Source organism: Hydractinia symbiolongicarpus, chromosome 2 (genome assembly GCF_029227915.1).
Source record: "Hydractinia symbiolongicarpus strain clone_291-10 chromosome 2, HSymV2.1, whole genome shotgun sequence".
NCBI classification, from domain to species: domain Eukaryota; kingdom Metazoa; phylum Cnidaria; class Hydrozoa; order Anthoathecata; family Hydractiniidae; genus Hydractinia; species Hydractinia symbiolongicarpus.
Window position 1 is genome coordinate 18,491,540 of NC_079876.1, and position 71,284 is coordinate 18,562,823.

The window sequence follows — 71,284 nt, forward strand, 5'->3', positions numbered from 1 at the left end:
GTGATTTGCGGAAGATTTCTCAGGGGTTTTTGACTTCTTACATTCCAAATTTGTAACAGAATAAACTTCAGGAATGATTGGGGCCTTTTCAGGCTCAACCCAAGTGGTAGAATTTCAAGACATCCAGATGTAAATAGAAGCACTCATGGGGGTAAAAGTTAGGGATTTTAATAGGGAACGTAAAGGCTTGTTAGGGAAATCAAGGCGACGAAAACAGGTCCTAACTGATTCTGAACAGAAACCGCTTGCATCCACCTCAATGGCAAAGAAATGCACGATCCATCCATTGTTTCTTATAGTATAACAAAGTGAAGAATATTTGTTACGTTTTCTCGTTTGTGTCAATATTCCGTGGTCTCTTTACATGAACAAGACAGTTTCACAAAAGTTTAATTTAAAAATTTTCTCTATACAAAATTCATGCTTAATCAACATTTATTGTTCCTTTGATGCAGTTTCTTTAATAACTACGGTTAAAGTTGCGGACAATTACTTTGCGTTGTCTATTTCATTGAAAAAGTTTTAATTATTCGCGCCTTTTCAAAGAAATTAACAGAAACAAGTTTTTAATAATAGAAGGAGAACAAAAAATTTTAGAAAGATTTTGTAAGTGATTTTTAGTTTTTTCTAAACATGAATGTGAAATTTATTTTGTAAATATTGTTTCATCTTCAACCACTTATATTTTTCATGACAATAATAAACCTGGATGTGCTTATTTTTTTGCTAAAACTTATTGTTTTTTAAACTGAACAAAAAGTGTAAGAAAATGTCAAACTTAGTTTTTTAAAGCTAATTGCAGGGAGGAACCTCTGTCTGATCAAACTCAGGCCGTAAAAATGCACAAATTATCGTTAAATATATGAATTTTACGAGAAAGCGGTGTAACACTACTTCCGATAAACTATACTATAAAAAAGAAAAAAAGAATAGTTTACACTGCTTCTGCGCATATTTCAAGGGAGCATGGCTACCGCAGAGTATTTTCATAACAGATACGCGAAATAATTAGGTCACCTAATTTCCGTTGATTGTTCCACGGGTTAACGACTATTAAATTATAAGATCGTTAACAAATAGATTAAATCGTGTAGCAAACGTATCGTAACTGCTGGCTGTAATAATGAACTGATGTGATAGTAATGAAAGCGGAACGTAACATTCTCGGATCCGTGTTATCATTGTCAAATTTCGAAAAATAAAACAAGGAACTTTTTAGAAAAATGAGTGGCATATTTGATTTATCAGCAAAAATTATATAACATATGAAATTAAGAATACCAGAAGATTATTAGAACACGATTTATTGTAATTTAAAGTTTTCAAAGACCATAATATCTAACTGCTAAAATTGCCATCTAACCATGAAAAATATTCAGTGAAGTGAATTTGTGTGGTCATTTCTTCATGAAACGTCTCCGGTAATAAGATCTGACCTTCCGCTTGTATGATAAATGCGTTTCTTGTTTTCTTGTTGGTAACCAAATGCGTTTCTTGTTTTTTCGTTGGTAACCAATCAGAGTATTAGTACCAATGTCAGTTATGCCTACTCTCTCTGGAATTGCTCCTTTTCCTGCAGCCCCCACATTCCAAGCAATACTGGTTTGGGCTGCTGCAGCCTCAAGTATTGCCTTAACACAGGAAACCCGCCTTGGGCATTTAGCGCAGAGGATGTTATTGATAGATTCTTAGTAAATCCCTTCAAGCACCTTTCTAGAAGGTTAGAGCAGGACAATCTATCAAAGATGGGTTTTAACTCAGCACGAAAAATGTTTGGAAAGCAACGATCTTGTTTGTACTCTAATGTTGACACCACAACGTTGACGACATTGGGCAGTACTTATGCTGTTCATCCAATGATTCCTTTTTCCTACCAAGAATGCTGTGATAAAAGATAGTCCAAACAGCATCAGTCATGGTTTTTAAGCTTCCTTGATTATTCCGGATCGCTGCACCATTATAATTTTATAAACTGTCAATCACCGCATCTGTCAACCGACCCTTTCTGCCAACTTGTCCGTCATCTAGTACTTGACTTCCCTTAAATTTCTTCCTGTAATTTCTCAGATTTTTACCCATTGTCTTTTGTATATCTTTTACGCAGTTTTCTTTTCCACTTGGGTATTTGTCACCAAACTCTTTTACCAAAGCCTCACTGACTTCCCCTAAGGATGACGAGTCACAGTCACCTACAGAAGTGTGTTTCTTAATTGACCCGGCGAACATTTCAACTGCTGCTGACTTTTCCATTTCCCTACTGAGTCTGTATAATTAATTTCACAATGTAGTTTATGCTTTTCAAACTAGGTTTTATACCTTTGACTGTCTTTGTTCCAGTGGGCACAAGATTACATTCAAAACATATTGTAGACTTGACAACATAATATAGGGCTTCTCCGGTGTCCATGGAGATAATGTATACAGCACAAGCTATGACGAAAACCCATATCTTTTCTGCCAAGTACCATCTACTGAGACACTGCAATCGAAAATATCTTAATCAATATCTCTCCCTATATCATTTTCATTGTTATTGATTAAGAATTTCTTTATGTTTTCAGCACTTTTTATTAATGGCTCTGGTACCACGGCTTTGCTCGCTTCTGAAAGGCGCTTCACATTTTGATTGTAGCTAGCTGGGGTTAGTGGTTGGGGTAAATTTAAGGTAGAGCATAACTTTTGGAGAGCAGTGAGTCCAAATCCACTGGAAAGGCTGAATTGTGTTGCCCTTAAATTTATCTCGGACGTATGAGAAATTGATTTGCTAGTTTCAAAATCGGTGCAGGCGTTGCATACCATACATTTCAATGACAATTGTTCCTTCAAGCCATGCCTTCTGCAATCATCCTGCAACAAAATCATCCTGCTTTTAGGATCCTTACAGCTCTTACAGATTGCCGAGAGTTCAAATCCTTTATGTAGAATAGAACTGTCAATAATTTTGTATCCAAAGCATGGTCGTTTGGATGCTTTGGATGCTTGGCTATCGGGCGACAATAATCCCTGCTTGGTTAATGCGTGCTTTCGAGTAAATACACCTTCACGCTCCTTAGCTCTCGAAGGACAACTTCTTTCTATTTTGTCAAGAGATCTGTTGAATTAATCGGGTGAAAAGTTTTTAAGTGGTAAAGAAGTTGTAGTCACATTGTTATTTTCTTTTGATGCGCCTTATAACCTTAATGTTTTTTCTTGTATTTGCTTCGTTATTTAATTCCAACCATTTTATTTACTTTGTTCTAAATAAACAAAAAGTTATAAAGTGAATAGGGAATAGCAAGAAATAGAAGTATTGTTCTATTTTATCTCCAGATATTGATTAAAACAGCACACAAGTCAAAACAAGGTTTCATAGACTTCAAGACTCGTGGATCATTCAGGCACAATTTCAACAAAAACTGATCAATGGTTGAGTCAGAAAGCTCCTAGCAACGGAACCCTATCCAGTTGATAAGGGAAAATTCGAAATTCCAGGATTCACCACCCCTTCTAATTATGCAAAATTTTGTACTTTCCACTTCGATTTTCAAAAAATCCTTTTAGGGGGTGATTCTATATAGATATAAGATGACTTTAAGCAGAAAAACTCAATCCAATCCAAAAAAATAATATTTTAAGGTGGTACAACACCAACATGGCAATTTTTTTTAAATATAATAATCTTGACAAATCTATAAAAATTCAAACATACTCAAGATTGAAAGACAAAAAAACTTGAAAAAAATTTTTTTTTCCATGTGGCCTATCCATAATGGCGGAAAAATACCCGAGAAAGCCCTGTTTTCGGCCCACATTGAAAAACAGAATAACTCAAGCTAGCCTCAACAGTTAGTCTTCAAACTTCACACACTGATTGAAGATGGTCTAAGTAACAAATTAACAGATAGGTTTTGTCAAGGATAACCTATATGAAAAATAATATTTGTTTTTTAAAAATTTCAGACAAACAGCCAAAATTTTGCATAAAAATTGACCTCAAAGTGCCATAAATAAATTCCTAATGCCTTATTCCTGAATTGTATCTGTTAGTTTGATTCCACAAGATCATTGAACAACCTGTCAAAATTTCAGGTCTATTGGAGAAGTAGTTGTTGAATAATTATGTTTTGAAGTCTCGTGAATGACAAAAAAAGTGAGAAAAAGAAAAAAGCCGTTAAAAAATAGTAACATGAAAATTCTAGATAAATGATCCTAAAAATGAGAAAAACCTTAGTATCCTCCAGCAATATAACTATCTTTCAAGTTTTCATCGTCAATGAATCCCTTTTTGATGGATCTTAATGTTTTACGTCGTTTTTTCCCCTTCTCCGAGGACTTTCGTTTCATGCGGTTAATTCGGATTTTGTTCCCGTGTGACGTAGAAGCTTCAGATACAACACCACTTAAACCAAAACATTTCAAAACATCTAGAACACCTTTAGCACCATCATTGTAAGCTATTATAGCTGAATAGACACCCATTTCTAATGATGGTTTGCCAACAAATACTCTTTTTGGAATACGTGACCAAATTACCCCATTCAGAGCTTCGTTCGCATTTTGAGTTTGACCGTGTAAGCATTGTGAAAGCAAATCATCCGATTGAAGATCTATAATGATTGGCATTATCAAATCCTTTATCCATACAGGTATTGATGAATTAGGAATGTAATCCTTTTTATCTAATGCCCAGTACTTACACCAGCTGTCACTGCCACGTGGACAAAACATATGACGAGTACTAATATTCGGAAGATTGGTATAATGAAACAATATTGCATACACCGCTTTCTTCATACCATAAAGATTATCTGTGTTAGATCGAATGGCATTTCCATAATAATTCTGCATAGAATTAATTGTTTTTTCTGTCAATTTGCCTTTCCCTGCTAAAGGTGTGTCGGTTCCTTTGTGCGCCTTTACCAAGTTTCGCAATCGTGTGCCAAGCCTTTTTTGAACATGTCCAACACATTCAAGTTTTATAGGCTCTACATTCTGATCCTTGTATACATTCGCCTTTGTCACATCCACAAAAGAGGACGTATCCCCGTCTCCAAGGTACTCCTTGTATATGACATTATGTTTCTCAATTGACCTTTTAAACATAGTGACTGCCCCTACTGACTCCATACTACCAGACGACGCTGAATGAATTATTTCACATTCATGGTTTAATAACCAGCAGTTATACTCTGGAGTGCCTTTTTTGAACTCCACATCTTGCATCCATTGCAATGCTTCGTCAGGATTTCAACATCTACACATTTGTCACCTGAAACAGTTGTTACAACTCCATTTTTGGACACATGTCCTCTTTTTTGCCAAGAGCCATCAATGGAAACCCGTAATTGTTTAATACCACTCGTATCGCCAAGAGAATTTGCCTCTGAAGCAGCTCTTGACATGCTTTTTCTGCTACATTTTTATATGCTATTAACACAGACTGTTTGATTTTATTATAACCATTTGGTGTCAAGCAATTCATATTCAAACATGATGACAAAGTTTTCATTGCTTCATGACCAGTACCGCTTTCCCGCAAACCAATAACAAAGCGGACATTGATATCAAAAGGAATAATTGATATTTTTGAAGCTTTCTTCTTCTTTGTCCCATCAGTAATTTTTGGTTTTTTCACATCCATTTTGTTTTCAACTACTTGAGATAAGCGGAACCTTTTAGAATAATCGCAGAGCGTACATTTTAATTCTAACAGATGACAAAAACCCATGCGTTGTTTAGCGATGTCAACAATAGTCATTTCCCCTTCAAGGCAATCAGGACATGATATTGCAGCTACTAACTCCTTTAAAATCTCAAAGTTCAAAGCGATAAAGTAATTGTTTGAGCTGCCACCTTGAGAGGATGAATCCAGATTAAGTTTACGAGAACTTAGGATAACTCAGTTGTTGTTGTTTACGATGTTTGGATGGCACAACACCATTCCATTTTCTTTTTCTCTTTCTAGATGGGTTTTTTTCTTAATGCTAGACATTACTGAACTAAAAAGCAATTTGGAGTAGTCAGAATTGTCACAGATCCACTAAAACAAAAGCATAAACATAGAGATAAACATATACTGACATTACATAAGTCTGCAACACCAACCATCACAAAATAAACATGTTGAGGTTTTGAAAAATAGCTTTAAGATATTTTCCGAGTTTCTGAGCAAAGAAGATACGGGGATGGTAAAGGGCGCGGAAATCCCGTGAATTTTAGGCCACTATTTTATGAGAAAAGCCCCTAGCAACCAAATTAAAAATTTAGTCCTACCGTTGCTAAGGAAAATAATTCCTAGTCCCTGTTACTTGAATAGCTATAACTCATTATAGGAAGGAGATTTTGATTTTAAATTTTCTCCAGATGTTTTTGAATGTTTTTAGCATACCATGGTGTCAAAAACACAAAATTGAAGATTTTTCAAAAATTTGCCAATTTTTGGTGTTGTACCACCTTAAGCCTCAAAAAAGGGTATAGAGCCACCTTAAAAGACTAGTTTTATCTGCATTTTGATGTAGATACTTTCATGCCCCCACTCCTGATGAATTAAGTGCATCTGCTAAGAATTGCCCGGGTTAACGTTAATTTTTTTTAAATAAGCACCAAGGGCGACTATTAAGTTATTAACATATTGAAATATGAATAATAGCTTTTAATAAAAAGGAACATTTTTTATTTTTTTTACAGGTGATGTTTATAATAGACTTATAGTTGTAGCAAACATTAATACTAGCCTTATTCGTGTAGCTCGTTCAGGCAGTGACTTCCCTCGTTTTTAGAGGGAAAATGATAAAAATGTTGAACAAGTTGCCTAATATTACTCTGGTAATCTAGAGATGGCAAAAATAATGCTGTGAAAATTTTGTCAGTATCCAGAAATTTAAGAAAGAGTATAGGGGAAGTGCGAAACACAATACAAATTTAAATATAGCTTTGATTCACTACATATACCTCATATATTAAATTGTTGAAATCGTCTTATTAAAAATTAATATCAAGGAACTAAAAGCCTGAAAGAAATAGCAGTGCGAATGTTGCAGAGCATGAAAATCATTTCTGTTAAAGTGACTAAACTTTTAAGGCAAAGGACAATAAATTTGTTGTATATCTCATAGAACTACCCACAAGTTGAGAAGGAGATTTTTAGAAAATCCTGAACTTTTGGTTTTAACACATTATTTCGTCAAACTGGTCTTTTGATTTTTACTTAAGCCTATTTTATGTTAAACCACGAACAACACAAAATTCTTAATGAAAATCCTCTATCGCACATGATTTTATTTTTTCATCCAACAATAACAATACGCAACATTTTTCACTAATTGCAAAGTCAGACGGGGATAAATGTCACTGAAATATGTAGCTGTCCCAAAGTGCTTTTTCTGTGAATTCAGTTTGACGTTTGATGCAGTTTAGAGTTTAAATTCTGTAGCATCCATTATTAAATCTATTAAGCCATACCCTGTTTTTGCAAATATGTAAAAAAAATTTGAAAGAAGGAAGGAATCTAGAGGGCCTTTGATATAAATTTAGCTAAAAATTGTTGATAAGAAAATCACCCATCTAATAAAAGTTTTTTGTTCTGTTTCTCTAGATTTCCCAATTATAAATCCCATTCTTTCATGGTGAATGCCATGACAACATCACCTGAATATCACACTTTTTTGGCAGTATCTATTGCTCTTATCGGATCGAAACCCACCTGCCCTTGGTTAAAGTTCTGTTCATCTTTTCAAATGTGTTGTGTCCTTTTTATTTTTTTATATTTTTTTAATTAATTCCTTGTAAAAAGGGAGAATTGTGCTTTTAAAGGCATTTTCTCTAGAGGAGTACAAACTCTAGCTTATTTCCAAAAAACTAACATGTTGAGTTCATCATTGCGGTGGCTTGCCACCTTTTTGTAAGTTATTTTCTCTTTGGTAACTATTGCAATAGTTACCAAACTGTAACAGTTGTAAAAGAGGTCGCAGGGTTCAATTTTGGTTCTGCAATTAAAGCGCTTTGCCTATAACAAAGGTCTAAAACTTAACAGGTTGAGTATTTCATTGTGCCTTGCTGCAATGTTCAAAAATTTTTTTGTTTCCTGTCACATCTTACCCGGGCACCGTTTCTATACCTATCACTGTAGACAGTGAAGTCTCTTGTCGCAAGTACTACAAATTAAGGGCTGTAATTAACCACTGGAAATTTTAACAATGGCCATTACACTACTGTTGCTTTTAACCAAGTGCATGGTAAGTGGTTTCAATGAAACGACGGAGCAGTGGTCCCCTGCAAACAAAGCGTGTTTAATGGTGTACAACCTTACATCCTTTTACTTGAAGAGCTTATTTAAATTGTACTCAGCACCACGACTTCCGGTTTATGTCAGCAGTGACTAAAATAGAATTACTAATTACACCACTATCTTTTCTTCTCAATTTGAAGCGCTCTCGCGTATAATTGTATTGCTTGGTTGCTTGGTGTCTGATTTAACCCTCTAAGCATGTGACTCGACTTGATGCAACGTAGATATATCCTGAGTGAAATTTGCTTGCTTTATTAAATCAAAAGAAACAACAATTTTATCAAGTGTTTTTCCTTGAGCCTTGTAAACAGTGCAGGCCAATGAAAGCATTAGTTGTGAAGTTAGATTCTGTTTAATAAATTCGATTTCCTTTTCTATCCTTATCGGAATAACATTTTCTTGCATAGCATATGGATCTGTTTTGATAGCTTTAACTTTATGTGCTTTGGTCTTCCATTTTCAAAATATATTTGTTACTTTTCCTAATCCATCGGTTATTATACGATGGACAGTCCTAATTTGTCCGTTAATAAGTTTATCTGATATGTTGATATTTGATGTCAACATGAATTTTGTGATAAGTTTTAGATTAAGGTTTTGAGCAAGTCCACGTGTCTGTATTTAAATGGGGCTATGGAGTTTTGCACAATTGACACAGGAATATTTTCCGGAATGTTGTCAATTGCTTTGATATTTACTGTTCATCATATTTTTGTTGTGTTAATCAACGATTGGATAGTTTTTGCTGCCACTAGTTAAACTTCGGTTTTTCCAGGCAACATTGCTGTGTTACAACTGAGACCTGATGTGGTTATCTTTTAAAATAAGCTTAAACGAGTTAAATTATTGAAGTCATTTCCCTTTGCAAAGAAAATATAAACTGTTAGTACTCCACCAAAGTCGTGAAATATTCTTGCTTTGTTAACGTAATTCTGTCCAGTGGTTGGCAATTTGATTTCTTTGTAAAAGTTACAAGAGGTTATTGTGCAAGAACAACCACCTTTAAGAAAGCCCAAAAGGCGTTTAGGATAGATTCCTTCAAAGCAGTAAAAGACCTGCTTAACCCTTAATCAGATATTCCTTTTTGTGTTCAACAGTCTGTTTCTTCTCTTCCCCTTCTTCCAGGTCTTTTACCACCTCCGCAGATCAAGAAAGCTTTCTCAGCCACATCTTTCAAATTTTCTTATTTTACAAGTGTTTTATATACGCGTAAACTCCTGTAACATCTAACCTAAAAGTTTTCGGAATATAGTCATTACAGCTAGCTGTTTTGTCACCTCTTCATCTCCAAATGTCAAAGAAAATCATTTTTTAGTATTTTTTCTAAGACAACTAGAATAAGGTTAGAGGCATTTTCTCTAGAGGAGTACAACCTCTAGCTTTTTTCCAAAGACCTAACAGGTTGAGTTCATCATTGTGGTGGCTTGCCACCTCTTTGTTAATTATTTTCCTATATCTCTGTTCAAAAGGGGATAAATGTCCCTGACTGTTGGGAATACATGTCGTCAATATGTCTTTTTCAGTTTTCCTATAAATACAGCAATTTTTTTTGACACGGTTGCCAGGTGTTTCATATTCATCAAAAATGTATTGTTTATTGGGTGTTTCGAAATTTCATCAATGACAGCGCATACAAAATACTCTGTTTTTTCTTTAATTTCATGATTGGTACTAGATATTGATTTTAAAAAATCATTAAGTAAGTCTTATGTATATTTATAGTTATCATATATGAAGTTGTTTTGTGGATATCCATGTTGAATCTATAGACTTACGAATCAATTTTACTTTTACTTGCTTCACTTAAATTGACGTGTTTCGTTTTGCGAATTCTTTTTTCACCTCTAGAGAGAAAACAAGTTAATAGATTTCTAAGCAGCTATACACATTTTTCGAAAAGAATAAAATTTTGCTGTAACTGATTTGAATGAATAAAGAAATTTAGTTTATACAAAATGGGAAATTATCTGTGTTGTACTGCTTTTTGCCTCTCATACACACGTACTTTTTAATTTATTTAACGAATGCAATTCAGAAATATTTAATAAATGTAAAAAACTTGTTATGAATTATTTATAGTTTTATATTTATAGTTTTATATTTATTTGTTTCTTTCTATGTCATATAGCAATTGGAACTGTCAGTTGGTGTTTGTGATGTAATGTTTATAGAGGGTCCTTAGTTCAATTACCGGCATATATACCGGCATAGTTCAATTTTCGGCATACATTTCCATCGATGGCGTTTCGGACAAATAAACATGATCCAATGTTGAGCATAGTTTTGATGTAGTACGCTTTTGCACACGTTCACCTATCAACTTGCAAGCTCCCTCCTATAAGGATGGTATTTTTTCACATTTTAATAAACTAATCAATCATGCATTCGTAGATGGAGTACGCAGCGGCTGTGATCAACGTTACACGTATCTCATGTAAAAGTCAAATTGTCCGAGAAACTTTTTTCTATGTCGTGTCAAAATTTGCGTGTATGTTAAGACTCCGATCACGGATAATGCCAAGGTATTTGTACGGTGTCGTCACATTGAAGCATTGGTCACCACAAGTAACATTAAAACTCTGGGTTTTTTTTCAAGTTCTTGGCAGTTCCAAACAGATATATGACTTTCCTATCGGCCAAGAACAAAGAATAAATAATGATTGTATTTTTGCTGGCAACATACGAAACGGTGTTGTCTGCATACAGAGTGATGATGAACATTAAATAAATCAAAAAACATTATGAAGAGAGCTTCTGATAGAACGTTATTGTTTTATACAAGTTGAATTCGCATAAATAAATAATGTGTGAACCATTCTTTTTCAGAAATCTACCACAGCAAGATAATTTGGATACGAGTTTTGAATGACTCAACATTTTAAATGCTTGGTTTAGTCCAGAAATTGTCCAAACCACCATTTCTTCGTCAATTTTTCTTATCGAATCAGTGTCAAATGTACTGGCAAGCTCTGTAGACCTTCTCTGTCTGAAAGCGAATTAATGTTTAGTTAATAAACCATTGCTTTTAAGATAAGACATTAATTGGTGTTAAACAATCCATTCAATTATTTTCAAGATGGCTGGAATCACAGAAATTGATCGATGGTTATTAATGTGACTCGTGATACCTGCCTTAAAAAGGGCAGAAACTTTTGAATGTTTCCAGTCACTGGGATAAGTATTTGTTTGCAATGACATGTTAATTAGATGCGCAAGTTGTTCCTCTATAACATCTTTGCAGTCTTTCAGTAACCAGGAAGGTAGTCCGTCTATACCCTCGGCCTTTTTACGCTGTAATTGTTTTAAACCTTTCTTTACTTTGGACACCATAACAAGTTCAAATTTGTCCAATTACTTGTAAGTTTTTCTTTCTTCAGATTTATGAAAGTGCCATGAATCTTCTGATATTCTTGAGGCAGATTTAATGACTTGATTAAATTCTTGGAGGGTTATTATCGCTTTCAGTTCGCTATGGTCGTTTATTTTTTATAATTATATTTTAGTCTCCCATGATGAGTACTTCTTTTTTTGATTTTCTTGCAAGTGATACAGCTTTTGTAAATAGAGCAAAAAAGTCTCTGTGTAAATAATGCGAGGAATCAGGGGCTCTATAACAAGCTGATGCCAGATAACTTTTGATTTGAGGGAAAAATCTCCAAAAAAATACTTTCAGTTTCATCTCCCGTTTTGATACATAGATTGTTACTCCACGCCCACATCCATATTTTCTAGTTTTAGATATAAAAGTATAGTTTAAAGCTTCCCCGACTCTGTTGAAATATGAGTTTCACTAAGAGTAAACACATCAATATAAGAGTTGTTTTCTAATGTTTCTGATTTATGTGAAAAATTTGTCCATAATCCCCTAACATTCAAGTCAATGAAATTAACACCTCTATTACTTGTTATATCAAATATTTTTAGGGAAATCTCTGTAGGAAGGACCAGGATTTATCTCAGTATCACCACATATTAGCCAACTGAATAATAGACACCTAACTGATGAATTAACATATAAGGAGTGCACACCAGTGCTTGCACCAAAGCCTGTTTCCGAAGTGTAATAACATGAAGTATAATAATAAAAAATTCTTGGATTTCCAGCAAATATTAATAAAAGCAACAGAACCGAGGTCTGAGACACTGTACCGTTCACCATCGTGAATCAATTCTTTTACAGACCTTTTGTTGCTCCACGACCACAGCCCGTCATCAATAAATGTTACTTCAGGAATTTGTATAAAAAATTGTTTGCTTGCTTCTTCTGTCAGTTCTTTAAAGTCTGGTGGACAAATAAAATCATCATCCTATTCATCATCCAATATTTTTCACGTCCTTGCCACTATCTGCCGTCTTAAAAATCCATGAAATAAACAACAAACAAGTTTTGGCGCTGAGAAAACCATGTAGTGCGATCACATCACTTCTACAAAAATGACAAAGGAAAGCAGTTATATTTTATAATTTAAGCGCGAGATTTCAAATTATTTGTTTACAGAATCTGATCAAAAAATAATACAGCAACCTTTGAATCGGCAAAGGTTATAATGGCTACTGCTGGGACCGAATAAAACTTTCTCCGCTATATTTACTGCGCGGTTTAATGGGACATTGAAATTAACATAAGACATTCAGACTTGTCTAAGCGTTGTTAAAGCTCGGCTAGATAATTCTGAATGTCTCATTAAATATTGAGAGCTGTTGTTATTAATTTTTATTGGTAATATTTAAAAAAAAGATTGTAACTAAATACTTGGATTTAACAGTGATCTGTCATCTAACTAACTTCTTTCAAGTTTCTGTGTATCTACATAGAAATTTAATATAACATGTTTATCTTGACAAGTCTTTAAGAAGAAAATTTAACCAATAGTATTCCATCAAACAGGAATGTTATTTTTCTATTTAGTTCATACCAAGAGAATTGCATCAATCAAAAAAAATTATTTGTCACGCATTTCGCATAGATATCTGCGCATGATCCACCGCCGTGGTTATGAAGAACTCTATTTTATCAAGCTCAGCTCCTGTCCTTTGTGAACAGTATGACTTGTTGCATTGTAGATGAAACCCTAATGATATTCCACATATGAGTAAAGTAGGTAGTTTTGATCATTAGTAATTACAGCCTCAACATTTTCCATGGCGAAAGAAGGCTGGTAGTTACATCCCCACTTTGTTGGCGGTGTGTTTACCGGGTCAACTAACATGCACCAATTTTAAATGTTCCAAACTCGTTTGCACGTGCTCTAAAACAAACATTGCATTTCAATGAAATCCATTCACGTAATAAAGATTTTCATACTACTAATGATTCATCTTTGATTTTTATTTTTGTTAATTGACTATATATGTTAATCCTGAACTGTCATTTTATTTTACTCCATTGAATCTGTTTTTGTGTTCTTTTTCTTTCTGTATATTTTAAAGTTCCCCATTGTCATCTTTTTTATTTTAAATTTCACTTTAAGTTTTTAATTTATTTTTTTTAAATTCGAATTTAAAAAATAATGTTGCTATAATATACCATCATGAATTTCTATATATTTCATTTCATTTAATGTTTCAAAAAAGGTATTGTATTATAGATACTTTCTGCTTCAAGAATAGGAAAAAAAGTAGATGCTCTTCATTTACACTGTCATAACGGAATAAATAAAATAAAAAACATTTTCACGAAAAAAAAGAATGCTGGATTAATATTTGAGAAACTGCCTTCTATTTTGCCTATTATGGACAAATTCTGGACTTTTTAAACGGAGACTAAAATTCCAAATATTTGGTTTTTACATTTTACTTATTTCTAGTTCCTTCGCAATTTTCCCTCTTCATCTGTTTAAATTTCACTTCAGAGAGGATACAAGGAAACAAACAATAATTTCAGCTTTTAACTCACAATCTTTTTCTTCACAAACTATTTTCCCCTTTAGGTAATGCGTGAGTTTTTTAAAGGACAGGGAGATGATGTAAAATGTCAGGAGAAAAATATGCAGAAACTTTCCTTGTCAGGGCAATGAAATTGTAATCAATATACGTCCTAGCTGGATAATTTGCACACACCTAAAAGAAAAAAGTTCAATATAACTAGTGTCTAAATGTCATATATAATATATAATTACAATGCCGTTTATAATTAATTATTTTGCCGACTAAAGTTTCAGTGCAGCGTTCTTGTGTAATTATCAATTTACATCACTGAAAATTTCTGCTGACTTAGCACTTTAGATAATAAGTAAATATGTTAAAGGCCATATTTTCAGAAAATAATATAAAGTAATTCTATACATATAAGAAAGAGAGAAAAAATTCAGCTGTTTGGTCAACTGTAAAAGGGTCAAAGTCCCATGAACACAATTTTGTTTAGTGTGGTTTTGACTTATGGCAAACTTTATCTATCATGAGTAGAGGTGGGGAAAGTCTAGTTCATAAACAAGCAGTCAAACTTGTCGTTAAAAGCAAATACATTTTCCAGTTCTTTTCTATTACATCTAAAATAAAAAATGGTAACACTGATAAAGTAGGCAAAGGAAGATTAATATGACAGAAAAAGAGAAAAGGAAAAACACCTTAAAATTACCTTCTTTTTGCCTGTAATTGCTCTGTCGTTTTTCAATTTCTGCATTCTATTGTATTAGTTGCATTCTTTTTCACAAACCAACACCCTCCATTTCTCATCTCTTTTTTTTGCAACTTAAACATAGCGTTGTCACAATTCTCGTCTCTTTCACATTTTAGCTGACAGATTACTTCAGTTTCCCTTTTCAACTTGTTACTCCTCCATCAGGTGATTCATAATCCTGAGTAAAATTATCACCCCTTCTAAAAAGTATTTGAAATGCAGGTACTGCAATTTCTAACAATCCGAGGTTTATCTTTTTTCCAAATATAATCTTAGATGTTACGATATGGAGGTCGGAGCATAATAAATTTTAAAAATTAAAAACTCTATTTCCGTTTAAGAACGGATTTTTGGGCTTTTTTATATACTGTTAAAAATAAACATTACCAAATTTATCACCATACTTTTGACTTTGTGGGGGCAGGGCGGAATTACTAACCTTAACTGTTCAATTTACATAACTTTGTTCCAGATAAGGTATAGAATGATGATTCCAGGGCCTCCTGATGACCACTTAGTGGAACTAGGATTAGAGGTTCCCTGCCTGGAACCCTGACACTCCTGGGTTAAAGCTTTGGGGTGTCAAGGAGGGTATTGTGCAATCTTTTGTTGTGTGTGTGGGTGTGTGTTTTCTTAACTGATATTGTGTATCCTGGCAAAAAGAAGTTTAACTGCCTTCTTGGCAGTAACTTTGGAGGAACAAAACCTCTATGATTTAACCCTAAAACTTAACAGATTGAGTATTTATTTAAAACTCTCTTTCAAGCTAAATACGAAACCCAGAGCATCCCTGTAAACATGGTTACTGCTTGGAAACTACCCTTGATCCTTCTCAGGTCTGGAATACTCACTTGGTCCTGTTGTGATCGTTGAAATCTAATAAGGGATTTCTTATCATAATAAATTTATTCGGACAGAATAGAAAATGTTTATGAAGATGTAACACTTTTTTATAGGGAAATGTCAATCTCTTTTTCCAGCAATTTTAACAATATGATTGTTGAGCCTGCATCATGGCAATGGATTGCTCTTTTTGCTGTTTCATAGTTTTGCTAAATTGCTGCAGCATTTGAGTCTGCGTTTGCTGCATTTGGTTCATCATGGTTAGCATAGAATTTTGTTGTTGTTGTTTTAACTGCAGTTCTTGTGTCCTCAATGCACTTCCAGTCTCACTTTTACTTCTGAGATATTGGAGCGTTTCAGATCCACTATTTCTATTACGTTTAGGAGTCATCTTTATTCCACACTCACCATCATCACTATTTTCCAAACAGTCGTTAGTTTCTTTGAAGGTTTCAAGTGACCTTTACTCATGTCAGAGGACTTTTCAACTTCTCCATCAATTTTAGCTTTTTTAGAAGCAGACAAGTTCTTATGGTCTTCATTGGCCACTTGAAATGGCTCTATTACATCATGTAGCCCTTGATCAAGTTCAGTGCAATCTGAGGTGATTCCACAAGCAGACTCTTCTTCTCTGGTAAGTCGCTTCAACTTATCAGAAATTGTTTTGAAACGGTCTCGTACTGATCGTTGAGAAATTTTAAAGTATAAGTCCTCCATGTAGTTCAATTTTTGGGACATAATATCCCTAATACCTGGCCTCGTTCAGGTGATCCATGCTTGTATTTATATGGTTCTTGTAACAACATTTCTTTTAAAGATACGGTAAGCCCCTGAGACACATACTCAGTATATTTAAATTATCCCCTCTGCTTACCATATTAAAACCCTAGCAAATATATATATTCTGAAAGCCGAATAAATTGTCTCTAAAATTATAATAAAATATTTTCATAAAAAAAATCCAAAAAGCAGAAAAAAAATTATATACAAAAATGCACCATTCCAGTTCATTTGTCGAACACTCCCTTTAGTAAAATTTTTGTTTGTTGAAAAAAATATCATTACAAAGCTCTTATTCATCTCTAAAAAACTTTGCTTTTTTTACTCAAAACAAAAAGTAAAAGGGGAGAATGGAGAAGTTCTCTAGCGACTTCTTATTCTTTGGAGAGAAACCTCTTTTTTTCATTAAACTTTCCGTCTTGAAGACTAGTTTTATATGCATTTCGATGTAGTTACTTCTATTCTCTTGACGAGACTGTGAATGCAATAGTGGTTTGCATGCAATAGAAACAGACTTTTCAACCACATTATTTAATTATTCTCTCAACAGTAGGAATTTTGTGTCAACAGGACACCAGTTGAAGGCATTAAAAAATGCTTTGAAATAAATATTTAAGATCACACTAAACCAAAACCTTAATCATCATTTTGTTTAGAGGGGTATAACCTCTAGTTGGTTTCCAAAGACGTAACAGGTTGAGTTCATCATTGTAGTGGCTACACACCTTTTTGTAAATTGTCTTCTTCTTTCTCCTTAATGTTTACTAATAGGCCTAGGTTTATGTTTTGGCGCGTCGTTTTTAGGCGTGCTTGAACTGTGGTTCATCGACAATGATGGTGTAGATTGTGTGTGGTGATCGCTACAATACCCTGTATTACCACTTTCGTCTTCACTGCGTCTTAGGAATGCAAGCTTGTTGTCGTTTCTCCTTTTTGTCTTTTGAAGCTTGAAGTTGACATAATTCTTTTTTGTAAATTTGAATTTGCAACTGTGCAGTAGCAGCGCAAACAGAGAAATATTAAAACCAGCGTAGAAGTCGGGCAGCTTTTTGTATTGACTGAATTTTCGCGCGGTCTAGTTATAGTCCCCTTTTTATTGTAAGAGGGCGGTTAAGTATCAATACTATGACCTTTAAGGCAAAGAAAACTACTACTATAGTAATCAATATAGAAAGTGTTGCGGAGAGGTTGCCTAGGCAAAGGCGTCAAGCATGGCAAGGAAACGGCACGGCAAAGGCAGGCTGAAAAACAGGAATACGAATCAGCAAGGCAGGTGTAGGTAAGGCATGGAAGGTACAGGGAAGGGCATATTAGGCAGGCACCAGAGAAGGCATAGGAAGGGTAGGGAAAGGCACAGTAAATGCTGGCAGGGGCAGGAACCTTAATAAAATATCTCCTCTACAACTGAAAGATTACATATACTCAACACGTCTAAATTATGTATCATATTTGTTCAGGAGTATTAAAAATATTGAGATGCAAATATTCTAAACTCAATAGCTCAGAAAAAACGTCTCAAATTTATATCAGGTCCATTATACAGTAAATCATGTTAGCAGAATTATGTGCCATTACAAGTATTAAAACAATCGGTCATAACGCCAAAAAAAACTATTATTTTTTGATAAATCTGAGATTAAAAGTTACTTGTTTCCAATGTGAACAACATGAAAAAGTCAAAATATAGATTTAATCAGAAGAACTCGAGAAAGGCAAAACATTTTAGTAAAAAACCCATTCTTTGGTTTCTTGTGCCTACCAGTTTTGTCAACACAAAACGTTTTACCATAAAGTGATAGTTCTATTACAAGAAAAAAACATTTTTTAGGAATGAAAGTGATAAATGTATGCAACTTCCCCCCCTTTACGGCTCAAAGATTATCAATTATGCTCAATAACTGATATCGTATACTTAGACTATCTGGTTTATGTAGGTGCAAGATAATTATGTTTCTCCTAGCCCTGTCCTGGATTTGAACTTGGATCTCTCATTTGCATGAGTGTTATAGCCATTAGACCAGCAGAGCATAAATATATATACATATACAAAACTTTACAGGTTAATATTACATAAACTTAGGAATTTACAGCACACAGCCTAGTTAATTAGCCTTTAGAGGAATGCTCGTGAATCGAGTGAAACACACACAACATTTAAGGTGTTTCGGGTGTAATTATATTATCAGTAAATATCTTTTCTTCTACTTTGGCTGGAATAAAAACGCAATTTACCTATTGTGCTATTTCATAGCGGTCAGCAAACCTTTTTTTTATTTTTCACAAATTGTTCACGGTGAAACATAAAAAAAATATGTGCTTTAATCTGCAATGAGCCATCAGTATAGGTAAACAAACTCTTTTAAAATAACAGATAAGTTTTGGGATATCACCCTTTTCGAAAATTGTTCGCACTTCAGTTTAAATAAGCTGGCAGTAAACAATTTGTTGTTACCTTACGCAGCTAAAGCAATCACTCAGCAATTTTATTTTACAAAAAGGTGTTTACAACATTTAAAAATAAAAACACAGCTTATAAAGCGATTATTGAGATATTACGGCTGGAAGCAGTAAAATGTCCATTCTTAAGAAAAACGCAATTAAAGTTGAAAATTAAATTCAAACTCGAAGGAATAGGTGAAGACTAGGTCTAGACAACATAATAAGGTTAAAATCTGTGAAAAATATGTATATAAAATGCTCCTGCTTTATAACTCTTGCCATCTTTCTCCTCATTTTTGTCATCAAAACCTTTTGCTTTGCCGCGTCTGATTTTACGTCGCTTTTTTGTGGTGTTTCGATTGTCATATGACGATGAAAATAAGCGTTTTGAATTAATACTCTGACATCCCTTCAGAGTGTACTTTCCTGAAATCCTTTTAAGGTTCTCATATATTAGTATGCTACCTTTCCTTCCAATATTGAAGTTGGCGACTGCATCATATACAGCAAGTTGGAGTTGAGAGAACGATACATAACGTGATTTTGGAACATGATCCCATATCATTGCCTTAAAACTTTCGTTTTGATTTTGAGTGAGACCATGTAAATATTTGTTGCGTAAATCCTCATGACTTAAATCTAGAAATATAGGTTTCAATTTAAATATCACTGGCAAAGGAAGTCCGGGTCCTGGTTTGTAAATTGATGTTCCATTAGCCTTATCTTTTTGAAATTTGCATAAAACTATCGCCACCGGCTGGACAATACGCATCATGGCAATTATTATTTTTGTTGGAAGCAACATGAAATAAAGTTTTTGTTGCTGCTTGCATTGCTTTCAGATTGTTTTTATTACCTCTTATCGCTACACCGTAATAGTTCTGTAATCTGTCAATTATATTATTAGTCAGTTTCCCTAAGTGGCAACCGACTCTTTTTTGAACGTGTCCGACACATTTTAATTTTTCACTTGAATACAATTGTAGGTGTTTTGTATGGTGTTAAAAATTTTGCTATCATCATCCCAATAGTATTTAGTGTCGCGTAACTTCGGACCTCTCCCACATTCATTTTGCGCCAATTGGCTTCATACTTCCAGCTGATCCTGAGTAATTGTATTTACAATCATGGTCGGTTCTCCACTTGACGTATTCCGAAGGTTCACTTTTTCGCAATGGTTCTTTCAGTAGACAAGCTTTATATGCCCTACTCGTAGGCTCAATGTCTAAGTCCTTTCCGCTATTTATTAAGATGGCAGTTGTCACACCATTTAGGCATGCGTAACCGCGTCGCTGCCAGGACCCATCACATGAAACTAGTGTTTTAACGACACCATCTGAATTACCTCGTAATTTTTCACATGCATCTTGCGTTGTTATTTCTGCAACATCTTTTGCTGCTAAGGTCATCCTTTCACAATTTTGTCATAATTGTTTGCTCTCATTGGTTTAAGAAGGTTCGTCAACGATAAAAAATTATCTAAACAAGCGTATCCCTGACCGCAAGCTCTCATGCTATATGCAGCCAGTGAGCGAGATGTGTAACTACATTTATTGTGTTGGAGCATTAAAAAGTAGATTTCAAACCAACGGCTGTACATGATGGGACGACAACATTTTCATTATAGAACTGAGAATCTCCATGTCAATAATTCTGTTTCCTGTGACAAAATTAGGGCCGTTTGGTGTGGAAACTTCTATGGTTTCTACTTTTCTCTCAGATGCAGTTGAAGTATTCACAGATAATATAGATGTGTCTGGATTTGTACTATCAGCAAATTCATTGTTCACAGAATTTTGAATATATACAATAGGGCTTCTGCAGTCAGTTCCACTATTTACACCACTACCTTCACTATTATATACAATACTGATCTTACCATCTCCATTAAATCCCTTTCTTTTTCTGTTTCTTTTAGTAAGTACTTTGACTCAACAAGATTTTGGCATGACTACAAAATATTGTACCAAATTTTTAATTCTAATAAAAAGACCTAATAAAAAACGTTTTCTGGCTGCAATCTCTGTACTCTCACTTTGTCTCCATTAATATTTTTGATGTTATGGGCATTTTTAGAGGTCTAAAAAGTTTGTTTTTAGGGGCGTTGCTATTGGATAAGTAACACAGTTACTTGTGACTTAACCCGGCGTTTCAACAGAGTGTATCCTGTGTTTTGTAAAACCAAAGCTGCAATATATTCAGTTTTTTTGAAAAGGGTTTTAAGCCTAAACGCATGTGCGACACGGTTTACCTGTACTAAGCGCTCAGCTCGGTATTACGATTAATTGTTTAACTTTCACAGACAATTATTCTGCAAAATAAAATAATATTGACCGATTGTTTTTGCTATGACGTTGTAACAACGGTTTGTAAACTCTGTTTTTATTTCAGCTTTTGTTGCAGGAAAGTTATTTTTTGAAAAATATGCTACAGTCGCAACACTACAATGGTGTATGCACTTCACTTAATTTAGGACATACTGTATACCTGTACTAAAGCGCTCCATCTCATCGTGTGGCACAATTTATTAAGCGCTCTACAGAATGTTCAACGCCGGGTCACACCTTCACTTGTGGCTTACCCCGGCGTTTCGACGCCGGTTTTCCCTGCTAGTCTATATAATAATACGCTTGTGTGAGTAACCATGTGAGTCCACGACACGCAAAGTACGGCTCACTTTCTTACGACGTGGCGTGGTCGAAACCTACCTCCCTGGTTAAAGTTCTGTTTATCTTTTCAAATGTATTGTGTCCTTTTTATTTTTCTATTTATTTATTTATTTTTTTAATTAATTCCTTGTAAAAAGGGAGAATTGTGCTTTTAGAGGCATTTTTTCTAGAGGAGTACAACCTCTAGCTTATTTCCAAAGACCTAACAGGTTGATTTCATCCTTGCAGTGGCTAACCACCTCTTTGTAAATTATTTTCTCTCTCGCCAAGTTTAAAAAAACGCAAATCAGGGGGTTACTATTTAAACATTCAATTCTTTTTTTCTTATTGGTAAAAAAATAAAACTCTTTTCTTATTTTATTAATACTATTGTTTTATTTTAAAACGTTTTAAGTCGGGTTTTTTTTTAAAGCCTCACGGGTTCGTTAAAGAAAAATAATTTAATTTTACCCCCGGTTTACTACGTGTGCGCCGTATCTCACGGAGACAAGTTGTTATCAACCGCTAGAAGAAAACCGAAGCAAAAAGGCTGTCTCTTTTTCAATGTAACCCTGAACAAAAGTTAATTCAAACAATGTTACTCATCATGAAGTAAGATTAAAGCTTATTTGTTTCTTCAATATTTTCCATTTTTGTGTTCTAGAACCGACGTTGGTTTCTTTTTAAAAACACTTTCGAATTCAAATGATATTTCGAATTTAAAATGTAAAAAAACAAAACTGCTGTTGTAGAGCGACTGTTGTTGTGGGGCGAGTATAAAAAGTTAATGCTTATTAAATAATTTTTAAAAGGAAATGAAAGAAAGATTTGTTAAAAAAAAAGAAAAACGTACGATATAACGTCAAAAGGATAACTGATTTGAAGTGTATGAGACAATTTAGCTAGCTATATATTTTTATTTTGTTTTCTTGATGAAGCGAAGCTTACTAATCGAAGTAAAAAACTGATTGGACTTTTATCCAGAGAACGCTAGCTAGCAGTATACTGAGAAGGCGAAAGATCAGTAGGTGTGTTGTTTAGATTATCTGGTAGAGAAATGAATTTAGGTGAATAACGATATTTAATCCGTTTACACTTTCAAACCTGTACTTTCCCTTCAAGGTGAAGTTAAATATCTTGCATCTAAATATACTCCTTTTCGTAAGAATATACTCAGGGTCAGTTAAGAATATCTTAAGAATATGTCCAAACTTGATTGTTTGTTCTAAATAAATATAAAAAGAATTTGCCAATAGCTATAATAACTTGTAGCAAGCTTTATTTTATAAAGACATTATAAATTTTTAGCACATAGACATGCTAAGAATATGTTCAGAAAAATAACGATAGCATATGTCAAGAAAGTTAAGAACTTTTTTTGTAAGAATATATGCACTTTAAACAATGGGCTGGAAGTTGAGAATATTTTAAGAATATATGTCAAACCTTGATTGCTTGGTCTAAATATAAAAAAAATTGTCAGCAGCTATAGCAACATATATCTAGCTTTATTTTATTGAAGCATTATATATTTTTAGGCCACAAGGATAGCAATTGTCAAGAAAATTAAGAACCTTTTTTTGTAGGAATACACTTTAAAAAGTCTAGGATTGATTGTTCTAATATAATTTTTCTATCCAAGTTACATGTAGTAGAAATTGTCATTAGCTATATTAACTTTAAACAGGGTTTTGAGGCCATAATCATGCTAAGAAAATATTAAGAACTAGCCGGGTAAACCCGGCGTCGAAACGCCGGGGTAAGCCATCAGTGACGAAGAAACGTAGAAAGAAAAACATACCTTACATAAATCCGGCCTTAAATGTCTAAGGTGGTAACTCATTTTTGATGTTATCTACAAAAAAAAGGAAAAAATCAACACTTATGCAGATACAAAATTGATAGGTTCAGGGAAAAATACAATGGCCGGGTAATAGTAAATAAAAAAACTCTCTATATTATCAATTATTAAAACAACTATAACTGTACTATAATAACAACTTAACGGTATGAAGAAAAAACAAAAATACGCTAATAGGCAGCAAACAGAGTTTCTTAATTTTTGACAAAAGTTTTTTAAGTATCAAATTTTTTGAAATAAGATATAAATATTAAAAATATTGATACTAACTATGCAACAGACTATACAAACACTATTACTTTATCTGCAAAATATTGATGATAGTGGTACATTAGTGACTAAAACTAAATACTGAGAAAATTGACTTTAATGCGAAACTATGAAAAAGTAAGCAAACTTTGAGAGAAGACTGATAAAGAGATGAAATTTAATGGAAACTACATAAACTACAAAACTACAAACTACAAAAATTATGGAACAATATTAAATAGATAATAAAAAATAAATACAATTGAAACGCAAGTAATATCGATCACTGACACACAGGGGAGTGAAATATTTCAAAATCAATTAAAGTATTTTAAAGTATATATCAAAGTGGTTACCGATCAACGGTATTCCACCTTAATAGAACACATCCCCTGTTGTATCAGGATCGATTTCGCCCCTTCTTCGCGGGTAGGATGCCCAGGCTGCTCCCGCCAGCGAAAGCCCTCGCGGTCCCTGCCCCCGAGGCGACGTCACACAAGGTATGACGCCCTTGACCTGGGTCTGGGTTGCCTCTGCGATACCGCAGGTATGCTTTGTAAGATAGATCCTAAAATAGGGAAAAGAATATACTATATAAAAATGAACTTAAATATATAAATATAAGACTCAATTTTTTCAATGCAACAATGTGATGAGAATATGTAAGAGAATTAGAACTTATGGTATGGTAATAAAAGGGTGCCTTACCGTGCTAAGGTTTTCCTGACTTGATGCAGATGTTGTTGTCGTTGTCGCTGTGGTTGTTGTTGTTGCAGCTGTAGTTGTTGTGGCAACTGATGTTGCAAGTGACGCTGTTACTGCTGTTGTTGTGGATGTTTCACTTTCAGACGATAGTCGTGGTGAAGCAGCAGTGTTTTCACTGCCAAACTTTTTATAACGTGACTTTTTTAGGTAGCCAAAAAATAAATTATTATTTAAATAAAGTTGCATGAATATAAGGAAGACATAATTTGCACAACTGAATATACATATACAGTTACATAAATATTGATTGCCTTAAGTAAAGGGAGACGATATATAATTCCTGCAAACAGAATACCTCTAAGGCAACCCTGGCTTTCAGTTTGTGAACTTTAACTGGACTTTAAAAAAGTGAATTTAGTAGAATAAAGTTCTTTAAGTTAGAAAGGGCTACAAAGTTTTAATTTTATTCACCCTTAAATTAAATTATGTTTATATAATTGCGAGCTCGAAAAATTTGTTTATTTATAAATCCAGCTAAAATTGACGTAACGGGGTGCACCTCGAGAAGGTAAGCCATTGGATTTCGCACCCCACCTATGAGAGAAGAAAAACATACATTTGCACAATAAAATATGACGCAAACTCTCAGGCAGTGGACAACAATATTTTACAGTGTAGGAGATAGAGGTTCTTTTAAGAGGATATACAATTTAGTTTAGCAACACCGCGTGCGACAACTGTGTGCCACAAAGATCAAGTAGACGCGGCACTTGTTCAGGCGTAAACACACACTTTAATCATTGAAGTTGAGAAACTATCTCCGATTAAAGCTAGAGACAGAACATGCTAACACTGTCAACACACCTATTAAGGCATGAGAACACCTGAAACCCATCATATAATGGTCACGTAGGCAATACACAACTTTGATAAGCACCAAATCAAAATTGTAAGTTGCTTATTAAAATTATGTGATTGCAGGGTTAATGTTACAGGCAACATAACACTAACCAATACTTGAAAACTTAGTGTTGCATCAAAGCAAAACATGAAAAATTATAATACTTGTGGAAAAACAATATTTTTTGTAAAACACCTATCTCCTACATAACCTTGCTTAAAAGTATTAACAATCTGTACCTTTACTGCTTGGAATGACCGAGCACGTGAAAATGCAACATAAAGTTGGCCATGACTAAAGCAAGGTCTACGTAAAAATATACCAACTTTCTCAAAAGTTTGGCCCTGACTCTTATTTATAGTCAGTGCGTAAGACAGTCTTAAAGGAAACTGGGTGCGTTTAATTTGAAAGGGTAGATTTGTATCATTTGGACAGAGGGACACTCTCGGAATTATGACACGATCACCTCTACGAATACCAGTAAGAATTTCACAATCGATAACATTTGCACGCAGATTACGAACCATTAACCTTGTACCATTACAAAGACCGTCTTTAAGGGATCTTTAATGATCAAATTCACTAAAAATAGAAGTAACAATATTTTCATTAGGTTGCAGCACACATTCATGTGGAATTTCAATGCAACCTTGATTTGGATCATCTGGTTTTTGTGGCACCTGACCACTACCAAGGTTTAAAAGAAATTCAGCAAAGACTTGCTCTCCATCTCCAGCTCTCATGTTCGTGTGGAGGTGAAAAATTCGAGTCAAGGGCCAAAGTACTGAGCTTTTTAAACAAACTTCTACAATTTGTGCAGGTCCAGCTCTTCTGACAACAGGCAGTACTTGACGGAAATCTCCTCCCAAAAGAATAACTTTACCTGCAAAGGGAATTTCACTATTACATATATCCCTAAAAATTCGGTCAATTGCTTCCAAAGCATATTTAGGTATCATGCTGGCTTCATCAAATATAATGATGTCCTGTCTTCTTAAAAATGCTGCATGGTCACTATTGGGTTTTATATTACATGTACAACCGTCTAAAACAGGGACTGGTAACTTGAAAAGAGAATGGGCAGTCTTACCATTCTGCAATAATGTAGCAGCAATACCTGTCCAGGCACAAGTAGCAACACACAGATTTCTCGCAATAACTTCCTTAATAATGTAATTATATGTAAAAGTTTTACCTGTGCCACCTGGCCCATCTAGGAAGAAAATATTGGCAACATTAATGTTATTATTGGTGACGGCATTTAGAATAGAATCGGCTACATGAAGTTGCTCAGCATTTAACAAAGGCCTGATATTTAGAGCCTCCTGCCTCATTTCTTCAGTATTTGGCAAATCATCAAGCAAGGCTTCCTGTAAAGCAGGAAGACCAAAATCAGTAAGACGTTTACCAAATTGCTGAATAACACCTTTAATTTTACCTAGCACCATTTGTTCTGCCTGTACTTCAGGGTGGTGACGTAAGTAATCCTCCATCATTGCAGCACGGAAGGTTTCCCATTATTCATGTGGGTTATTCGGTTCACCGTGAATCAATATAAAAGAAAAGGCTTTTCTTATTTTAGATGGAGAAGCATATTCCACCAACTCATTCATGGTGCGAATCCAAAGATTGTCATCAGCTAACAATCCTCGTGCTAAGCATGCATCCCTAAAAGAAGCATAAAAATTTTCTTCGAAATGTCTTAAGTCGTCAAAAGACGTAGCACCAGGGACATGCAATAAAAGGACACGCAAAAAATATCTTTCACCTTCGCGGATACTGGCATTATACATTCTACTTACTATCTTTTCAGCACCGCGTTGCCTAACTACCCACCGTTTTTGTTGTTGGGTATTTCGAAAAACAAAGTGGTAAGGTATTTCAGTGTACAAAAATCGTTGTGCATGCTGGTCCTGCTGATTTAATTGAAACCAGGCTGTTAACATCGTCTCAGAATTTTCAGCCCTGTCAGCAGCAACAGCCTCGTTGCCTTCCCTAAAAAACACTTGTTGGTGATTTGGAAGGTGAACAGGAAGTCTTATGATGGAATGACTCTGAGTATGCATAGGAAATTCACAGAGACGCCAAGTTGCTTCAGGTGCAGATACATATCTAGCATCTAAGAATGTTTTTACTTCATCATGATCGATGCGCTCATTGATTTCTATATGTGCAGTATCATAACCTTTGTAAACATATTTATACAAATACTTAACACTTTTAATTGACACACATGCTTCCAAGTTAATATGTGCCATATATTTTTTACATAGGAAAGGGTTATAAGGCACAACCCACCTATTATCAACATCCAAGTTTCGAATTCTTACAGTTCTTCCATTATCAGGACGATGGTACATGGGATAACCGTCTACATTGATAACAGTTCCATCATTAAATTGCTTAGGAAAATGCTTAGTACACTCACCCTCTTTCATGCACGGAGATGTATTATTAAGGTGGCCACATGGCCCATGGATCATACATGACTTTATTATATCATACAGTTCGGCATCTTGGTTTTGATCCGGAATCTGTGCACAAATTAATGAGTCAATATCATCAGCATTTCGTAATTTAAACTCATTGTGTAGATGTAAAAGCATATGAACATGCGGTAAACCTCTCTTCTGAAATTCAATAACATCTACATGTTCACACAGAACACCTAATACACTGTCTTTTAAATCTTTTTTCAAAGCAAGTAAATTTAATTTAAAGACCCTTGCAACCAAATCTGGTCTATCAGAAGCACATTGACCAGGTAACAAATTAGTAACAATTTCTGGCCATTTTGGATTGCATGTAAAAGTCAAGAACAAATCTGGCTTACCTTTTTTTGAAACCAATGCCATTGCATCAAGATACAACTGATGCATGTTGCGGGGTGAGCCGGAAAAGGTAGAAGGCAAGACAACAACATTACCTGTCTGTAAGTTACGTTGATCTGCAGCATTTTGGAGGTAATCCAGAAGTCCTTGGTAGGACTCTGCTCGAAGCTGATTTTGATTTCGTCGAATAAATGCAAGCCGTTGGCCTTCCACTTTAACATATGCATCTACTAAAAATTTCTGAAACAATTTGCCTGCTAGATGAAGGGCAGAAAATTCTCGCCTAATAGCAATGCGGTAAATATAATATTCCAACTGGGTTAGCCTATTTCTTACTCCAGTTGCATGCTCCCTGACGTGGGCCATGTTTTGGTCCCAACCAGGGTCACCACGTGGAAATAAAATAGGATACATCATAGGATCAATATTGCATGATATATGAGGGATTTGCCGCAAAGGTTGTTTACGTGGATAAAGAACAATATCTCTTGCAGCAGGAGGTGCTCCATCATTACCAACAAAGTAACTTCCTGATGCAAGGGTGCATTATACCTTCTGCGATCATTACCCTCGCGCATTACCATGCTTACAACGGAAGGCTGTCTGTTTTCTGCTGCTGCTCTGGCTGTTTCTTCACGTTCCACTTCAGCCATATTTCTATAAGCTGCAGCATATGGAGAATCCCTGTTAAGAACATCTTGAATTATCTGCATTGTTTCACGATTACAATGAGCATGTGTCGGATTCTCAATACGCATGTTTAAGGCAGCTGCAGCCTCTACAATCTACAATTGGCTAAAATTAGGTACTTCATTCTGAGCAGGTAATAAAGCACCATACCTGTGAAATAATTGACCACATATTCTAAAACAGGGGGGTCCATGACCTGGTGGTGGTCGAATGTTTGCTGACAAAGAAGTAAAACTAAATGCATTATTGTATACTCTGATATACTTACGAAACTGTTTAGCTTGGGCAGAGTCGTTGCTTAACAATTCACGTATTTCAGCAGGAAATTGTAATATAGCAGGCAGGGCCACTTTGCCATTGTGACAACACTTAAAATGATTTTCATTATTAAATTTAATAGCTCGACAATGCTCACACACAATAGTAAACTTACCTGCAGAATGTGTAGGAGGCAAAACATTGTTAATCCTACCTAAATTTACTAAACGTGGAGCCCTAGCTACCCGATGACGCAAAACATCCGCTCTACGTCTTACTACAGCTTGCTGGGGTAATTCATTGGCTCGATTCACACGACGACGTTGTGCATCGACCTTTTGACGTACATTAGCTTCCTGAATATTTTCATTAGCACGTCTTTGCTGGTGCCATACTGCATCTTGTTCCCTACGTTGTTGGGCTTGTTCATAAGTTAAATTGGCAATCCTTGCCCTTTCATGTAAAGCGTGCTCAGCCCTCCTTTGTGCACCAGTAATATCAACATCATTTTGCAATCGGGGAAGTCGATTGGCAATATTACTGAAATCAGCATTTAAATTAAGATTTTGTGCTGGTGCATTAGCATAGTTATGCTCTAACAAATGAAGAACCGGGTTCATATTTATTATAGGATTTCGTGGGGGAGCATTAGCATTAGCATAATCATGCTCCAACAAATGGAAGTCATTGAGATTCATATTTCCCTAGTAGGCAATACGAAATCAACTTATAACTTTAGCTAGTTAGCTAGACAAAACTTAAGGAAATTCCAAATAAATGTAAACAAACAGAAAAATAGTAATAGTTTCAAAATAGACTGTGTACTAAAAAAGCCTTCTATTCTAAGAAGTAGGTATAAAAAGCAAGAAATATAGTTACGAAACTTTCCTTCACAACGATCGTCTTGCTTCGGGATCTTATTGCAACGGAGGCTATAAGAATTTCGAAAGTGCCAATCCGATAATAGTCGCGGGCAATATAATAACAATAGAATTTATTTTATGGCGCTATCTGATTGGTTTATTTTTATAAAAATTGACAGCTGCCCATTTTAACAGAGGGCGGGAAAACAACGCCGTAAAAAACTGGGTCTGCCGAAATAAAGCTACAGGGCCGCGGGGATTTTCGGCGGGTCTCGCTACTTGCTACGCCATGTTGCGCAGAGACAGACAGACGACGGCTATTATTATAGAGATAATGAGGATAGGATTTGATAATCAGGTTAAGAACATGAAGGATTAAACGAAAAAACAACACACTATTTTCATAAAATACACCGTATATGTGCTCTAAAGAAGAATTTTATACAAAATGTAAAAAAAGTAAATTTGCCGTTGTTATTGTTTTTAACGCTATGAAATAGTGGATCACAAAAAGAATTGATTGGAAATGTATCAGACAATTGTACCTATACTTTTTCAATTCATTCTCTTTGGGATAAAGCGAAATTTAGTAATCGAAGTAAAAAACTGATTGGACTTTAATTCAGCCTAGCTAGCGTCCTACCGAGAAAGCGAAAGGAAAGCAGGTGTGTTGTCTAAATTGTTTGATAGAGAATTGAATTTGGGTGTATAATGATTTTTTAGCCGTTTCTTTCAGAGCTAAATTTTTCCTTAAATATCAAGCTTGTTGTTTAGTCGGAAAATATTTTCTTTAAGCACTTAGTTTGTAAGAATATGCTCTGAACAATCAGAAGTTTAGAATATCCTAAGAATATGCCTAAGCTTGATAGTTTTTTAATATGAACATTTGTATGACCCACAAAATTGATTAGAAGTTTACTTTTTTTATTGTATATCAAACGAACTGAACTTTTTTGTGTCCAAGCAATGGGTCGTTATATGTAGTAGAATTGCCATTAGCTAGCATAGTAACTTATAGCATGCTTTATTTTATTAAGGCATTATATTAAGGCATTATTATTATGTTAAGAACATATTGAGAATAATGAGGATAGCATTTGTCAAAAAAGTTAAGAACATCGAGGCTGAAACTAAAACAAACTATTCTTATTATTTGTATGACTTAACGAAAAATGTTGGACATTTCATTAATGTTTGGTATCCTTTTTTCCCTAGTGGTGTACTTCTGGAATGTCAAAGCAAGTATATAGTATATAGTTTTAGCGTATTTCGCTTTTTACGTAACGGTTGTTAGACACCTTTGATTTTTTTGGACATTTTCTATTTTTATTTATTTTTTTCGTTGCACATGCTTATATTTTGAGACATTTTGATTCAGCCATCTCGTTATGAAAGAGACAAAGAGCCCGGGGTCGAGGTGTTCAAATTACTATGTTTTTGTTTGGTATCCCTTACATCGTTTTAATGAGAGATTCGGTGAATTCTTTCACGGGTATTCGACTAGTCTATATATTAATACGCCTTGTTTGTGCACACAATGAGGCCAAGGACAAAAATATTTTTTTTATTTATTATTATTTTATAAAAGCTAATTTTTATTTCATATTTAAATGTTTTTATTTGTTTGTTTTTTTAAAAGCCCTGTTGGTAGTTATAGATAGAATAATTTAATTTTACCCCCGGTTTACCATGTGCGCGTATATCACGGAAACAAAGTTTATCAACTGAAAAAAGAAAACTGAAGCGAAGAAGGTTGTCTCGTTTTCAATGTAATCCTGAAAGAATTTATATCAAACAATGTTTACTCATCATGAGGTAAGATTAAAGCTTATTTGTTTCTTCTATCATTTTTGTGTTCTAGGTTCGAGAATATCGAATCAAATCTAAAATGTAAAAAATAAAACTATTGTTGTAGAGCGGCTTTTGTTGTCGAGCGAGTATATAAAGTTTTTGTTGTTGTCAGAATTGTTTGTTATAAAGAAGAAAAACGTACGATGATATAACGTCAAAAAGGGAACTGATCAGAAATGCATCAGACAATTGTAGCTAGCTATACATTTTCAATTTGTTTTCTTTGGGATGAAGCGAAGTTTAGTAATCGAAGTGAAAAAAATGATTGGACTAACCCTAGCTAGCGGCCTACTGAGAAAGCGAAAGTAAAGCAGGTGTGTTGTTTAGATTATCTTGTAGAGAAATAAATTTAGGTGAATAACGATTTTTAAGCGGCTTACGCAATCAGAGCTAAACTTTGTCTTAAATATGAAGTTAAATATGTTTTGTCTTGAGCCTGAACATCTTTTTGTAAGAATATACTTGGGGTCAGTTGAGAATATCTTAAGAAAATGTCCAACCTCAATTGTTTGTTCTAATTATAAAAAGAATTTGACATTAGCAATAGTAACTTTATAGCAAGCTTTATTTTATTAAGGCATTGTATATATTTCTGGACATAGACATTCCAAAAAAATATTAAGAATAATGAAGATAGGATTTGTCAATAAAGTTAGACAATGAAGGCTGATACGAAAACACACTATTCTAATAATATACAGCGTGTATATCCTAGAGAAGAATTTATATAAAATGTAAACAGTAATTTTTTTTTGTCACTGTTTTTGACGCTACGAAGTGGTTGATGTCGTTGAAATAAACCTTAATGTAAACAAAGTTAAATCAATGTTTGCATCTATTACATTACCGTTTGAAATATTATTCGATTGTTAAATTCGAAAACGCTGCATTGTTATCATGTACATCACGTTTGTGCATTGGTAGGGTTGCTGTATGCAATAGACTAAATAGCTGATTTGTATGATCGTTACAATCTGTTCATACATTGTGGAAGTTTTGCAATAACCTTTTTTGTGTGACTTAACAATATTCCTTAACGCCTGGGAAATTTATCAAGAAAATTTCCCTGCATACCTAACAAGTGAAAATCAACCTTCGGCTTCTCTTTCTTTCCAACAAAGTGTCGTGTGTAGGCTAATGTAGCCTAGGAATGAGGTTGCTGGACATGTTAACTAAACGGGATGAGGAAACAATTTTTATTAACACTGAATAGTAATTAATTCAGTTGGAAACGCTAATAAATTTGTTAATAGCTGAGAAAAACCTTTTTTCATTATAATTAGATTTTAAAATGTTTAACATTGTTGGAAACTCTCCAACCACGTTGTTATAATGTTCGGTAATTGTAACAAAAAAGATATATTTTTGCAACACTTATGGAATTGCATTGTAAAAAGAGTAAATTATTTAAGTAACCATATATTTTTCAAAAACTTGAGTCAGAATTACGTAGATTTAGAATCGATTTACTTCGAACCTGTAGCTCTTAATAGCCTCTGCGGAAAAGAGTATTTCAATGGCGAGCATTTTGAGATTTAGTTTGAGAAATCATAAAATTGCGTAGTGAGTAGTATAGATATCTCAACCAATACATGCTGAATGGAATAACATGTCAAAACAAGGTATGTATTGTCTATCTATTTTTTTGGTATGTACTAGCGTTATAAAAGGTTTGCAGCGTTAGCCTGGAAACATGTTTATTTTGTTAGCCTGGAAACATGCTGAGGTCTGTTTCAACGGGGTTACGTTCCTCTTTTCGCTGGTACTAAAATTTAGCAGGCTATGTATTGTTAGTCAGCCAACCGCGTATTGCTGCTGATATGAACGCAAGTCGCGTAAAGGGAACTCAATTAAGTTACAGATGTCATGAAAATGCTGCAAGCGTTTAACTAGGGAGGTTTTTGTTTTTATGTTTTTTACAAGTATGTTTTTATGTTGGTATTTACGAACTGTATATATTAATAATCTATCCAGTCTATCTATCCTGTTGCAGCTACAATAGCACAATATTCGCGTTTTACTAATTTATCTAAATGGCATAATTTCAGCTAACATCGCACTTATTGTAGAGCTGCAAATTCAGTGTAAAAGCTTTCTAATATTATTAAAGTAGAAAATTAATAAAAGACAGAACTAATGTTAGTCTGAACTTGTGTTGCCCCTCGCAAGTTTTTTCTTATCCTCGTCCACCGTGCTCGACCGGGCTAATATAGACATGCTGGGAATGATTTAAGATAATTACAATTTCCCGGTGGGAATAATTTGGATAGTAATAATGTTAATGTTAATAGTAAAAATGTTATCAACAGCTATCGAATTAGAAATAAATGTCTGAAAGTTAACCGACAGACATGATTAATAAACATGAAGGAAATCCAAAAATTCAAATTGAAGAAGAATTAACCTTTGGATTTGATTCAACCAAGAAAGAAAAACGTATGATATAAAATATAGACCATTTTACTTTAATTTTCAAATAGAAAGATTTGTAAGACAAACTTTTAGGTTTTTACTTCCACTTTTACTTTAAAATTTCAATATATTTACAATTAATGTGACTGAATTGAAATTCCACAACGCAATGAAGAACGCCATGATGTTTCACTTCACATTGAGTTTTATTTTGGACTGACTTGTAAAGGACCTAAAAGCATGACTTTTGGCATACTTACTGAACGAAAACCGCATTTAACTTCGACAAAGTTTACATGGAAACTTGACACGGGTTTAAATTTTCACCTGAGTCAATTTGGCCGTAGTGAACCTCAACTTAGAATAAAAATTGTCCCACTCTCGTTTAAAAGTGAAATTTAAGTCATTTTCTGGTAAAACCCTCTAAAATTAACAAAAAAAATCTTGCAAATATATATATATTTACTTGCTGATGTTGGATTTAAACCTTGTTTTGACGCCGTTAACTCATTGGGTTATGTCTTGTAGTGCCTACATTGTTGTGTTTCAATCATAAATAATTTCTCATTTTTAATCCTGTTTTTACACTAATTCGGAATACTTTCTGCGTTTATAATACCCGTATTTGTCTGTCTCTGCGCAGAATGTGGCGCTAGCAGTAGCACACGAAATACGATATATAAAGGACGTGCGAACCCGTGGATTTACCGACTGGTATAGGTGTAATTTCTGAAAAAACTTGTTAAACAGACCAATGTTATTATCCGATTAATGCGTCCGCAGACAGCCTGTCAGTGATTAAACAACAGTTGATGGCTCAAAACCTGCTCGAAAAGCAGCTGTAACATGACATTAGGACAATCTTACAGCAGTCATACAAAGTGAATACCTTGTGTATTTTTTGCTATTTTGCAATAGCCACTAGCCTGACTGATACTGCACTGTAGTTCCCAATTATAGGATATTGCCACACAATTTTTTCAGATACAGAGATGGAAATTAACTTAAAAACAACTTTAAACTATGTAATATATGTTTTCATTAATTCTTGTAGTTGTGCGTTTTTTAATTTCTTGTTCATTGATGCATTTTTTGTTTAATAAAGGTTTGTTGGAATTCACTGAAGACGACTTTATACGCTATCAAAATGTATTTTTCAGTCTTAATCCTGAAAATGGCAGACTTTCAGGTAAGTTGACAATTAAATGTGTTCTCCTCCTCAATCACTTACTTCGCCCCACCTCTTCCCGTGACCAATAACGGAATCAAAAATATTCCTGTTAACTTATTTTTAATTTTTAAGTAGCGAGTGTTAGGCTATATGAATCAACACAAGGCTAATTTCCTCTAAAAATTTTCTTAGACAAATATATTTTGGGGGAAAAAAAGAATAAAGTAAATATCAGATAAATCAGTCCCGAACGCGGATATTGATCTTTTTAAAAAAATACCTAATCTTCCTGGGAATGTTATATATCTTTTGTTACTTTTGTTGAACCTCTTTTTTAGCTCATAAAACTCGATCTGCGTTTATTCAATCAAAGTTGCCGATACACGATTTGACAAAAATATGGTAAGACTTTACGATTAAAAAGAACTGATTTTTTCTTTCCATTTGTCATCATTTTCAGTTCAGCAAAACGAAGTCAAAAATTAATTTTATTGCCATAGTTACGCGTTTCCAGGCAAAAATGACTTACACGTTGGGGCAGCTAAAAGAAGATAAAGATGCTATTCCGGTTTTTGTGCTAACTGAAATGTAATGACTACAATAACTTAAAATTAACGCCCAATTCATGGTGTGAAAATAGTGGGAGGGAGGGGAGGTGGGTTTCCCGGACGAGTAACTCGAAGTCGTTCTTCCTTAAAAATTGTTTCTTCGTGTCATTGGTGTATTTTTGATAAATTTTACATTGGATGAGGCATTGAAAAAAGAGACAAAAAAGCACAATGATAACTTAAGATGCAGTTCATCATTGTGCTTGCCTTTGTAATTTTTTTTTCTCTTCTGTGCCTCATTTAATGTAAAACTTATCAAGAATACATTCATGAGATTGGTAAATGTTATGTTTTTAGTGACAGGGTTTGTCCCTTAAGACATGTACTTTTAAGTTACCTAGGAAAATTGTGGACAAGGCACTTTTTATGCATACTTTCCTGGATTAAAGCTCGCGAACTGCGTAAATACATGTTAAATTTTACTGTTTGGAGTTTAATTTAGTTTAATTGAAGACTTAAAATATGCAGACATTATCTTTGGTAATGATATGTTTGTTTCAGGAAACTTGTCAAAGAAAACAACGACGAAGGAATGAACCTGGTTGAATTTTCTACTTGCTTAAGATTAATTCAAGCAGCTGTGTGTGGATTGGCTATCCCAATAAAATTACCACAATCGCTGACAAATCACAAACAGTGTACGGAGGTAAACATTCCCATCATAAACAATGAAAGAGCGAGAGCGTATGAACTCATCTTCTATTGGTTACAACCAGACGTAGATGGGAACATTAAAGGTAGGTGTTACGTGAAAAGCTTCTTATGAAACTTAGGTGATATTCCCACCACTCTCAGAGAGTTTGTTAAAGAGAAGATATTCAAAGTGTAATAAATTTTTTATATCTGATTTTTTTAAGCACGGAAAGTGTTAAATTTTTTGGCATGTTCAAATCTTTCTGATGATGTTTTGTCCAGAGTTTGGTAAGACACTGTTTCTTTTTCAGCTTATTGTAAATCCTTACTTTTGATATATTGTCCGTTTTTTAATTCACTTTTTAAATTTTTCTCCCTTTGTCTACCCAACTGCCCCACGAAATAAAATAAAATTGAAAATCAAAAACGAACAAATAAATTACCATCTTGAAAATATTAGAGCAACTTTTTAAACTACCACGATAATGGATTCATCCGACTGTCACATTTGATCAAAAGCTCAGTTTAAATGGAATTGCCACTTCTTTGTGGGCGAATTTTTCTAACATTTTTCTTGCCACAGATTTTTAATTCCTGAACTACACAACCATTAAAAAGTGTACCCAAGGGGATCTATATAAATAGAAAAACTTGTTACCTGAAACGATTATAATGTTGTACACGTATTACAAGTTGCTTCTCTTGTAATACTTTTGTCTTTAAATTTTTTAAATTTTTTTAGGAGTTACAGTGGCGTTGGAGACGATGGCGTTTTTTCGTATGAGGCGTTTCTTATTCTGCTTCATTTGACTATCTATTGTAAAACAAGTACGTTTTTCTATTCTGCGGAGACTTGATTCGCATCAGGCATAATTTAAAACACTTTAGATTTCAGATAGAATGCTATCGCATTTTATTATGCGAAATAAAAATGAATATTTTGTGTAATGTTACTGACGACCTGATATCTATGCAGCTGTACATTTGTTACATATTTTTAATCGTAGGTCACACTACTTTGACAAAAGCTGTACTCGACGCTTACAATCTTCTTCCACCCAAGGTATGCCTGTTTCCTTTGTCTAAACAATGACTTAAGAAGCCTTAAATAAACCACTAGAGCCGTTGCAATAAGAGAGAATACTCTCTTCCATAAGAAGTTCCGCGTTATCCGTTTTTGGTCCAAGTTAGATGAATGTTGTTGAAGTTAACGAAAACGGTTTCTGCGAGGACACAAGACGGGTTTATTTACTCAAAAATAGTAAACAAAAGACTAAAGGCTATCTCTCTTCTGGAAGCACTTTTTACTTTATACAACTAAGTGTACAACTATTACAGTAACTACGGGTACTGATAGCTATGTAAATGGTAGTATCCGTTTTAACTGCCATGTTGTTTATACAAGCTGTCTTGGTAGTAATAAAATGACTAGATGATCCATCCTTTACCTTTTGGAGACAAATGTTAAATTCGCGTTGATAGAGAACATACCATAGCAATCAAAGAAATAAGTATTCATCCATGTCTTCCAAAGTATGCTTACTTTTTAATGTTTACATTGTCTCTTTACAGCTACGAAAGGAGAGTCTAAATAATAAAGAAAATAGGTATGTTTCAAGTATACACAGTTTTTTAAAAATAACGCACCGCCAATTTGTTGTAGTACGTTATACAAGCGACTTTGCCTAGCATAGTGTTTTTTAATATCCATATGGTAGTACTGTTATCAGTAAGTTTTTTTAATACTCCTGAGAAGTGATGCTATCGTCTCTCTCAAACTGTCATCCTCAAATTTAAAGGACATGCGAGGTAACTACGCTAACATACTCCCGATTTAAGTATATTTTTTAAATTACTTTTAGGTTAATTGAATTACAGTTGGAGATGAAAAGTACTCAAGTACAAAAGGTGAATGTGCTGCAAATTATATCATCAAATATATCCTTGCCCTTGAGAAGCTTTTTTCCATTTCCATTTTGATGTTTTGAGAGAGTAGGGGCAAACGGTATCGTAGCAAAAACAATTTAGGTAACATTGTTTGTGAGGCATTTAACTTGATGCAGTAAATAATAACGAGATATTTCGTCCAACCTTTGTGGACATTATTAAAAATTAACAGTGCAAAAGGTTGGACGAAATATCCGTAAATAAAAATGTCGATACTATTTACTGCATCAAAATAAATAATTTCAGAAATGTATGAATATGGAAAAGGTCTTTTACAGTATTACCGATTTTCTTTATGATTGCGTTCTATGACAAACTTTTTTTAATACAGAATAAAAAGAATTGAAATACCAGAGGCATTTAGCATGTTATCAAGGATTAGAACACCAGCAATTTTACATTTTGCTTCGGTGTATATTTTCTCTTGTCTATCGTCACAGCGGCTGCATTTATTATTTCTGTACAGATGATTCCTAACAGAATGCAAAGTTTAAATATAAATGATAAGTTACAATATGCTTTTTTTAGAACAAACATATTTCAAAAGAAGAACAAAAAGCACTGACAGAAAGCTTAATTCAACTGAAAAGAAAGGAGCAGTTGTTAAAAGACGTACGTGCTTATATTTTCAGGGCTGTGGCAAGGAACCAGAATCTAGAGGAGCGGGACCTAGGGGAGCGGAACAAAGGGGAACGGGACCTAGGGGAGCAGGACCTGTTGCGAAAAACAAAACAAGATGGTTCATATGGGAAATAATGTTTCATAGGATGCGGTTTTACCCAATAAAGGGGATTTATTACAGTTAATTGTCCATGTTATGACTTTTACTTTACACGGTACAAAAGGTACTACGATAATTCTAAAGAGACAACCACTTAGCGAATCAATTCTTATCTCCTTGATAGTGTGAATCGTCAGAGGATGATTGGAAAGTGATTTGAAGTCACGCGAAAAAATGCTAGAGCTTATTAACTCACGATAGGCATTGCTTAAGGCAAGCTTATAATATTTATAAGAAACACTTCAGCTGTTAGCACCCTTGAAAAAGTCCATCGCAAGTAGTTTATAAATGAAAAATATTTGCGCGTCTTTTTTAAAGAGTAATTTTGGCTTCCATTTTGCGCACAAACAGACAAAATATAATATTTTTTCTTGATTGTTCCGTTTCTCCAGTTTTCTTGACTTTTTTATGACCGGTTTCCCCATTCCATAACTGTTGATAGGCTTTTCAAAATGAAATCAAACTTGTCACACATCTTTGCTTAAATCAATGTTATTTCTATGACGTCATCAGAAGCCTGAAATTCACCCAAACTACCACTATCCACTTAAATTTTAACACTGTTTATGATAACCAAATAGAAGTTATGTAACTATTTCCCCTTTTTTGCATAATTTTTTTTTTTTTTTTAAAAAAAACAGCCGACTTAACCCGAAAGTTCATTTTTCCCCAATTTTTGGCTAGAATCCGAAATCATCGGGATATCGTGTTAATCATGTTTACAAATTTTGCAGAATGAATTCCTCTCAATGGAATAAAGTTGTGCTGTAACTTTAAACGAAAGTTATTATATTTTCCCGATTATAAAAATTTCTTAGAACGTCAAGGGATAGTTTCGACTAATGACCAATATCTAAGAATCTGAGAGGTTAGATCTAAAAATATGCCACGCAGGTGTCCAATAGAAAAATAGAAAAGCTCAGTAAATATTATTGGCCATAAAGCGTAGCAAAAAACAGTCATCAGAAAAAAAATACTGGCAGGGCGGCGGAGTCCCTCAAACCCCCCTCCCCATCGCCCATACTCCTTACTAACTATATACTATCGGGACATAGGAGTCTTAAAACTTTAATACCCTAGTAGGGAACTTATAGGTCTTTTTTCTCGCATATAATGACGAGTTAAAGATTTTCTTACATGTGCATCCTCAACTGATGTGCCGAACTGGTAATAGCATGGCATAGCAAAAAAGACAAATCAAAATCTGAACTCACAGTCATGCATTGCGTCACATGCAATATTTGCAGACCGCTGAGATTTGCATTGTAATTGCAAAAGACAAAATCGTTTAATTATACCCTCAGTTCTCTAATTAGTCTAATTAAAAATTAACTACCATGGAGTTAAATAATATTGTTATTCGACATAAAACGTGTAAAAAAGAAAAGCAAGTATATTTTTCTCTTTGTTGTTATTTCCTTGTAATTGTTGTTATTGTTTTGTATTTAGTTTTCAGTACTAGAAAATTACTAGTTTTTCCTTCCTGGCTTGATTCAGAAAGGACAGCGTTAATTTAATTAAACTCCAATTGTAGCCAAAGTACACTCGAAAGGTTATTAGTGTTTTGCAAAAAACTGCCACAGCATTTGTTTCTTCCTCCTTTCCAATCAATTGAATTGGTGCGTTGGAAATTATTCTGTCCGGAGCGACACCTTCTTAGGTGCCTGGAACAACATTCCTCGTTACCCAATATCGAATTAACGCAGTTAAAATTGTTCTGACAATATCTTTTCGGCAGCCTAAGAGAACATTAGTGTCAAAAATGGAGATTTTCAGCAGCTGGTGCATTAATTCATTCCACGATTGTAGATTGTTGTAATTTCTTTCTTTGTATATAAACATTGCTTTTTCTAAAGTGTAATGTAGCTTTCTGTTTAGGAAATTAGGAACTCTGATCATAAACTGCGTGAAAGACCAGCTTTAAAAGAACTTTTCAACCACACTTCTATCCGATCGGGAACAACAAGCTGGAGGAGCTGCATAGATAGAATGAAAAATGAGTACAACGGTGAGAACATTTTTTTCAGTATTAAAGCTATTCGTGTGCACACACAATGGGTTGTATTATATATAGATTTAATTACACAAAATCACGATTATTTTTTATTTTATTGTCTTGTGTAGCTACTCAAATAAAGAATGAATGAGTAATTAAGGTAGTAGTTTTGAATTGAAACATAAACAATGAAACATCAGAGGCTATTCCAACATTTTTTTAATCTTTGACTTCAAGAAAAAGCCACGAGTTTATAGCACAAGGCGTGAATAATGTAGGGCGTAAATAATAGTGGGCGTAAATCCCAATGGCGTATTCCCTGTGTAAATTTGAATGTGTGTGTTAATTTTTTTAACGTGATTAGTGATGCGTCCTACTTCAATGGTAATTTTAAATGCACTAACTGAAGCGCGTCTAATGCGTGCATAAGTTCCAAACCTTCACGTAATTACTTTTTCCAGAGGACTTCACGATTTTATATGGTCATGGTTTTTATAATGTAACTGCGAGAGAAATATGCACTCAATGTTAATTGCCTTGATGCTGTTTTTAATATTTTTTTGGCAGTACCTCTATCTTATACTAAATAAAGTTTGTATTCTTCAAAAATATTGAAAATATTGATTGCATACTCAAACTTGACAGACTGTGTCAGTTTCATGTTAGTTACGCTTAGTCATGCGTTACTACCGACTAACCACCGCAGAGGAAGTTTTATAACCAGCATAAAATAGTACAAAAAAGTCGCAAAAATAACTCCACTGGAGAGCTATTATATTTATTGTTGTTGATCAGTTATAAGTCCCTTGTTACGGTTGTATTGTAAATCCGATGCATTGCATGATAAATATAATTGTCCTTTTATTAAGCCTGTAATTGCTTTGGTATATTCTCATCTAACTAAGGTCCGCTTTACATGCTAATTTTTATTAGCGCTAATGCAAACATGAATATACCATCCAGTAACAAACTTTTCAATGCTTTATGTTATGTGATATTATTACGAAAGTGGGTGTTTTGTTGTTGGCAATTAGTTTTTACATCTTCAATTTTTTTTCAGTATTTGTCAACAGAAAAAAGTGAGTCAGAAAGAAACACTTTATACTGTCACGTGTAAACCAACCCTTAAATTTTTCTTTTGTTTTATACAATTAGGTATTCATAGATTCACGAATACTAAATAAATAGGTATTTTTTATATGAAAAAAATCGGAAGCATTTGTGTTGAGAGAATATTTTTTTAAGTCAAAGGAATGATCAGGTAAGAGTAGAGTGTCAGTATTATTGATTTATTTATTGTGTCCTTTTTTTTGCTATTAACATATTGACTTTTTTAACATCACTTTTAACTTTTTCTGATAAAAAGAAGCAAATTAATTTAAAAGGAGTAAAAAAAAATTCGTTTAAGGTGTCTGTAATCTAAACACATGTTAGTCCGCATCAATTTTTGTCCTTAAGGTAACACTGGCACATACGCATCGTAGAAAAATGGAACAAAACTTTTAAATGCATAAATTAATCGAGTTTTAAGTTTCTTAAATACGTTATCTGTAAGCGTTTAAATTAATTATGTTCAGAAAATAAGTAACCAGAAACATGCGCTAGACCTGTTCTCTTCAAGTTAATAATTGATGATGACGTAAGTAAAAATGAGTATCTGGCAAACTGTTAATCTTTTTTAGAACCTGAAAGATTAAACGAGTCGGAAAAAATATTCGTTGGCGATAACATTGTGAATTACTCGAAAACGTTAGTGGTCACGAAACGTTTAGAACCACGCCGAAAATCGAAGTCTGACGTGCAGAGACGTTTAACAAGCGAATTGCTTTCGCTTACGGAGGATATCGAGAAGTTTCGAAAAGAAACTTCCTCTGACTTCAAAGAATTGAACAAGGAGTTCGAACAGGTGACTTAGTTGTTCATTTCTCACTTTCAGCATAATGAGTGATATGTTTATTCATTCATTTGATTATTATTTCTTTACCATATACTTTTTTACCTATAATTTACCCTCGATTTGATTTCCTTAAAGATTCAATTCTAAATTTGCTTAACCAAAGCATGTAGTTACATGCTGTACAATCCGAATCAATTTACATTTGACACGTGATCTGGCTTCCTATCATTGTTAACGATTGCTGTTCTTCGCGAAAATGTATATTTGTAAGTGCAAATGGGTTAAAATTTTCGGAAAATCAGGCAAATTCAAACAATTATCAAGTAATATTTTGCCATGACTTGCGATAAACGTTTGGAATTCAGTTTAAATGCTCATTGCAACTGCATGTTTTGAGCGCATGGCTTGAAAAGTTGTTCCATAGGCAACGGTATACCCTTTAAACTCAGGAAGCATAGATAACGCGAGGTCACTTTTATGGCAATTTCATTGGATTGGTCATCTTGAAGCCATATTCAAGTTGATAACCTGTTTTAAGAACAATTTTAGTAAGAGTGACATTAGTAACTGATAGCATTAGCATTAGCATTAGTAACTGATAGCATAGCATTAGTAACTGATAGCCTTGTGGTAGAGCGTTCGCTTTCAGTGCGGGAGGTCTTGGGTTCAAACCCCGGCCGAGTCATGCCAGAGACTATAAAAGTGTGAATCTATCCTTTCTGCTTAGCGCTCAGCATGAGAATAGGATTGATATCTTAGGCGGTTGTCTAGTTGAGCGATTGCTGTGCTTCCACGACTTTCGTAGCTCAAATGGGAGCTTTAAATGCGCTAGGACTCCCTTCGCAGGACCCTCGTTGATAGCAGTACCAATAGGAACTGAAGAGGCTATCCTGGGTAAATAATAGTAATAATAATAATAATAAATTGTAAATTTATAAATTGACAGGGCGACTACTAAAAAGCAGCCTTGTGGTATAAAACTAGGGTCGCCTAATTGTTATTCAGTGTTCAGTGTATGATAACAGTTCCTTTTCTTAAATGCTGTCTCATACTTACAAAATCTGACTTTTTATTTCAACATAAAAATCAACAAGGGAATATGCACTTTACGAATTAATGATGTGGTTTCTTATTTAGAAAAAAAAACTTTCACTATGTCAGAACTTGTTTCAAAACTCCAATCAATATTTTCTTGTTTTAAAAATTTCATAAATATTTGGTGGTATGTTGCTAAGTCCCTCTTAATTAGCAACGCACATAGCTAGGTATAATTACATGAAAAAAATCTTGAAGTTAAATTGGATATCGTTGTCTCGAATGCTGACCTAAAAAATTGTGCTCTGTCTTATTTCTTTTACACAATGATAAAAGTTTTAATTGCTTGTCGCCAAAACGATTGTCAGGGCAACATTAATAACTAATGAGATGAAGATAGCCAAGATAGAATTCCCAGCAGCGAAATATGCTGTTTTTCTTGGAGTTTAAAGATTAGGGGTGTTATTACAACATTCATTATCTCATCTATATTTTAAGGCTTTACTACTTTATACTCAATGCAACTGCCTTTAATGAGCCTTTAGAAACAGAGATTAGTGGCTTTTGCGTAACACAACACCAAGTTTTTTCTAACACGCTTCTTCTTTTATAACAATGTGCTTTACAAGAATATAAAGCTGGGGTTTTAGGATAAAAACAATACGTCTGTTGTTTAGAACAATAGAGAAATAAGAGTAATGTCCAGTCTTTTTAGAATTTTGATATTATTTTATAGGTGAAAGCTACTGTTGGACAAGGGGAGGTCTTTCCCTCTTTATTCGATCTGGATAAAGAACGAGTGAAGCTTCCAAAGAAAGTCGAGAAAAGAAAACGAGCCGAAGAAAATCTCATTTTGAAGAAGCATCTCAAGGTAGAGGAAAGCGAATTAGACTTTTATTCATTGTTTACAAAGTTAGAAGAAAACGAAGAATCAAGTGAAGGTAGAGCATCTAAAATAAATAGTCTTCGTTCTTGGAATTTTCCTAAAGAAAGGACGCAGCGATCGAGATTAGCGCCCACCGAACCAGAATCTAATAGCAGGTGTATAGAAAAATCAACAAAACGTAACAACCATCGTTCGAATTTTTCTGATCAAAAATACAAAAGCAGTTCCTTACCTAGAACAAGCCCTTTAAAGTATCCATCAAATGACCCCAAGGGAGGCTCCTTGAAAAGAAAAGACTTCAAGAGGAATTCGTTAAGAAAACGAAAAAGATCCGATTCGCCCGAGAATACTTTAGCTTCAGATTTTGCAAATATATTCAAACAGTTGTCATTCGCGAGCGATACCTCGCCTGAAACAGAAGATCGCGAAGTGAAAGACATTGTCGAGGACGTTCTGCATCATAATCTAAAGAACGAAAGTTTTTCTCTAGCTAAAAATAAAGAAGTTTATTTGGGTAGTTTGTCTGATTCTAAAAATGTCGTGATTGCGCCTCAAAGTTTACCAACAGTTATCAATAAAAAAACAACTTTGATTAAAGATAACCAGTTTGTTGATCTGCCAGTAAAAGAGAATAATACAACTAAATCTTTCAACAGAACGAATAAAAATATTTCTCTGCAAGAAGCATTAGCTAAAAGAAAGCAGGAGTATTTGCGAAGCTTGGAAGCGGAGAAAGACGCTTGTGAGGAAAAGAAAGAAAATTATTTAATAACTCAAACAGAGCGAAAGGATTCCCTAAAAAAGGATACGAGTAAAACAGGGGAAACCGCTGTCGAGGATACAACCGAAGACGGTAATCTTTCGCAGTTGGACACTAAGTCTGTGTTTGCTTCCTCCAAAAACATATTTGAGCACCAAACCTATACCAAAGAAACCCCCCAAAGATTATTAATCAAAGATCAATCTTTGTTCAAAAGTTTGCTACGTGACCACCTACCACATCAGCAAACTCTAAATCATACAGTTGATGATATTCAACTAAGCAGTAGTGCCACACTCACTAAAAGAAAGGAAGACTTCGACAAAGCAAAAAGCGGAGTAGGACCTGAAGTACGTTTTAAAGATATTTCTGTTGACAATTCTCCATTAAAAGGAGAGACAACGTGGGACGTAAACAATAATAACAACAACAATATCAACAAACATAACAAAGATAACAACAGGGAGAAAACAGGTCAGTTTGTAGATCATTCCGTAAACAAAATACTTCGAAATATCTCGTTCAATAACAAAGAGAGTAGAAGCGTTGAAAGTAACACCAAGAGCGAGAAAGAAGACGTGAAGACGATCCTGAAAAAGATTTCAAACGAATCTGAAAACAATAAACGAGATAAAAGAAAAGTTCGACACATTCTTAGCCAGTTATCATTTAATTCAGCAAGAAATATGGCGACATTAGAAGAATTATTAGAAATGCAGGTAGGTAAACTTGTATTTCTTGCTTTTAGGTTCTGTGCAGGGCGCCTGCAAACTTGGAAACGCATTATTTTACATAAATGTTTTATACACACTTCGAGACTGGAAGAAGAAAAACGGGATTTTTTGAATATAATTTTTTTAAACTTGAAAATTTTTACTGCAAATACAATATTTTATAAGAACAAATTTATAAGACCAATAAGGATAGGAATTGGTGAAAATGTAGCTGTAAGACTCGTAGTTTAAAAAAAACTTTAAGCCCTAAATACGTCATTTTTTTTCAAAAAAAAAAAAATGTAAAATTGAATGTTTTAAATTAGTTGAATTTTATGTCTGACCGAACGAGTGTTTTAATGATTTTTTAAAACTAGAAATTCAGCCTTATACAAAGAATTCTTATGAAAAAGCCATATAAGAACAATTGCAAGTCTGAAGTTTTGCACCCTCAAAAAAGCGTGTGGAAATACCTTTTTTCGGCAGAAGTTTGGCAAGATGAAGAAAACACAAGAACATTAATAAGAAAACTTTTCAGGCTGAACATGTGAAAAAATAAGAACACCTACGGCTGAAGCTAAATTTTTTTTTCTTATAAAAGAAACGTGTAAAAACTCACCTTTACTTAGAAAAAAACTTGGTGAAAAGTAAAGCAACAAGCAAAAGTGATTGTAAAAATTAAAAAATATTGAACAAATATGAATCATATGAAAATATGAATTGAAACTCTCTGTGTTTTGAATAACTTTTTACGGCGGTATGTTTCATTATTTAAAGTGATAATCATAAGGTTAAGCTAGGTTTAAGTACCGATTTAAAACATTGTCAAATATTTATTAAATATTGCTTCAAAACAGAATGAAAATTCCACAGGGTTATAGCCAGAGACCCCTCGAGTTGCGTTTGCGCATTTTGTACAGAAGTGGCAATTACCATAGCAACATGATCAAACGCGCTGTTAAAATGTCGTATTAAATTAATAAACATTTTAAAATAAATTTTTAATCTTCACAGCATTTGTTAATTATAAATGAAAGATAGAAATATATATTTAAATCTTTTTCTAAAGTATATTAAACATTTCACCTTATTATTAAAAAAAATCTTCATGTGGTTCTCCTACTTATTTTCTTTTTCATTCACAACACATTTAACTGTTACTGACAACTATAAGGGAGGAGAGTGAGTGAAACTGATCACTGAAAGTTGGATGCTCTTGTTGTTATCGAAAAGTATGATGGCGGCGGACATAAAACTTTTCAAAAAACTTTCTTAACAGCAGAAATACACGATCCTGCGGTCAAGGTTTGTACAGCAAATAATCCATTCATATAGGTGAATATTTATCATAATCCATTATTTGCAGCCTCATATCTCTTTTTCTGAAATAAATCTCTGCTAATTTATTTTTGTTTATATTGCTACCTAATCAGATTTAAGCGCTTTTTTGCATTTTCTAATTCTTAACGCGATGATGTGAGCAGTGACAGGTTTTATCAAGAGTTCCTAGTATAACTAAATATCAGGAGTTCATTTAAATGATTTTTTTTTAGTTGAAAAAAATCTTTTAATAAAATATGTGGCTTAGATCAAGTAGCTAATAAATTTGAAATGTAAAGACATTATTTGTTTAACGTAAATAAATGTTCAAATATTTGTTATAAACTTCAGAGATACAATATTTCTGTTTGAACGAAGAAATGAAAATATGAAACTATGAAACTTCCATATTTTCTACTTCTTAAAAAATCTCCTTTTTTCGTTGTAGAATAATCCAGATTTAACGGAGCAAGAAAAAAAGCGAGTTGCTTTCGACATTCGAAGACGGCAACGTCAACATTCGGAAAAAGCGGAGGGAAAAGTCGTCGTGCTGGATAAAGCAACGTTGGATAAATTAAAACAAGCACATCTCGGAGACGAACTGCCATCAAACCGAAATATGAATTTGTTTTATACTGGAAAAGAAGCTGGCCAATCAGATGATGCGGTTGATTTGGATAGTATGATAGCCAATGAAAACAACAGTGGGAAAACTTTGGAAACACTTAGTAACCAAAGATACAACGCTATGAATAAAATTTATGACGGCTCTCAAGTAGAACATTCCAATCGTCCGTTAACGCATGGCAATTATTTTGAAACAGACGACATGTTCTTTCACGAGTCTGAATCTGAACAAGCAAGGCAAACGTTCATCAGATCGAAAAGTGATGCAAGCGGCTTGGAAAGTAGTAAAGGCAAAAGAGTTATTCGAACAAGGAGTGGTAGGATCATTAAGAAGGGTCCCGGGTTGATAAATCGAAACGATCCCGAACAGGTGTCCTTTCAGCAAGAAAGTGAATGGTTGGAAAAATTAGTTGGAGACGCTGTGGAAATTAACAAGTTAAGGGGATATGAAGACCTTGAAGCAAGAAAATCTACAGGTAATACAATTTAAATAGATGCTTCATTTTTTAAGATAAAGCCTGAAATCACGTCCAATGTGCGAGTTGGAAAGGTCAAAAACGTTTGAAGGTAGACAATTTCTCGGGCCAAAAAAACTTGAATAATTATGAGATGTAGCGGGAAAATATTGCAAACGAAATTACAATATAAATGTATAAGAAAAATGCAAATCCCTTATTTTTATGGTTATCGTTATGTAGATAAAAGTTTGTGATTTAAGAAAATTACGAAATTTACGGAATATAATTATTTCGTTGCCTACTTTCGATTCGTTGGTTATTACATTTTGGATGTTTTTCTGAAAAAAACTGACTGCGAACATTTGGAAATAGAGCTGACAAAGACAAATTTGCTTTCAACCAATGTCAACTTCTAACACGAATTCCAACCCGTGATTTTTTGTTTTCCTTTTCAAGATATACACATGTATTCCAGTAACCATTGAAAAATTTATTCCAATTGTTATCTACATACTATAGCGCGCATATTTTTACTATTATATAATTTATTTTAAGATTTCATTGCGTTCGGATCACCAATGCTTCCCACTGATGACCCCGAATCTTTAAGAAGAGTTGCGGAAGCAAACGAAGAAGAAGAGAGAGAAAGACTTCGAACAAAAAGTATGGACGTTTTAGAAGAAAATATCGAAATTCATTCTCGAAAAACATGGTTAGAAAGTCTTGTTCAGAGTGAAGATGATAGTACAGTATCAGCCACACCTCGAAGTCAGCCTAGCACACAAAGGGATGTAAATATCGCCAACGAGATATCTGTTCCTCCACCTAAAACAGAAAATCTAGACAAAGCAGATGGCACGAAAAAGCCTCAAACGGTTTATCACAAATCAGACCCGTTCCAGTTCCTTGAACCTATATACACCACCCAAAAGGAGGTGAAACATGAGGTAAAAAAGGAACAACAAAGACCAAAGGAGATTATTTCCGAGCAAACACCTACACAAGAGGTCTTCTCACCTACTGAAGATGACGAATCTCGTGGCAACGCTTACATGCTTCCGTCAGCATTGCGTAAACAGAAGAAAGAAAGTGTCAATCACGCACCCAAACAAGTAGATGCTGATAGCCAACACATCCAGTCGGTGAAGCAACAAAGAAGCATATTTGAGAAGTCGAATCCGGCAAGCAATAATTTTAAAAACACGAACCAAACGAATGGATTTGTACGTAGCAACAGCCAAGCATCTAGTCTGTCGTCTTCACGCGGTGGAAGTTCTGATTGTCAGTTAACAACGTCCACAACAAGTCTATCATCAACGGGTGAGATTACTGTTCCAGTTCATAAACAGGAGCAGGCAACCGAGGAGGAACAGCTTAAAATTCCAAGCGTGAAGGAGAAAATGCGAATATTCATGAATCAGTCCGGTTCAAAAACAGACGATGTAGTTTTGAGAAAGAAACCGTCGGAGAAGTCATCGCCGAGGCCTAAGTCGTATGGAGGTGCGAATTTGAAGCAGTACACGTTTGGTAAAGATTACGACGATACAGATAATGCGCCTAAGTCTAAACAATCTAATGGCGTTATTATCGGCGGTGGTAAACAGAAACACGTTACAACAGATGTAAATAGCGCCACTAAACGCCACCACATTGATACTGACAGAAATAACAACTATGACGTGAGTAGTGACGTTAAGCGGATTGATATCGTCGGAAAAGAGTACAAACATTGCGTCAGAGATCAAAGAATTTTAAAAGAAATTGAAGAAATGGAACAACGAGAAAATGAAATTAGAAACAGGCGTAACACCGCAAATCATACCGAACGTGAGAGCAGTAATAAACAAACCAATAATGTTTCTCCAAATAGCAATACTCATTCTGTCATTCCAAGGAATGAAGCAGAAGGTCTGCAGGCATTTCTACAAGAAAACGAAGTCAAGAATTGAACTTTGCTTTCTATATACAACAATATAAGCTTGTATAATTGCACGCATTCATATCCACGCATTCCAGTAGCACAGTAGGAGTCGTAGCTATTAAACAAATAGATTTTTGTTGCTACTTTATATTCACAATACGATTATAGTTCACCCGCCGTATCTTCTACATTGTAAATAGAAAATTTAGTAGGTAATTTATTCTTCAGTAAAAATCGTTTTTTTTTTGTTTATTTTTTGAAAAAATATAGAAAATTATTGAAATGTTATTTTATCTTAAGCCGAGTATCTATTTTCACGATCTTCGTCACAGCTTGCAACTTTTGTTTTCTAAGCACGTTATTTCTTTGCATCTAGTTTGAGTACCTATAATTTATCGAATGGACCTCTTTAAATAACAAATCAAAAGAAAATTCCACCATCTTTAGTATCAAGGGGATTTATTCTTATTGAGCGTTGAGGTTAAAACTCTAAAAGTCGTGATAAGAACCTTACTGCCGAAATGGCTTTTAAAATAAACGTTGAAGAACGAAACAATTTTCCTTCCTACCTCATTTGAAACCGTTAGGAGATTAACCTCTTCGACCGATTTAGAATTCTTAAACGTGCCTTGCTTAGACATGCTAGACATGCTTAAGTATTGTATGTCCTTTCAAAAATGAATTAAAAGTCCTTGTTGTTGCTTTTGAAATCGAGTTACTGTATGTCGCGAGTAAACTCACGTCCCTTAGCTATGATTTTTAACTGTGGTTTTCAGCGCTAAAAAGCTTGAAACAATTTTCCAAAAATTGCATAATTTTTATTAGAGTCCGACTCAAAGGAAGTTTAAGGACGGAAACCGAAATACTGGAATATTTTTATCAAGATACTAAAGGGCTAAATAAATCTTTTAGGCTGTTCGTGTTCACACTAACAATAAAAAAAGAATTCCTAAGAAACCAAATATATTTTTTCGGAGAGACATTATAAATAATTTAAGCTTCCACGCAATAAAAAATTAAACAACTTTCAATTTTTAAGGTTCAAAAGGAGATTGGAATAATGAACATCTTTTGATAAACTTGTCTTTCGCGATATAGGCAAACGGAAAATAAAATTTACAGTGAGAAATAATCTGGCACATCATACTATTTATTCAACCTGAGTCCACACATTAAGTTTCGAATTTTTTGTAGGGTAGGGTTAAGTCTAAGTGTAGTTTAAGGACTTAAGTATAATCTTAAACTACGTCGACCAACTTTTTTTGCTTTTTAAAGCGGGTTGTTGAAAACAGATTTTGCATCTCTCAAAATAACTCTCTAAGTATAGCTGTCTAGATCCACCGACAATGTCAATGGCGTTTTTCAAAGAAGGCGGGTCACCATATGAATCATTGAAGAGTGCGGCTAAGGCTGATTTAATTCTTCATTCAACATGTTTGAATACGCTTAAGTTAAAAATCAAAATTCTGACTACTTTTCGGCAAAACCCTCAAAACAAACATTAACTTTTATAGCGAAAATTGAAAAATAATGCAAATAAGAACGCGCATCAAGGCTGTGTTACTTTTTGTTTTTGCGGGCACAAGGAATATATGAAATAAACAGTTAAACACTTTGAGGAACGCCCTATATGATTAAAGTTGCATACAGATAAACACAATCTCCCACAAACACGATTCTTAATGAGGCAGCGTTTAAAAGGATAGTGGAACTTATTATTAAGAGAAGTTTATTGCAAAGATTTACTGGTAGATTTAGCATTGATTTTAAATCGGCAGCACACTGGAGGAAGGCGTTTCTAATTTAATATTAGGAATACTTAAGTGGTTGCGTGCACCCTTTCTGAAGCAAGCAAGTTGTAAACTAGTTAACTTTTTCTTTAAATTTTCTTTGTGTATGACAGTCTTCTAGTAAATCAAAGAGGAACACTGGCACAACAACGGAGATTTCAAAGGATCACCATTTTGTGACTATTCCTAGGGGCTTTTGACGACATCCATGTAAGAAAGGTATAAGATGGTTATTGGGTATATAGGTATTTATTACATGCATGTTGGTTACTAAGTGGTAACCAAGGTGTTGCTAAGGTGATATATGGGTACTAGGGACATAATGTAGACCAGATTTGAAGGAAATATCGATCCACCAAAATGACGTCATTTCGGATCCCAATGACGTCATTATATTGTTTTCCTTATCTCAATCATCTTTTAATGCCATGTTGTACATATGTGCATCAATATTTCTAATAAAACGGGTCTTTTTATCTTTATCCGTAAAATAAGATATTTTTTTGCCGAAATAACGTTATTTTTTATCCTATGACGTTCTCAAATTAATATATTTTACCTGGAATGAGTTTGTACCAAGGCATTCTACAACTATGCCAAGTTTCATAGCACAAGTGGTTCAGAATTTATGGCCCGCGGGCACTTTGTTCCCTCCCCTTCCCCCCAGGGTACAAGAGCCAAGAAAGGTCAGGTATAATAGGGTTAAAGGATTTCAGTGGGCATTCTAAGTGAAACTCATTTACAATATTCGAAATTTTCAAAAAACCTTTTATAAAGTGTGTAAACAGTGCTTTAGTTATCTTCTGCATAAACATGTTAAAAAATATAATTAAGCGTTGCATGCGGACGTTGTTGGAAAAAAACAAAAACAAAACGTTCCCTGTTATACTTTTAACATATCGCTTGATATTTCACAGAATTCTTTTGTTTGTTAACCACCACCCCCACCTCCACCACCACACCCTTTATTCATTCAGGACCTAGGAGTAACAAGAACCGAATTAAAGTAGAATGCATGTGGTTTTAATAACACATAATATACCAATCTAATAAGAAAATTCTTTAAAAATCAAAAAAGATTACTACAAATAACGCCATTTACGCGAAATTGCATCTTTTCAAACACTAGAGTAATGTTTTATCTTCATTTGCGATATGTATAGTAACGTTTTCTTGTATTCATCCAGCGCCACGCCCGAAAATGATTAACAGTAACCGCAAGAACGAGGACATGTTTTCCTCATGTAATCCACGTAATGCATTTTGCAATAGCCTTGTCTTGTCCAAAAGCCACAAGTAGCATTTTTGTCAATACAACATGACTGTTCGCAATTCTTTTCCACGAAACTATCTTTCTTGCACCAGCTTTTAAGATCAGGGCAAAATTGATATTTGTCGGTCAATTTACCTAAAATAATTGTTTATGCTTAGAGATTGTTATTTATGAAAACAGAAAAACTAAAAATATAGTCTCAAATTTGGATCAGGTTGAATAAGAGGATTTCATGCTTCATCTGACTTAAAATGATAAAAAAAAACATTTGTTTCACGTTTTAACATAAACATTAAAAATGTAAAAAAATCATTAAAGCAATCAAGAAGCTTTTCAAGGTTGAAGAAGTTAAATAAACAAGAGAAAAAGGTTCAAACGGCTTTCCTTTGATTTTATAAAATCGTGCACAGAGTAAATTTGATGAGCAAATTCATACTTAGACAAAAACATGTGAGATAACAACGGCTAATCGCAAACGATGTTAAAAAAGTAAATTTAAAATAATGCTGAAATCAAAATGTGAAGAAAGGATTTGTAACGACATATGTGCAAAGTTGTTCTTTAACAATGCCAATAGTTATTAGCTGCCCTGTACCCATGTTCACTTCGTCTAAAGTCGTGGTTAAACTGAAATCAAAAGAATATCCATAGCTATTGTCGTATTTGTTGTGCTACCCATGACAAAATTTTACCCAGAGGCAATGTTTAAGTTTCGGAACGAAACATTTAATTACGGATTAAGATCCAAGTTCAGTAATGTCAAATGAGTCAAATCAGCCAATACATTAAGTAATTTACAATATCCACATACCCTCTTTAAGGTATTTTTCCTAATCATAATATGAGACTAGTGCAGAGGATGCATTTTTATCAAATTTTGGAGGTTAAAAATTCTCTCCACATCTTTCTAAAAATTTAGGTCAACCTCTACCACCCTCTCGTCATCGCCTTACTAATTTAAGTGTCTGCTACAGCTCTGAGTTAATTATCCAGAGTGATTATTTGGCACAACATCGTCAATTTTCTTGTACTTTTTATCGAATCTTTGTCTTCCTTTCTCTAAGAAACTCGATATTTAACCTTGTTCTGAAAATAGTAACCCATGATCTTTCACAACGGAAACTTACCGAAGAAAACAAAGTATATCTTACTGGAAAAAAAACATATTGATTTCAAAAAAAACGTCCGCGTAAAGTAATACCTCCTTTAGGTGGAGTTGGTCCAGTAGTGTCTTCGCATTTATAGTACTTGTTCAGTTGCTTTATGTCAATCTTGCTCATTCCTTTTCTTTGGCCCAGAACTTCGTCTGGACGAGATCGTGAAACGATTGTTTTTCTTCTGTTTATACTGAATGCATAACTGAAAAAAAAGGTGCTTGTTAGATTGGGCTTGTTTTTTTTACATTAACGCGTTTCTAAACTTCATTTAAAGGACTGGAGTATTATTATTTACCCAAGATGGCCTCTTCAGTTCCCAATGGTTCTGTTATCAATGAGAGTCGCGAAAGAGTCCTAGTGCATTTAAAGCTCCTATTTAAGCTACGGAAGCCGTGCAAGCACAACAGCCATTCAACTAGACAACCGCTTATGATATCAATCCTATTCTCATGCTGAACGTTAAGCGGAGAGAATCTATTCACACGTTTATAGTCTCTGGCATGACTTGGACTAGAATTGATTCACAGACCTTCCACATTGGAGTCGAACTCCCTACCACAAAACCACCAGTCGGTAGCAATCAGTGTTGTAAAATATTCTAACAACCTTATGTGTTATAGTGTGTTACGATATAACAAATTACGTTAGCAAAATGTCACAAGACTAAACAAATTTTACATTTGACTAAAATTATTATAAGGGCTTGACGTTTAGTTTATTATCGTTCTCATCAAACAAAAACTCTGCTAGATGAATAGTTTTTCACTTATTTCTCCCGAACTTAGTCAAACGAAGTGGCAATTTGAACTCGTAATAAATTGAAGTAATCGTGTTGAAAAGGTCCAGAGGGTTAATTTACTAGAGTGATATCTAGCCGGAAAATGGCTTGAAGGGTGATGGTTATTTTTCACTGTTTTGGAGTAAGCGCCAGTTCCTAACGTGAAATTCACAACATATTCAAAAAAAATTACAAGTTAACCGAGAAAGAAACGATGAACCTACTTCCCATAATGCATCACCGAAGATTTATCGTATGGTTCTCCAAGTGTTGAGGCACGTCCAGCTCTGTACTTCTGGAAGTTGTAGCGCATGGCTAAATATAAGATTTTACCACCAACTTAATATAGCTATAGTTATGTGTGTATCGATTTAAATGAATTTATTAAAGTTATATAACCGATAACAACAAGAGGATACAATTGCTATATCCACTTTGCCTTCTTATCACGTAAGCAAGACAAAAACAGGGCGGTTTTAGCAAGAAAGTATCACACGTCGATAGTAAGCTTTGTAGTTCCACCCGTTTTAGATACCCAATAGCATACTAACTTGCCTGGCCCTACTATTAACACGTGTATCTAATATATACGGCTATTAAGTTAATAAAGAGCATCATTTCGGTTGAATGCAATGAATTGGAAAATAAAAAAAACAAAATATAACTAATACCTATTCTTGCGTTCTATATTGTGGGAATAATATTTTCTCTTGGCATACAGTGTTTTAAATAAACTAGATAGCTTGCCAACGGTTATCAAAGTTTAAGGAAATTTGGAGACTTTTATACATCCAAACGCATTCTTGCAGGTGAAAAAAGCAGGACCATATAAGGAAAAATTGCTATTATTATGAAATTTAAACAGATTCTGGTCTAAAACTGTGCTTGATGGCACTGAAACCATTTTTTTAACTTTCGCTTTTTTAAAAAGGGAGTCACTAATTCTGAGCATATATTCTGTTTTTAAATGAATTTATCGACTTCCATGGCTGTTGTTTACATCTCCTATCTACATGAATAAGTGCGCATGTCTATTCTTTTCAACACAAAAAAATCCACTTGCCCTCAGCTCCAATGAAAAGTGATGAAAAGAGAAGTAATTGCAATATAGGATAGATGCAAAAGAGAAGTTGGAGTGAATCAATTAGTAAAAACAGGTAAAATTTATTTTTATTAAAAGTAATAATAAAAAAAAGATTTTTTTCTTGCCTGGGCTGATGTTGTTCCAATAAATTGTTATGTAGTTATCCCGATCTCTTCTCGACTGTTCATGGAAAAACCCTAGAGCATGCATCATTTCATGGATTGCTATACCAGTAACCAAGCAACCACTTGCCAATGAAATTTGTTGTCGACCACCTGTTCTACCAATCATTGAAGAGCAACTAAATAATCAAATTTAGTGCAATTTTTATTTTTCAGAATCTAATCTGTTATTATAAACAAAATAATATCAATCCATACAAACCCCACTGATTGTAGGTCAAAATTTTAAGTTTTAAGTTGAAGCTGGTTGTTCAGAGGTAAAGCAATATTAACCCTACGATAACTCCTGTTATTAAGCTTGATTTCTGCCTTCCATCTGTCGCAACGTCGACAAAATAGCGCGTTAAGTGATATGAAATTTAAGTTTATTTCATATGGGCATCTATTTCGATATCTCAAAGCTCACTGATCACAAGTTATGGCTTATAGCTTGCATGTTGATATTTCGGTCTATGACGGCAAATTGGTTTATTTCAGAGCCTAGGAGTGTGCACTATTTGTATACAATCTATACTATATACAAGAACTACACAACCGTACCTTAAATTAACACTTTTTGAATGGAGTGGGGGAAAAGTACCCGTGAGTCACAAATCCAGAACTACTTACGCTTAAGTGATAAAACTAGGCATACTTGTGGAAATACTTAATACAAACATATTCCAGGTAAAAAATTAATTTAATGAGGTTAATGCCCTTTCTTCCCATGCTGTTAATAGGGTTAGAACCATTTACGAACATTTTCTACAAGTTAACCAAAGCACTCTATTTAAGAATGCTTTCTCAACTGAGTAAAGTGTTTCCAGTTACAAAAAGAATCCCACCCTCCTCCGTGCATGAACTGGACATAGTTTCGATCGCGGGATGTCTTTGGCCGGAATTTGATGCAAGTATATTTTTTGAACTCCGCTATAGCTGCATAAACCACACTGCGACCACCTAAAATAAGAGTTAGAACAAGTCCATATTATTTCAACTGTGGCATACGTGCTATAAAATGCTAAGATAGATCTTACCCGCTCACTTTAAATCTGCGAATATATTTCGAATATATAATATTTCGCGAGTTAAAAAATTTAAAATTCTTGGAAAATAATTATTTTCTAGAATCTACCAGTACTTTTGAACTTTTTCCACGTCATTTACTAAGATAGTGTTAATTGAACATGCTCCTACCACTGAAGCCATCACAAAAGAGAAACTTTACCGAAAAATATAGGAAAATAAAAATAAAGAAAACCCTTTAACAAAATTTCGCCCAGAATTAATTTAGCAAAATAATCATTTTAAGTGATTGGGCGAAGAGTTATTTTCGCGAATTGACCTTTACGAATACGGAAAAAGTTCGCGAAATTGGTAATAAGTAATCTTCGCAAAAATTAATCACTTAACGTATTTTTTATAAAGCATTTTGCCAGTTCACACAATTTTACATTTGCCATTCAAAAAAGAGGCAGACATCATGAGCTGATCGTATTTCTATATACCTCACATATGTAAATTATTTCACCATTATTTAATTTGAGCGCTGGAAAAAAAATTAAAATTTTCATGTCACGGATTCGCGCGATCGTTTTTTCACGATTTTTTAATTCACTGTTAGCTAGATTGGCTAAATGCGATGTTTAATCTGTGTACGTTAAAAAAGCTTTATTACAGCTAAAGAAAATGGGGAAAATTTCGAGTGTTGGTATAATGTACAATCCGGAAATGTTACTCTCGCGAAAAATTCTTAGCTGAGAGAACACAAACTATATATTTCAAATGTTCTGTCTGCGAGCTTTAAGCATGTGTTTTTCTAAATGAATAGTCAGAATTGGAACCTAATATTTTTAAACAAATAATCTTTAGTAACAGAGTGTGAAAACAAGCCTTATCAAATCTGATTGGCTTTCGAACAATGGTATTATGACGCAGCGTTTGAAAATTCTTTCTTTAACAGGAAACATTTAGGAAAATATTTAATCTATGGAAAGATGTAGAAAAACATTTTTTTAATTTCAATTAGGTCGAAGAAAACAATTTAACAATACATCCTAGTATTTTTGTAAAACATAAATTTAAAAATATATAGTTGCATGGCTACCTGAATTAAACATTGAAGGTTAAAAAAGACAAAATTTTCAACCAAAGAGAAACTTCTAACTCTAACTGTTAATGGTTCATTAAAAAGGGATTTGTATGGAGCGCCATATTAGCCGGTTTGGGAAGCCATTATTAAAATGGTACCGTGAAAACGTAAACAAATAAAACACAATGTTCATAGCATAAAAGCTAATTTGGAATAACTTTATTAGTTTAAGTGCCTTGTAAACTTTTGGATCGCTCTAGAACAGATTCGTTCACAAAAAATAATAATAATAAGTAATATTACTTACGAAAGTTATAAGCAAATGTGTATGGCACTTCACCATTGGGCCATTGTCCTCCGTTAATGGCATCGAATGCCTTCAATCCGTGGCTACTTATTTGTTTCATTTCGTCCACAGCTTCTGCCAAGTGAGGCGTTTTGACGATGTCACCTTCGAAATATTCTGGTGGAGGAGGGGCGCCTAAAGATATTCAATAAAACACGTTTTTTTATTAAATAGTATTTTTTTTTATCTCACAAGAAAACATTTTCTATATCGATTACTTAAAACTTTCCTAAACGATTTAATTTTATGTTTGGAAATAGAATGAAACTATTTCCTATTAGAGCCGTTACATAGATTTAAGAGCCTCTTTTAGCGAAACCTGTACGAACTTACATCGCGATAAAACTAATTGTTGAATTTTTATCGAGCTAGAATGGTTTTCCTTGAGGTTGTGACAAGTGTTTTTACAGAGTAGAGCTTTTAATTAATATTTAATTAACGCTTAGTGAATTTGTGTAGTAAATATTATATACTAGTCGTTAAATCCACTGGTTTGCCCGTCCTTAAAATATCGCATTTTGTGTTTCCGTAGTAGGACGCTTTTTTGCAGACAGAGAGACAGAACGCGGATATCATTAATATAGAGATTCGTACTTACCATTTGGGAATGCCTGCCGATCTAAATTCAAAAGTAAAAAAATATGTTATTTCAGATAATATCATTTACTTTCTTAAGGTTTGAATATTTTCCTTCTATATTACACTGTATAGACAAAAAAAGTCTGCGATGGTTACAAGCATGGGAAAGTATTTATATAAGACGAGATAAGATCTTCACGTAGCACTCACGTGGCTCCAGTAGGCCATCATGATCATTTACCATCATAATTCTATCCATCGCAGACAAGCCCTCATTGTCTGGAATTTCCAAGGGTTGAGGAGGAATTGGAAATGGTGGTGCAGGTTTCATTTGATCAATAATGTATTGCTTTCTTTCACCAGATGTTGAGTTGAATACCTCCGCACCGCCTAATGCTAAAAGATTAAGGCTTCTTTATTAACATTTAAGCTTTATTATATTTCATCTTTTCGTTAATTTTATTAAACACGGTTTTTTTATTTAATTGGGAAGCGCATTATTTTTACCCTAATTGTATGGACCAAAATCTCGGAAGGCTTTATAATGTTGTTGTTAAGTGCAACACAAAGTCAATTCTTTTTAATTACATATAAATCCTAATTCAACCAATGTAAAGAGTTTGGCTTTCAAACGTTTGTAACAGTTTGAAATACCAATGGTGAAAATATTTAAAAAACATTTTTTTTTACTTCTATGGCAACCCAGGCTAGTAGCTACCAAGCTTTCTTCGCTGAAATCAAAATTCAGTTTTTTACATTCAAACGACTATGTCAGAGTATATCCCTAACTGAAATCCACCAATAAATGCTAAGTAATTTCCCAAAGAAAACCCGGAATTAAAACCAACCAATGAGCACAAAGCCAATGTGGCCACACATCATCCTTCTTAAATAGTACAGGACTTAATTATGTCTGTTTGGATGAGTGAGACCATTCGCGCTCAAAACATAAGCAAAGAACAATCGAACTACAGGTGATTCACAGTTTTTTGTGTGTGATTCTAGCTTGGTTGCAGCGCCTTTGATTGTATTATAAACTTGGTTGAAAGCGTGTTAAAACGATTGGAGTTATTCTGTGCATGCTGGAGCAACAGTCAGATAAACATTATATTTGTTCGCATCAAAACAAGAACTATTTTTTAGATTATTTTCAGATTTCGAAGTGAAATTATTTCGTAAAATACGAAAAAAGTTGCTTTGTATAAGAATATTTGATGGCATAAAATCATATTGGGTACAATGGATGTCGCTAAGATCTGAGCTTAACTTTTGCATTAACCATGCCTCATTAATATGTTATTAAAAAAATATAATATAAATATACTACCTATCAGGGTTACCAAGGAATATATAAGCAACATATTTTAACCTAAAAAAAATTTTAAGTACTAGTTACATATCAAAAAAAAAAAATTCTCCAAACTGAAAATCTCGAATCAGTATTATCTGTAGCTTTCTCAAAGTTGATTTTTAACAGTGTTGCCTAAAGAAAGCGTTTATATGAAATCGACTTAAAATTTCCCAAATTATACAGAAATGCATTTTTATTGATTCATCTTCATATCCCATAACATATTAATTAATCTACTAAGCAAAATGTCTATCCATTCATAGCTTCTATCGTAAAACTTTTTTTACTTTTTTGTTTTCACACTGCGCATTGTTTACATTGCGTTCAACAAACGTCTGCTCAGCATGAATGCACCGTCAAACAATTGAATATGTTTTGTTAAGTTTAAATAATAAAAATAGAAAAAAAAAAGACAAATAAATAAGAAAAGACGAAATTAGAATAAAGTGAACAAATTATTCTTTGCAAAATACGCTGCTACGTAATTTCCCAAAAGCAGAAAAACATTTGAAATGTTTTCTTCATTTTCTGCATAATTCTGTTTAAATGTACAGAAAAATGTACAGAAAAAATTCAATACAGAATTAACAAGTAAAATTGAGCATGTGAAAAGTCTGTAAAACGCAACGTGATTTATTTTAAGATGTTGTAGGTGTTTATTAAGCTGCAAGCGCCCATGAACGGTTTTAGCAAATCATAGCCAGCAAATATACCAATAGAGAACGTACTCTACTAAACACTGAAAAATGGACCATCAAAGTAAACCACCAGAACAACAACAGTGCCAAGCTACGATGTTTCAGAAGAGTCAATATAGCAAACACTGCGCACTTCTGTTTCAACACGATGCATTTCTTTGATATATTGTGACTCTTCCCATCTTTTCTTACACACTTTTCTTTTCTTGGTGGTTAATTTTCATATTCATGACAAAGTCTCGTAAATTCTCGGCCAACCGAGTATTGCTGCGTCGTCTATTAGATGAGAACGTCTTATATGGATATTCGTTTCATAGTGCATACCTAATTTGTAAAACAATTTCTTGACCTCGCAGTAAAACGGCTTAAAAATTAAGTTTTTTTTGTCGAATTCTATAAAAAATAATAAATTGGTAGATTTTTTTCATTATTCAATTATTTTAAAGTCGATGATTTAATGTCATTGAAATAACTGATATTTAGTGACCTATAAAAAAAAAGTTTTTAGATGTTGGTGTATGATAATACAGAATGTTCAGCCATGGGTTCAGCAAAACGAACTGAGCATATCTTTATTTTTTAAAACTTTCGACAAGAAGTGCACATTACTGACTATCATGTCGCATAAGAAGTCCATAGAGTTGTGCAAGAAGTACGCAGTGTTGTTAAGAAGTGCCTTTTAAAGCTTGAATATTGTCATGAGGCATTCTTGAAAGCCATAAAATGAATATTGAAGCGGTTTTTATGCCCCATAACTTTCTTTTATAGTTTATTCTCATACTGCTAAAAAACAATTTTGTAAACAAAATGTTATTCAAGAGTAAGAAAACTAAAGTATTGACTGTGTCCCACTCTGTTGCGTCCTGTTCTGACGTGGAAATCCGTCTTCAAGAAAACTGGCTTATTAAACTCCTCAAATTTTTTAGGGCTGATGACCATAAACAAAATACATTTGCTTTTCAAACAACATCTACCAAAATGATTTTAAGGTTACCCATATCATGATGAACTATTACCTGAATCTGTTCATTTATGAAAAAGGCCAAAAGATGTGAAGTGGAGGTGCTATTTTGGAATAAGGCCCTGCTAGTGTGTTCAAAACACACTGGATCGGTTAAATAGCACAGAAAAATAGCTAAATGACATCATATAAAATTGACTCAGATGGAAAACAGAATAAAGTAATATACCCAACCAGATATGCCCAATTGACAGCATATTTGCTTCGATGCAATTTACGAATGGACACTCTACACAGAATACTTACAGCTTTGTAAAATGTATTTATTGTCAGCTAGCTTCTATATATTATGGCAAAAATTTCTAGTAAATGTACCGTAAAGTTACTGAGCCATGACCATTTGGTCCCACAACTCGCATTCCATGACACTTTTTAGGTGGTTTCTATGCATGTTTCAATGTTTCTGTTCATGTCCGTTTTTTTGTTTATATATATGTGTGTAAATACAAACACATCAAGTGATTTGTTTAATCTTTTTTGGCATATACTTATCTACCTTAGCAGTGTATGTCCAATAATAATGATTTTTCATTTGACAATAGTGTTTTAGCATAGTAACAAACATTGTATAATCAAAAACCCTTTACAAATGGTTTTATGGAGACCATGCACGCACAGATAACAGAGCCATTTATTTACTTCTCTTTGAAGTAACAATGTGAAAGTTCATTTTAAGCAATGTCGGAGTTTAAAAAACTTAAATAGCCTGCATTTAAATTTGATTTTTACCCCGATTTATCGAAATTTTAACTTGATGTCGAGGGGGTTGGGAGAGGAGGAGAAGGAGTCTACTGTGTCCGCAAGACCCTTAGCTCATTTGCCTAATTTTCTTAGTATATCATCCGCGAAAATTGTCTATATTCGCAACTGAGTGAATATTTCAATCAATGTTTTGTGAAATAACATTACCGTAACACATGCAATTGGGACAAAAATATTTACATTCCACGGAGATGTTATTTTTTATGAATTGAACAGGATGTTTGCGAGGTCGCTTTGAACTACAGAAAGTACTGCTAGTTTTCTCTTTATATTTCGCAAAATTATTATGAAAAAATCAAATCTGTAAGTTAACAAAAGTAGAATGAACCAAAAAAGCAATCTAAGGTTGTGATTATGGTCACGATTTGGACTTCAGCCCTATTTTTTATTGGCACGTTGGCTTTTGATAGTAGATAGTAATAAAAATAGGAACATCTGAGATGGATCTAACAAAAAAAACATTGAGATTCAAGTGAACCGTCCTATGCGACAACTGACATACGTGCCACATCTGTATCAACATTTTTAGTAGTAACGATACGTTTAACTCCTCTTTTGATGTTTTTTGCAGAATTACTATCTAAACATTATTTTATTTATTTTATACGCGGAACTACAGTAGGCCACCGCACATGTATTCGTCAATTCAATGTGTTTTCGCAGAGTTAGCGTTATAAAGTAAAACACCTTTTACATTTCAACAAGAATTTTTACAATGTGTAATTTGGTTAAAAGAACAGTCTAAACCATACCAACAGAAGCGTTTTTTTTTCTTGTATTAAGTCAGTTTATAGATTGGACACTTCAACATTATGAAAACAGCCTTTGTTTCAAACATAGAACTATACCTGATTGGTTAAAAGTACTTTAACCAATTGAGGAGTAACGTCTACAAATATATATCTTATTTTTGAGGACAAAAAAATAAATTGCTTTGAAAAAGTTCAGTCTAGTTATCTTCCTTATTAACAAACGGTTGAAAACACAAATAAAAAATAAAAACACAAATGTTGCATCCTGCTCCTTGTTAAACATCAGATTCATTCAATCTTGGTCAAGACATGACCTAGAATGAGTAGGGCTTGCTATTTAACAAATAAGCGTGCGGTGTTTGTAGATGGTCGCCTAGCACAATCAATTATTTCCGTTCTAATTAATAACTAAGAATTAAAAAAGCCATAAATCTAAATGCAATTAGATATTTATTTTTTGTTAAGAAATTTAAATGACAACTCGTTGAACAATGAATCACTTTACATAATTATCAACTTAAAATCACAGAAATAACAAAAGTTTTAATTTGCCTATATCAACGAACTCATGCTGTTAATTGTACAATAATTGTTATGTAAAATGGAGTATAGATAGATTTTTTGTTTTACCATTTTTGTTGTACCAATTTGTGTTACGTTTGAAATACTTAGTTATAGAGTATAAATAGAGTGTTGTGTGCATATCAGGAACGTGTTTCATTGAATAATTTTATTTTGTCAGATAATATTTACTTAACCACCATTTGTAAAGAAAACATTGTACGTGACATATTTAGGTCACATATTTCCGTACAAATGAATTTGGCCACAACAGCACTTCGACCACTGAAGATGTAAGTGATAAAAGCATTCTTTTTTTTTTCTTAGCAATCTTATCATTTTTTTTACTGTAAAGCGCAACTAAATGTGTCACGCAGTATTGAGAGGCCCAAGTTTAGATTATTGCTTATGAGATATAATTATTGTTCATATGTTTATTACAATTAGTTAAAAGAATAGCCTCTACTGTTTCTCTAAGTACTTTTGCTAATGTGGATCCAATACACCTCCAATACACTTCCATTACACCTGTGGTACACCTCTAGTACACTTCTATTACACCTGACGCCCCATGCTCAAGGTAATATCATACAGGGAAATGTATGACATAATGCCATATCCCTTATTTGAGATTGTTGAAAGTACAACTTATTTAACAAGTCTTAAACAATAATGATCGTAACATATCGGGCGTCACCCTTTTTCTTGTTTCTTCCAAAGTGGGAAGGCTGTTGGAGTATTTTGACAGAACAATTTTGTGGGCGAGTCACATTGTGCGTAGAATAATATGTAAATCGTAAATAAGGATGTTATTTAAATATAGACCATTTTGTGTTAAGTTTCGTGTTGATGGTGGCCAGTACAATTTGTTGATCTGATCACGTGCCGGTGATGCCAATTCTTGAAGAATTAACAATTCGCATTTCGCGTAAAAAGGAATAGAAGGAAGATATATTAGACGTTAGGTTTGTGGCTTAAAAGCAAAACAAGAACTGGTAATAAGTACTTGTTGTAATGAAGGTCCGAGGAAGGCATTTCTATGTGACATGGATTAAATGGCAAAGAATATAGCGCATGCGTGCATAATGTTCATTGCGCATGCGTAGGAAAAGGCTAAATGTTATTCAGAATCTTCAAAAAACTTGATCTCCGATCATAGAAAATTCCACTATTCTCAAGCGGAACGCCTAATTAATGGAACTGAATTTAAACTTTTATAGTATGTGGCATGACTCGATCCGTGATAATGAACGCCACCCTGGACAATCTACCAAAACGCCATCAATTGGTTAATGCATAAATTGCAAAAAGTACCCGCCTGTCATATATCCTAATTGCTTACTAGTTAACAACATGAAACTGGGTACAGTGGTAGAATGTCATAATAAATTCTTGGTAAAAAAATATTTCTTTGCTGGAATTATCTGCGCATGGTCGTCTAGTTATATCTTTAATCATGCATATACTATAGTTTGGTCATAGTTTTTGTAACTAATTCCTTTACTTTGTTTCCCTGCAGCGAAATAAAAAGAGACCAGTCCCCGTAAACGAATTGGTACCGACATAACTTTATGTCTCAAAAAAATTATTATTTTGGAAATAAATATACGAAGTCTTGTTTTTCAGAAATATAAGTAATTCAAAAAATATCCCACTCTTACTAAAAATAAGCATGTACAAAAAAAGTTACACCATGCGGGGTCAATATTGTTCTCTTAACAAGTGTTCGTGCACTTAATAAACTCGTAAGATCTTTGCGTTATAGCAGAAAAAGCAACTAAATGAAAACGAGCCTTTAGTCATTTTATTTGCGTAATTGCGAAAAGTAATATATACGAAAAGTATACTTATTTTCAAAAAAAAAAAATGACTGATCTATATTTTGCGCAAAACAATGAATTTTACTATCTTTCCCTTGTTCTTTAAGGCCGTTTCCAGTGCTACAATATAGCGTACGATTTATTATAGTAGCTAGTGTACAATTATTTACAATTTTATTTCGATAATGCGCAAAAAACAAAATATTTAAGTCTTTTGAGATTGATTCAATAGTAACTTGATACTAGTTTCTTTAAACCAAACTGATCTGATTCAAAATAATTGGTACATCGTTGTTACATCAGTGCAATATCTTGTACCAGAGCAAATATTGCACAATTAATTTTGAACAATACATTGCAGCAGTGAAAACTACCCTTTTGTGAGAATTTAAACCTGTGCGCAAATTGATACGAATGAGCTATTTTTTCAATGTGCTGATGTAAAAAGTATTATGTGTAAAAAAATGTCATTAAATGGCCGCCAGAGGGTATTATTAAGTTGAAAATTAAATTAAATTATAAAACTTGAATGAAAATGTCATTTTAAACAATTTTACAAGAAACGCTAGATTCTAGTAAAATAAAATTTAAATGGGATATGATAAAATGAACTTACTTGCATATATTCTATAACATGCATCGCAATATTGCGCTGAGTGATTTTGGTAATAGGTAGAGTAAAATGGGGTTAGTATCCAATGTTTTTAGTGGTCGATTTGTTGTAAAGCGCCTTTCTTATTTCGCCGGAAGCCGCTTTTTGATGGAGCTATATATCATAAATCTATGTTTAACCGTTCTACGAGAAAATGCTATCTTAAGCAGCATTTCTGCTGATGTGGATTAACACTGTTATTATCCTTATTCATACGCGATCGAGGGAGCTTTAGTCACAAACGGTTATTTTTCCTTACTAAACACTTAATAGTGCCAGTTAGCTTGATTGTTTCTTCATCATCACATCTATTTTCATTTGCTTGTATGTTTAGAAGGAAATCCTTTACTAGAAAAAGGATGTTTTTGTATGTTATGGATGTAGAGACATTTTTTAATTCATTTTTTAATCTTTCTTTTACAGGCATGTTAAGGTGTTAATCCTTGGTGCTGGTTATTCTGGTCTAGGTATTTGTTTTTCGTCCCCTTTATATTGTTTTTATTGTTGCCGTTGTCGTTGTCGTTGACGTTGTTGCATTTGCAGTTGTCGTTGTTGTTGTCGTTGTCGTTGTCTTTGTTATTGTTGTTGTTACTGTCGTCGTTGACGTGCTTTTTTGCAATTTTCATTGTCATTGCCTTTATAGTTGTTGTAGTTGTTGTTTTTGTTGTGTTGTGTTGTGTTGTTGTCGTTGTCAATGTTGCGATTGCGGTTGCCGTTGCCGTTGTTGTTATTTTTATTTCTATCCTTATCGTTGCCGCCGTCGTTGTAGTGACGACTCCTTCCACGTTGTTGTTGAACATTATTGTATTTTTATAACAGGTGCCGCAACCTACTTTCACAAAAACAACTTCAATGATTTTCTTGTGCTGGAAGCAAATGACTATATTGGTGGAAGAGTGAAATCAGCCCAGTTTGCAGGTGAAACTGTGTCTTTAGGAGCCGGGTATATACATTTGACAGAAACAAATCATGAAGTTTTCCGGTTGGCTAAAAGATATGAATTAAAAATGAAAAAGGAGGACTATTCCATCAAAAATGTCACGTTTAGGTATGAGAAATTAATATGAAATTCATGTATGTTAAATTTAGTGTCGTAAGTGAGTTTACAATTGGCTACAGTTGACTCTTGGGTCGAAAAAATCACGGTAAAATCTGGATTTTTTATTAACTATCTCTAGAATTAGAATTTCAATTTTTTCTTATGAGATCTGAACTAAAGAGTCATCTGTGAAGTAATAGAGTAGACTCCCGGTAACTCGAACCCCGGATAACTCGAATTTTCGTTTTCTCCAATTATTTTTTGGTTCCCTTTAAGGTAATTTCTCTGGATAACTCGAACTTTTTAATGCCTAAGTAGAAAATTATTGTTCGAAAAATGAATATTGGTATGCAATGTAGCCAGAAATTATGAAAAAGCTGTTCTTAAATGGTTCTCTTTACAAAGGAGCCAAAATGCTCCTTTTGATGGCAATATGAAATAAAATTCTTTCAATGAAAACCTACTAGATCGTAGCAATTGAAATTTTATAGAGTTTACAGAAAAAATCGCCTTAACCCTATTCGGTCCGGGGGGGCGGATTCCGCCCCCCCTGACGGTTTTTTTTTAATAACTCCTGATTGCTTTGTTATATGGCTATGATACATACTGAGTTTCAACATTTATCTATTAGACACCTGCATGCTAATTTTTTAGGTCCCATACCTTTCAGAGGCTTTGATATTGGCCATTACTCGAAAGTACCCCTAAAAATCTCTATGAAATCCTTATAATGGGGAAAATATAATAACTCCTGTTAGGATTATCCTTAGAACTTGAAACTTGCAACACAACTTTGTTTCATCAGGAAGAATCATTTGGAATAATTTGAACACGTGGCTAATTCGATTTCCCGATTTTGTCGGATTTTACCCGAAAATCGGAAAAAAACGGATTTTCGGGCAATTTTTGGCAATTTTTCATCCGATCCATGTAAAAACCGGAAGATATGTTAAATAACTTTTATTTAGCTTTCAGAAACTTCAAACAGAATGTAAAAATTCGCTCTAGAACAAAAGCAATTATATTTTAAGCAGATAGTGGCATTTTTAACAATTTTCAAGCTTTTGATGACGTCACAGAAAATGTGCTGACGCAAGCAAATTTTTTTTGGCGCCATTTTGTTCCTTTTATGACGTACTATAAGTGTGCCAAGTTTGATTCAATTTGAACAACCCTATGAAAAGTTATTGAGGGGGGGGCGGAATCCGCCCCCCCGGTCATAGTATGTTCGAAAAACCCCGGACCGAATAGGGTTAACTCGAACTAATCTCTTTAATAATAGCCGTCGTCTGTCTGTGTGTCCGCGAAAGCAGCTGTTTTAAAATGCGCCCCAATACCAAATGCGATATATTTTTGTCCACTTTGTTGCAACGGGTTAATTTAAAGGACGGGCGACCCCGTGGATTTTTCCACGGCCTAACGACTAGTATCTCATATTTTTCTATGCTCAAATTAACAGGACCTTCGTTTAAGTCGAACATTCGTAAGTCAAACTGTTTTCTCTGGTCCCTTATCAGTTAACTTTATTCCCATTTATTGTTTTTGGACAGGCCATAAGAGAGAAAAAATCTTCCTTTTATTTTAAAGGAATATTGAAGGCGGTTCAATATACTCTAAAGAAACTGTCCAAAGGGATTGTGAAGAACTTCAGGAGAAACTGAAGCTGTTGGCTTTAAATGTAGAAAATGGGAAGCATAAGTTAGATATTAACCTTAAGCAAGCTTTAACGGATGTTGGCTGGAAAGCACATACGGAATTGAAGAAAGCAATCGAATACTTTACACTTGATTTTGAAAATGGATCAGAGCCTGAAAGTATGAGCGTAAAGAATTTTGGATTTACTGGTAAATTGGATTTGTTAAATGTTTAATAAAAATAATTAGTTCTAATTGGATTTAAATATTCTCGAAGTTAGGAATCTAATGCTTTGAATCTTAGTTAACCAAAACCTAATACATGCGTCCTGCCTCTCACCCTGCGAATCTATCCAACTCAGCTTTAGATCAATCAAATTTCGTTGAAGCTGATATTCTAACCATATTCCCTTTCTTTATGCATATATTTCCGCATGGAAAAAGCCTATTTTGTGAATGTATAAATTTTTGTGAGAACACCTTTTCCGAATTAGTTTTCTTTGATAAACTGCTGCTTTTTTCAACTTTGGTAAACGAAATAAAGGTGATTTTTGAAATGCTCACCTGAAGCTTGATAAAATGTGAAATCCTTATATTCACACAGCAAATAAGAAGTCTGGTAAAACCTTTTTGTTTTTAATTTTGTGCTAATTCACCTTTGCTTTAAACCGAGGCTACTCAGTACAAGTCAAAAATTAAGCAAACTTTTTGACCCGTGTAACATTAATACCATTGAAACAACCTTTTCGCATGTTGGATTAAGTT

General features: G+C 34.0%; 7 protein-coding genes across 10 annotated transcripts in view; 2 read left to right on the plus strand and 5 right to left on the minus strand.

Annotated features, from left to right (window-relative positions):
• Positions 1-11,005: 11,005 nt before the first annotated feature.
• Positions 11,006-11,596, minus strand: LOC130629878 (uncharacterized). Its single transcript, XM_057443254.1, has 2 exons — positions 11,357-11,596; positions 11,006-11,248 (listed from the first exon to the last, which is right to left on the minus strand). The coding sequence occupies exons 1-2, from the start codon at positions 11,594-11,596 to the stop codon at positions 11,006-11,008; spliced, it is 483 nt and encodes a 160-aa protein (XP_057299237.1).
• Positions 11,597-24,928: 13,332 nt separating this feature from the next.
• On the minus strand, positions 24,929-25,838 carry LOC130629881 (ATP-dependent DNA helicase PIF6-like). The gene is made up of 2 exons (XM_057443260.1): positions 25,507-25,838; positions 24,929-25,004 (listed from the first exon to the last, which is right to left on the minus strand). The coding sequence occupies exons 1-2, from the start codon at positions 25,836-25,838 to the stop codon at positions 24,929-24,931; spliced, it is 408 nt and encodes a 135-aa protein (XP_057299243.1).
• Positions 25,839-25,862: 24 nt separating this feature from the next.
• On the minus strand, positions 25,863-26,824 carry LOC130629828 (uncharacterized). Its single transcript, XM_057443190.1, has 2 exons — positions 26,402-26,824; positions 25,863-26,194 (listed from the first exon to the last, which is right to left on the minus strand). Exons 1-2 carry the CDS (start codon positions 26,805-26,807, stop codon positions 25,878-25,880), a joined length of 723 nt encoding a protein of 240 aa, XP_057299173.1. The 5' UTR covers positions 26,808-26,824; the 3' UTR covers positions 25,863-25,877.
• Positions 26,825-26,828: 4 nt separating this feature from the next.
• On the minus strand, positions 26,829-28,508 carry LOC130629883 (uncharacterized). Its single transcript, XM_057443261.1, has one exon. It carries the CDS (start codon positions 28,506-28,508, stop codon positions 26,829-26,831), a length of 1,680 nt encoding a protein of 559 aa, XP_057299244.1.
• Positions 28,509-33,398: 4,890 nt separating this feature from the next.
• Positions 33,399-51,246, plus strand: LOC130629830 (uncharacterized). Of its 2 annotated transcripts, none has more exons than XM_057443193.1 (15): positions 33,399-33,426; positions 35,322-35,405; positions 35,726-35,789; positions 36,497-36,732; positions 36,853-36,916; positions 37,371-37,456; positions 37,636-37,691; positions 38,201-38,235; positions 38,491-38,536; positions 39,104-39,187; positions 41,235-41,364; positions 43,035-43,258; positions 45,021-46,649; positions 48,412-49,066; positions 49,604-51,246. In XM_057443193.1, the coding sequence occupies exons 1-15, from the start codon at positions 33,414-33,416 to the stop codon at positions 50,995-50,997; spliced, it is 4,800 nt and encodes a 1,599-aa protein (XP_057299176.1). In that variant the 5' UTR covers positions 33,399-33,413; the 3' UTR covers positions 50,998-51,246. The 2 variants fall into 2 exon arrangements, with proteins under 2 accessions (XP_057299176.1, XP_057299175.1); XM_057443192.1 differs by lacking the exon at positions 33,399-33,426 and adding an exon at positions 33,879-34,240.
• A 2,534-nt stretch (positions 51,247-53,780) lies between these two features.
• On the minus strand, positions 53,781-62,075 carry LOC130626901 (zinc metalloproteinase nas-4-like). The gene is made up of 9 exons (XM_057441349.1): positions 61,557-62,075; positions 60,440-60,625; positions 60,249-60,269; positions 59,612-59,785; positions 58,058-58,172; positions 57,177-57,352; positions 56,192-56,282; positions 55,234-55,391; positions 53,781-54,167 (listed from the first exon to the last, which is right to left on the minus strand). Exons 1-9 carry the CDS (start codon positions 61,588-61,590, stop codon positions 53,965-53,967), a joined length of 1,158 nt encoding a protein of 385 aa, XP_057297332.1. The 5' UTR covers positions 61,591-62,075; the 3' UTR covers positions 53,781-53,964.
• Positions 62,076-65,416: 3,341 nt separating this feature from the next.
• The window catches only part of LOC130629842 (uncharacterized), an 8,077-nt gene continuing 2,209 nt past the window's right edge, over positions 65,417-71,284 (plus strand). Inside the window, exons 1-4 of one of the 3 annotated variants that reach the window (XM_057443205.1) lie at positions 65,417-65,667; positions 68,270-68,313; positions 68,666-68,894; positions 70,473-70,729. In XM_057443205.1, coding sequence (XP_057299188.1) covers positions 65,630-65,667; positions 68,270-68,313; positions 68,666-68,894; positions 70,473-70,729 — 568 coding nt within the window. In that variant the 5' untranslated portion in view covers positions 65,417-65,629. Of the gene's footprint in view, positions 65,668-67,756; positions 67,882-68,269; positions 68,314-68,665; positions 68,895-70,472; positions 70,730-71,284 lie in introns of those variants that run through there. The other 2 variants (XM_057443206.1, XM_057443207.1) reach the window with 2 other exon arrangements.

Excerpts from the sequence above, each read along its gene's own strand:
- LOC130629883 (XM_057443261.1), bottom strand. The coding sequence starts at position 28,508 with ATGGCCCACGTCAGGGAGCATGCAACTGGAGTAAGAAATAGGCTAACC.
- LOC130629828 (XM_057443190.1), bottom strand. The coding sequence starts at position 26,807 with ATGATGGAGGATTACTTACGTCACCACCCTGAAGTACAGGCAGAACAA. Across the intron at positions 26,195-26,401 it reads TGCTACATTATTGCAGAATG|GTAAAGTTATTCTTTTGGGA; the intron begins GTAAGACTGCCC and ends TTCCCTTTGCAG.
- LOC130629830 (XM_057443192.1), top strand. The coding sequence starts at position 34,156 with ATGATTAATAAACATGAAGGAAATCCAAAAATTCAAATTGAAGAAGAA. Across the intron at positions 35,790-36,496 it reads CACGATTTGACAAAAATATG|GAAACTTGTCAAAGAAAACA; the intron begins GTAAGACTTTAC and ends TGTTTGTTTCAG. Across the intron at positions 36,917-37,370 it reads GATGTTTTGTCCAGAGTTTG|GAGTTACAGTGGCGTTGGAG; the intron begins GTAAGACACTGT and ends AAATTTTTTTAG.
- LOC130629878 (XM_057443254.1), bottom strand. The coding sequence starts at position 11,596 with ATGGTGTCCAAAGTAAAGAAAGGTTTAAAACAATTACAGCGTAAAAAG. Across the intron at positions 11,249-11,356 it reads ATAACCATCGATCAATTTCT|AGAAGGTCTACAGAGCTTGC; the intron begins GTGATTCCAGCC and ends GCTTTCAGACAG.
- LOC130629881 (XM_057443260.1), bottom strand. The coding sequence starts at position 25,838 with ATGGTTCGTAATCTGCGTGCAAATGTTATCGATTGTGAAATTCTTACT. Across the intron at positions 25,005-25,506 it reads CAAGGTTATGTAGGAGATAG|GTGGGGTGCGAAATCCAATG; the intron begins GTGTTTTACAAA and ends CTTCTCTCATAG.
- LOC130626901 (XM_057441349.1), bottom strand. The coding sequence starts at position 61,590 with ATGTTGCTTATATATTCCTTGGTAACCCTGATAG. Across the intron at positions 60,626-61,556 it reads TTCCTTGGTAACCCTGATAG|CATTAGGCGGTGCGGAGGTA; the intron begins GTAGTATATTTA and ends TTAATCTTTTAG. Across the intron at positions 58,173-59,611 it reads CACATTTGCTTATAACTTTC|GTGGTCGCAGTGTGGTTTAT; the intron begins GTAAGTAATATT and ends CTCTTATTTTAG.